This window comes from Mercenaria mercenaria, chromosome 1 (assembly GCF_021730395.1).
Source record: "Mercenaria mercenaria strain notata chromosome 1, MADL_Memer_1, whole genome shotgun sequence".
Lineage (NCBI taxonomy): Eukaryota > Metazoa > Mollusca > Bivalvia > Venerida > Veneridae > Mercenaria > Mercenaria mercenaria.
The window spans coordinates 32,468,144-32,540,232 of NC_069361.1; the positions used below are offsets into that span (position 1 = coordinate 32,468,144).

General features: G+C 35.1%; 2 protein-coding genes and 1 long non-coding RNA gene across 3 annotated transcripts; 1 reads left to right on the forward strand and 2 right to left on the reverse strand.

Annotated features, from left to right (window-relative positions):
* The first annotated feature begins 7,282 nt into the window (after positions 1-7,282).
* LOC123541937 (uncharacterized) lies at positions 7,283-26,911 on the forward strand. Its single transcript, XM_045327563.2, has 5 exons — positions 7,283-7,415; positions 9,686-9,732; positions 18,907-19,855; positions 23,679-23,758; positions 24,957-26,911. Exons 1-5 carry the CDS (start codon positions 7,382-7,384, stop codon positions 25,038-25,040), a joined length of 1,194 nt encoding a protein of 397 aa, XP_045183498.2. The 5' UTR covers positions 7,283-7,381; the 3' UTR covers positions 25,041-26,911.
* Positions 26,912-31,319: 4,408 nt separating this feature from the next.
* Positions 31,320-34,810, reverse strand: LOC123523606 (neuronal acetylcholine receptor subunit alpha-5-like). Its single transcript, XM_053536690.1, has 3 exons — positions 34,630-34,810; positions 33,918-34,016; positions 31,320-33,096 (listed from the first exon to the last, which is right to left on the reverse strand). Exons 1-3 carry the CDS (start codon positions 34,792-34,794, stop codon positions 32,380-32,382), a joined length of 981 nt encoding a protein of 326 aa, XP_053392665.1. The 5' UTR covers positions 34,795-34,810; the 3' UTR covers positions 31,320-32,379.
* Positions 34,811-47,058: 12,248 nt separating this feature from the next.
* On the reverse strand, positions 47,059-49,351 carry LOC123545685 (uncharacterized). Its single transcript, XR_008369835.1, has 3 exons — positions 48,443-49,351; positions 47,711-47,881; positions 47,059-47,512 (listed from the first exon to the last, which is right to left on the reverse strand). It is a non-coding gene; the product is annotated as an uncharacterized LOC123545685 (long non-coding RNA).
* Between the last annotated feature and the right edge of the window lie 22,738 nt (positions 49,352-72,089).

Sequence of the window (72,089 nt, forward strand, 5' to 3'; positions counted from 1 at the left end):
CAAACATAGTATTAATTCTGCATTTCAAAATAAACAATCATTATTGCTAAATAAAGCATTGCATTTTTGGTAATTATACCATTCCATTTGCATAGTGTTCACGGCTATGACACAAGTATAAATTAACAGCATTCCAGATTAATACTGCTAGCTTCCTTTCAGAATAAGCGCAGTAAGTCTGTTCTGACATTATATATCAAGTTACTATTTTGATACTCAGATATTCTTTTTTGCACTATAATTCCATTACTTGTATATTATTCGATGTACATTTACGTCACTGGGATTCCAAACTTGCGTTATTTGTAGTTTCCCATTATAAATCCTTGAATGCGGTATCAACGTTTTTGAAAACTGCGACAGCAACTCCGCATTTTAACATGTTTACATGACTCGAAATAGTTACGGTTGCTTTTCTCTTTTTCGCTATATACATATGCAGTTTCCCATTATAATTCCTTGAATGCGGTATCAGCGCTTTTGATCTCCATAGTTTAACAAAATAACTCCGTATGTAAATGTTCATAATAATTGAATATGTGAATGATCTAAATAATTCAATACATGAATGCTCTAAATAATTCCGTATGTAAATGTTCTAATAATTCCGCATATGAATGCTCTCTTAAGTAATTCCGTATGTGAATGCTCTAAATAATTCCGTATGTAAATGTTCAAAATAATTCCGCACATGAATGCTCTAAATAATTCCGTATGTGAATGTTCTAACTAATTCCGTTCATTACAAAAAGTCGTACCTTGAATCAAATCGTGTTCTAACATGAAGGAGAAAAGAAGGGCTTTTATAGGAACTTAAGCCTACGCATTTGTTCCAGAAGAATCATGCAGGAAAATGATTTGCAAGACTCATCATGGTGATTTGAGAAATAGGTGTGTTCTAGAAATAAGTCATTTAAGGACCGACATAGATTTTCTTTGTGCAGATGAAGTTTTTAACGCATCATGATTCTATTTGATGACATGTCATAGTAAAGAATGGCTAGCGATAAAAGGTCACGCGAGTAATTTTTTCAGTGATTCGTAAAGTATTATGATTCTAATATATTGTATCCTCAATTGAATAAGAATAAAAATAGGATCATGCTGACACAGACGTTACACCTGCTTTGTTTTAGCCTGCATGTGTAAGCAAATAAGGATGCAGCAATATGTTATCCCACTTAAAGCACGAAGTCAAGGTTTATGAACTTTGCACTTAATGACAACCTTAAATTATGATAAAACTCAAATGACTAAAGGGTGTCCTATATACAATATTGTGGGTGACAGCGATCTCACAATGTAGTCAGATAAAAAAAAAATACATCTAAAATTAAGTTACTCAACACCACGCACATTTTTATCAATGAGAAGCGTCCCAGTTTTTTAAAAGGTTGAAAGGGTATGGTTACCGTGTCATCAACTTTCAAAGGCGAGAGCATATTTGATTTTTTTTTATCATACCTCGTTAAACACCTTAAATGGATATTTTACTCACTGCGATATAACTAAAATTATGGATTAATAGTGTGTTGTTGATTTCTGTATTTTCTTATTTGCTATTATCATTTTCAATATTGATTCCATTTCAGTTTCAACAGTTTTTAAGTTTGTATTATGCTGTCATGTCGTGCTTAATTTTGACTGATCGACTGACTATTCCACTATTAGTAAATTTCTATTTATTATTAGTAAAGTTCACAATTATTAATGTTAACCTCGTTGACAAAAAGCGGAAAGATATCGAGTTACAAATTTTAAACGACCTTAAATAATTTCCCAGGCACTGTGATGTATAATAACCGTGTGCTTTTTGAATCATATTTTTGACTCGAGGGATTTCCCTTTTATGCAACGGAGAGCAAAAAAAAAAGAAAAAAAAGATTACCCCCCCACCCCCCAAAGTGAAGATTGCCCCGAGTTACACGTGTCTAGCACGAGTTTTAACACGTGCGCCACGTGCGCCACGTGCGATGATTGCTCCTGAAGAAGGCTCCACTCTAAATTACCCTACTAGTATCATGGATGATATGAATACTTTGGTTTAAAAGCCAAATATTAAATTCTAGTGAATTTTAGTAAACAATCTTCAGTATGGTATCATTAATATATTAATAATTTTATTTGAGTGATTATCTCCAAATGACGTTTGGGCCTCCACCCTCTACTCTGCAATTCGGAGGCCTGGTCCCCTTTTCCCTTACACTTTTGGAATGCATAGAATGGTCTTCAAAGTTTGGGACCAAACTGAATTGTAGGTCAACTCTTTTCAATCAGTCCCGAAACCAAAAAGCAAACCAGAGAAAAATCCCCGATTGCTGCCAAAGTCACAATCATTTACACTTAAAGTTATCTGCTGTTTAAATAGATTCATTCTTACCTTTTTACGTTTCCTCCTATAAACATGAAGTTTTGATGCCAGTTTGGGGATGAGGAAACGGATTGATTTTGTCCATCCCATACAATCAAGTTTCTGGCGGTCCCCCTGTCGCCCCCATACCCGATCTTACGCCTATGAGATGGTTTTTCGTTTTCGAAATGTGATTGTATTTTTACATTTTTTGTGTGATGATATACAGCAGTTGAATAAATAAAATCACACGCTTTCACCGAATATGGTATTCCATTTCATAAATTACAGTATTAGCCTTACAAGCTAGGTAGCTAAGACTTATTGAGTTACATGTTGAAATACTCATTAACCCTAGCTGATCCCAGCATCCTGCAGAAAATAGCAGAGATTTTCTGCAATGAAATATTCTAAGGGAAAGGAAATAATACGACATTTAACATCTTTACAAAATTACAACAACATAAATATGCATCGGTTTTGGGAATGCAATGCACGTTAGAATGGTATAAAGAAAAACTCATTTTCCCTCCAATCAAGATATTTATTTAAAAGAAAGTTTTCAAGAGGTATCACTTTATCTGCTAAAGTTGTAAAGTTGCATTGTAATAATAGTTGTTGAGGAAGTTTTATTCTTCTTATGACATACCGCCTTAGAAAACTGCATAATAAGAAGGTATATTATACTTTATTAGCATCTTTCATTTATTACTCATGTATACAAAAATTAAATGGTCTTGCACAGGTCACTTGAAAATAAAAGATACACTAGTATCTCTGCTGAAATTAATATATCTCATTTTGGTGAGGTACTCTATTATGGTAGTGCATGTACTGCCACTAAATCTAGAACAATCATTGGGAGAACTTATGCACGCAAATTTCGGTCAACCATACCAATGTTTTACTTTTGTCGGATTGCTTGAACTTAGAGCCCAAATAATACTGTTTCGACCTAAGTCAATACGACCGCTTAATCGGAACATTGATTTGTTTATTACCCTTATATTTACCATGTTTTACCAAATTTCGTTTTTTAAATCTATTCCCTGTTAACATGAAGTCATTGGGCCAACGACGGAAAACCGTCAAAGGATAATCGTTGTTGGGCCACTAGATTTAACAAAAACCCGGTCTTCCAGCTATAAACTGTAAGTAGAAGTGTTTTTTTTTTAAAATATTTTTTGATAAAGTTGTGGAATCTTATACAGAATTTCTTTTTATATCCTGTATGCATGTTATATCCATATGGCTAGAACATATGTTAAATACTTATATCTAAAGCTGGCGGATGGCACTTGTGTTGAGTTTTAAATTCTGTAATTATAATAACTCATTTCCTTGTTAATTCTAACATATTTTTCTCGGTTAAATACAGACAAAAATAAATTTCATACATTTTACGCAAGTTTATGTCCAGAGGGTTATGTGCATTTCTTTAGTTATTGTTATCAATTTGACGTAGACGGTTTAATCAATATTATGATTTTTGTTTTTTACAGGGTGCTGTTCAAGGGAGTAATAATGGAGTGCCTAGCACTGTGGTGCACAGGAAAAAATATATAAAAAGCTACAACTTCAGTGAGAAAAGAAAACAAACAGAACTTGGATATATAATGAATTAATATACAGACAGTAATTCACTTTAGTAGGATTTAATTAGTGACTGAAATAAGAAAAATATTTAGATTTATAAAAGACTGGAATCAATTTTTTACATGTTGTAGTGATGAAATATTCTGTTATAATTCTTCAGGAAAATTGCAAATAAACTTTAAATAAATGTTACATGTTATCAAAATCACAACTATTTGAAAATAAAACATGTATTAAACAATGCTTCTTTTAGTCTTTTTTTCAATTTCGTAATCGTTGGGATAGCGTTGGCATCCATCTTTGGCCAACAAAGAAACAGAGTTGGCCCAACGTTGGACAAACCGTGATAGATGAAAAAATGCTGTTGGCCCAATGGAGGACCAACGATGAGTGTAGGATACCAGTCGTTGGGCCAACGTTGCGCCAATTAGCAAAATGGCGTTTGGCCAATGTTGGATCAACCATGATAGACGAAAAAATGCTGTTGGCCCAATGGAGGGCCAACGATGAGTGTAGGAGATCAGTTGTTGGCCCAATGGAGGGCCAACAATGTGTGTAGGATACCAGTCGTTGGGCCAACGGTGTACCAACCGTTGGGCCAACGTTGCGCCAATTAGCAAAATGGCGTTGGGCCAACGTCGGAAATCTTCGTTGGGCCAACGAAGAGTCTGCCGTTGGCCCAACGTTGGGCCAACGCATGTCTGCTATCTGGGTTGTTTCCAGTTATCATCCATAATAAATCATAGTTATCATCAATAATAAATCATGATTTAATGGTATCTACCTTTTTTGCTTATCTCAACAAATATAACTGATACACACATCGCAGTAAGGCTTCTGACAAAACTGTTCCTGCTCTACTGCGCTTGTTCAACTAATAGACAATTGGTTCACACATGAAAATAATGAAGAGATAACTGGTGTTATATTTTTCTTATTAAATAAAGGCATTTCATCTAGCTGCTCGTGAAATTTTCATTAAAAAGTTAAATTACTATCATATGAAAACTAAAAAGAAAGGGGAGAATTCCCGGATGACACAACGATACACAACCCAAATAAAGACCATACTATTTTCAAACAATTATACAAAATAGTGCATATGAATTCCATTTTGTCTCGGTGAAAACAATATTTTGCAAGGGTTGGTATGTGATATATTTGAAGTAATAAGTGATGGCACCAGTAACTGGGAGGTTTGAACTTCTACATGCAACCCGCCTGGGCGTACCATGTTAGGATTTAAGCACTGGTATCGACTATAGGGATAAGATAGCCTCGAGGGAAGGGAGCAGTCATGGCTGCCTGAATTGCGCAAACCTTTTTTCTGACCACCAATGCATAAATCGTCTACAATATCATTGCGTTTTTGTACACTGTTCATTCTTTTCAAGAGATTGTAGATTCTACAAAAGTTCCCAATTTTATATACATTTTAAAAATAATATATATGATGTCTTTCAATTGTACTTAAATGCATTATTTTCGTCCATTATTCACATTCTATTTTTATGTTTAGTACAATCATGTATTTAACTAATATTTTCCTTGATATGATACTAAACTTTTCTTATCTGCTATAGTGCATTCAGATATTTCTCTGTCGTTGTGTCGTGGAGAAAATGAAGGAATCTTTTTTTATGCAAAAATTATCTGCCGCCGTTGAGTTTCGAGCCCACACGGCAAAAGTTCTAACGAACATAAGCATTATGCTTTACCTCTGAGCTAATTTGTGATTGGTATGAAATCTGGAAATAGTAAGAGTTTGACAATTTACAAAAATGTTGAATTCCCTATGCTTCATTTAAACCTATTTATACTTTAAAGTTATGTTTTTTTTAAACATCACGTTATTATTGTGACATAATACGACAATGTGCCAGGGTGGGATGATGTATATTAAGAGAAGAAGAAGTAGAAGAAATAAAAGTAGATCCTTAAGTATACACAACAGTTTGCTATTCAGAACATACAACTACTTAAATTAGCCAAACAACACATGCAATTGATGCAAATTCTGGCACCATGAGTGATATAAATAGCTCTCAGTTTGTTGTTCTTAGTGTTTTTGTTGTTTCTGAATTAACTTCTACATACTTTTAATGTACGTCTACGGATGATATCCTGGTATCATGCTCATCACTAGTCTAAAGATTATTTTTAGAACAATGCTCATTAAACATAATTACATATCAAACCAGGAACAATGCTACATTTCTCGCATACTAATTCAGGTTTTTTTTTCAGGAAGCGGACACGAAAGTGTATCATATAAGCTTAAATTTCATATCAATCGAGCTAAAATAAATCAATAAAAACTAACTCTTTTCCTCTTTGATTTTGACGTCAAATGCAAAGGACTCTGTAAACGGAAATTCTTAAATCCCTCCGGGACTTCTAATTCCTGGTTTGTTTCGTAGGGACTTTAACGGTGTTTCCCTCGATGATCTGTTTTCTGTACAGAGTTGAATACATGCGCTTAAAAATGTTTTTTAAGGTTTGCATTTTATATCAACGTTCAAGAGCATTTTTGTGTTTTACATAACCTAATGGTGCGAGTGTGCCTGCTTTAATACGGCTCTGCACGTCACTGGAAGAAGAATTCAGAACTTACCTTCTGATGTCTTTGCGGACGTAAGGGATTCGCCTACAGCGGGAATAACTTTTATTTTCTGGTAGTTTATATATAATATCAACACCTGTCTTTAAGAAAATATATGTTAAAAGAAAGATGGGGAAACCCCAGACATTTCACAGTGTTTGTGTGTGATATGCAGTCCACATATGGGATATAAAATAACTTAAAGGAAAAGGAAAGCCTGACAATTAGTTAATTTAATATGAAAGCCATCCTCAAATCTTTCGCAACGTTGAAAGAATTTTTAAAATCGGACTGCTATTGAAAAAGATACGGCAGTTTGAAATTTGAGAAAATGGCTGATCATGGATGCAGCCATTTTAGTGTGTTTATGACATCATTTACACACTGCTGAATTCTTTATTTAGCAAATAACCTTTTAAATAGATTATTTTCATATGTTTCTTGAGTGTAAGATGTAAAACATGGTAATTTCCTTCATTTAAATATAGCTGGAAAAAGTAGAGAAAACCTCAATCAACCCTTTCCAGTGTGAATGTGAAGCTGAACCCAACACAATTATAGGCAAAACACCCTTTTGGTGAATGAGAGTCCTTGTTTATACTGACTGCTTGAAATTCTTCTTCTTTCTAGGAACATCAGAAAATGGGAGTCCTCACCCTCACTCCCGGAGTTGAAATATGTAGCTTGTACGGATATCAACGGTACTGCGGATTTTATCATATTTATTACGCATGCGCAGAGTTTAGCGGGATTTCCAAAATAATAAAAAAGAAGCTTGACCAAAATTTTTCCATGGCTTGTGTACTATAGACTTATATTTCAAGCTGGAAGTCATGTCCAACAAGCAGAAAAATAAAAGTATAAAAGGTCGCTAAATTTTTAGTACTTTAATCTTTGGGAGTAGTATATTTGCTTCATGACATTAATCGTTTTTGTCGCCTGTTTTCGCGTCAGTGGGCTTAAGTAGGCTATTTTCCTTGTTTCTGTGTAAGTTTTTTGATATAATTCCACATCAACGCTACAAATAGATGCATGATTATACTTTAGTTCGATTACAATAATCTTCACCAAACTTGCTGACAATGTTTATGGGCAGAAAGTTGGAAAAAATGACTGGACATTCGGTATGGTAATTAGAAATTTGCTGGACTGAAAATGAATTTGTAACCCAGCAACAAAAAAGCCTCAGTAAACTACTATTTAAACATGCTTGTTTTACAAGCTAGCAAGAATCTTCCCCATTTATATTATGATAGAACCTCTTCATTTCGTACTAATTTTTGCTTTCTGTATGTTCGGCAGGCGTGTTTTTTTTTCTCAGTAATTTATGGATTCTGCACCGGTATTTTTTAATGACACCATTTTGTCCGAGATGTTGCGGTTCTCAGGATGCTGGTCAGTTGGACTGCATCCGGGATAAAAAAATGGTGGACTGCGTCAACATTTTGCAGTCATGGCCGTCAGACCGACAACTTTCAAGAAGTCAGCGTGGGCATAATATCTCGGCCAAGTTTTTTAACCAACCAAATCGCCCCAGGCAGTCATGGATTATGGCCCTTGAATTACTCAAAATCTGCTAATTTAGCCTTGTCCGCCCTCTTAGTCAAACACTTCATCCGAACTTCACCATCTTGGTGACAATGTTTGTGGGCATAATATCGCAGCCAAATTCGATAACCACCCAAATCGCTCCAGGCACTGTTGGATTTAGTCAATTCGTGACGTAATTATCACTTAATTCATTTCAGTCTGATATTACATCCAACTCAGCCACGTCCAAACACAGGCGTAATCATTAGTGATTAAGATATGAACATAAATTAAAGCTTTACACTCACAGTATGAAAAACAAAAGAAATATTTTAATTTGCTGTAGGTAATACATTTATCTCTTGAACACGTTATTTGACATGTTCTGCATAAAACACTATAGAAAAACATCTATCAAATATATGCATGAATGTACAGCATTTAGCACAGTGTGAAGTCGTACTCGATTTGTTCACCAGTTTAGTTTATTCCAAGTGTTTGTGAAGGAACAAGCCCATGAGAATAATATTATATATGAATAGATCTCTCCCAATATCTGTTTTGTTTTCAAATTTTGAAATTTAACTTTAGATCGTAGTAAATTTACAAATAATATTGCACTAATACATCTAGAATTAGCCTGAGACATTGTGCTCATCTGGTACTGGTACCTGACTATGAATGAAATGCGCCAATAGCAAGGCACTAGACAACTTTTGGGGACAGGTACCCATACCCTCAGGAAGGGGAATGTTTCGACATTTTAAGATCAAAAGGAGAAGTTTAAGCCATGTATATGTAACTACTTTTCACACTTATTAATACTGTTTTCAATCATTCCTAACTGATGTGACTATATTGCAACAGTAATCTTCCTTAGAGGCACTATATAATATTAAAAGAAAGAGTTCATATCTATTTATGTCAAACAACCTATCATCAGGGGAATTTTCTTCTGAGAAAGGTGAAAAAAACATATTAGTTACTTTAGGAGGGGAATGGTACCCATATTCGGCCCCAAAAATGGCCAAACGAGTGCCTTGCAATCGTAACGTAATAAAGCTGTGACCTCACCAGAGGCGAAATACAATCGATAATGTAGGTCAGTGGGTGACTTTCTTCAGGTACTACGAAGTGCTCATGACATGACATATTGTGTATTTCATAAGACAAGCACAAGAATAAATTTGCTATTCAGAATTTTTTTCTTTTCGCCATTAAATCATCATTATGCTTGCAATCATGTCTGAAGTACCTCGATTACGCCGATTTTAAATAGTCGTTGCTTGTGACTATGGACGAACCGTCAAGGGAGGTAACTAGAGTCATGGATTGGGACTATGTTGGATTATGGCCCTTGAACTAGAGCTACTCGAAATCTTTTTATGATACTTAACTGAGTATTTAGACGGGTGTATTTTGTGACAGTCTGGCTCTCTTTTTTTTACTTGCTCAATACTGAGAACCTTTCCTCATCTAAATCAATATGAAGAACCTGATTTACAATGAATTTAGAAATGAACAAAGGAATGGAAGCTGTTTGATGTAGTAAACTGATGTTTTACAGCTGTTCAGAAACATAAGCTTTAAATGTCTTTCTTTTTCAGGTCTTGATCCAACACAAAGAATTGGGGGTCAGTTAAAGCAAAATAAGGTGATTTCATTTTCATAGATTTTAGCTTTACTGTACAAAGTTATGTTAAGCTTACACACTTTAGTGGGTAGAGCTCTTGTGATCACTCACATGTCAGTCATCATGGCCATTGTTGGTCCATTAACATTTTCTTCAAATGACATTTATCCATTAGCAAGTCAATATTTTAAATGTTAAAAATAGCAGAACTACACATGTATTGTCTTAATTAACATAGAAATACTACTATCGAAAGGCCATTGTCTTAGCTTCATTTTGATACCATTTTATTGTTTTATCACCAAAACTGACCAAGATATGACTGATTATCATCTATATGGTTGTCCTTTCCAAAAAAGAACAGTTGCCATGGAAACAGTGAAATCAATATATAGTTCAAAAGAGGTTTTTCATGCACTGGTATTTTTTAATCATTAATGATGCCATTTTGTCCGAGATGTTGCGGTTCTCGGGATACGATTTTATAAATGCCGGTCAGTCGGACTGCATCCAGGATAAAAAACGGTGGACTGTGTCAACATTTTGCGGTCATGTCCGTCAGATCGATGACTTTCCAGAAGTCTGCATGGGCATAATATGGCCAAGTTCGATAACCAGCCAAATCGCCCCAGGTACTCGTGGATTATGGCCCTTGAATTACTCAAAATCTGCTAATTTAGGCTTGTCCGCCCTCTTAGTCAAACACTTTTCATCCGAACTTCACCAACTTGGTGACGATGTTTGTGTGCATATTAAATATCTCAGCCAAGTTCGATAACCACCCAAATCGCCACAGACACTGTTGGATTTAGTCAACTCGTGACTTATCACCTAATTTTGCGGGAAATCACATCAGTATATCTAAATTAGAGGGACATTGTGTGATATGAAAACAATATTTTGTCATAAAATTTACTACAAATCAGGGCCCTCGATCGGCCGTTTTTGCCGCGGAATATCGGCTGCTTCCCCCGCCAAAATAGTATCCTTTTTTCCCCCTCCAGAGAAAAAAATTCCCCCTTACTGGGCATTCGGTTGACCTGAGGTCCCGGGTTTTTGATCCGCGAAAATCGAGAAAAACTCGTATTTGACCCGCACAAAATATGCTTCGTGCGTCGGGTCGACTCGCGGAAATTTTGTTTGATGCGTCTCGAATTCGAAAGTTCTGCCCCTTGTCAATCAAAATCACAGCAATATTTCAATATTGTTCGCCATCATACGCGGAAGTATGGCAGTAGGCGGAGCGTCATGTGTTAATAAGCTGCTAACAGATGTCAATCACGCCACGCGCCGATTGACACGTGGTCATCTCGCGGTTTATATTTAGTACAATAATCCCTGTCATTATCAAAGGTGTTTACTGATCAATGTGTAAAAATTAATTGATAAACAATGCAGCTTTAGATTATCGTCTTTGCACAAATTGGATAATTGAAACCATTATTTTGTTTGCTTGAACGATTACGTGAGCCGGTCAACTGTTACAGTCTATAGAAAATCTATTATCATTGCCGAGGCTTTGTTTGGTCCAAATAAATTAAATGCTTTAATAAGCAGAAATTGTAAGTATTGAATAGGTATGGTAAAAAAAAGAAATTTAAAACAGGTATTTCATCAAGAATTTTAAATGTTTACTTTCGTTTTCCATATTTGTCACCCGTTTTTGCAACCGTGATTTTCGGACATTTTCATCATTTCTTACAAGATTTTTTAGTACAATCTAAGTAAAAAGCCATATGAAAGTCTGTATTTAAGAAAAATATGATCACTGTTGCAGAAGCAGCCCTTATTTTGAAGCATTTTTGATAATAAAATGCAAAGGCACCAAACCCAACCCACTTTTAGACAACTAAAATATAAATTGATTAAAAAAATGTGTAATGATAAACGTACTTGTTATAGATAAAGTTTGTCGAAGTTTCATAAATAACAGTATAGCTTGTTCCCTGAAAAGCTGACCTTGACATGATTTAATTGCAGTTACCAGTAGTATGTTGACAAAAAGAAACAACTTTAGTGTAATGAGAGTTATACATGTTATAGTTCTTACATAGTATGTTATTCTTTGAAGGCAATGAAAATTCCCCCTTTTTGGCTAAAACGACACGAAAATTCCCCCGCCTGAGGGCTGCGGACCCCTTCCCCCAAAGTACAGTGAGGGCCCTGCAAATGTATGTTACACTCGAAAAGGAAACAACTGAAGGACACATTGTCTTGTATTTTAATTGGTATGGTTTACATAATTGTGTAGATCTACTAAGAGTTTGGTTTGAATAATTGGATGAGAATTTTTGTCATTAATCATGTTAATTGAGGTGGGGGGAAACATACATTTTGGTGAGAGGAATGGGGCTGAATTTTGGCCCCTCAAAAGCCCTGTTGAAAATAGGTCTGACAGTCTGCAGCTAGGACAATTTTATTTGAGGAACTTTTTTAATGTGCAGTAATGTGATTTTTCCATAGACATGATAGAAGTTCATTGTAAAAATTGTAAAAATTGACCGGACTAGTAATATATGACTAATATATTAAAATCAATCAAAAACATAGACCTGTCTATTTTATTGTCTGTAATGATTTTTTGTTCCTTAAGTAAGGTCACTTTATAAACAAATATGTCATTGTTATACCCCCACCAAACATGTTTGAGGGGGGTATATAGGAGTCAGTTTTGTCGCGTCCTGTCCCGTTCCGTCGCGTCCCGAAATCTATTATCTCAGTTATTACCAAATGGATTTGATACAAACTTAAAATTCATGTTCCACCTTATCACCCACATCATGTGACACAAGGTGCATAACTCTTGACACCAAGTTTTCATGAATTATGTCCCCTTTTACTTCGAATTTAAGGTTAATTTTGTTGTATTTTCACTATATCTCAGTTATTACTAAATGGATTTGATTCAGACTTAAAATAGATGTTCCACCTCATCACCCACATCATGTGACACAAGGTGCATAACTCTGACACCATTTTTAGCTCGACTATTCATAGAATAGTAGAGCTATTGGACTCGCCCATGCGTCCGCGTCCGCGTCCCGATTTGGTTAAGTTTTTGCATGTGAGCTGGTATCTCAGCAACCACTTGTGGGAATGGATTGAAACTTCACGCACTTATTCACTGTGATAAACTGACTTACATTGCACAGGTTCCATAACTCTATTTTGCTTTTTTACAAAATTATGCCCCTTTTTCGACTTAGAATTTTTTGGTTAAGGTTTTGTATGTAAGCTGGTATCTCAGTACTCACTAATGGGAATGGATTGAAACTTCACACACTTGTTCACTGTCATGATTTGACATGCACAAAGCAGGTCCCATAACTTTATTTTGCTTTTTTACAAGATTATGCCCCTTTTTCAACATAGAAATTTTTGGTTAAGTTTTCGTATGTAAGCTGGTATCTCAGTATCCACTAATGGGAAAGGATTGAAACTTCACACACTAGTTCACTGTCATGATATGACATGCAGTGCAAAGGATCAATAACTCAACTTTGCATTTTACAAAATTATGCCCCTTTTTCAACTTAGGAGTTTTTGGGTTAAATTCTTATATGTAAGCTGGTATCTCAGTACCCACTAATGGGAATGGATTGAAACTTCATACACTTGTCCACTGTCATGAGCTGATAAGCTCTTTGCAGGTTCCATAACCCTATTTTACTTTTTTACTAAATTATGTCCCTTTTTCGACTTTCTTATTCATTCAAGCGACAAGGCTGTTAAATAGTCGAGCGTTGCTGTCCTCCGACAGCTCTTGTTTTATGAATTATGCCCCTTTTTACTTAGAATTTAAGGTTGATTTTGATGTATTTTCACTATATCTCAGTTACTACTGAATGGATTTGATTCAAACTTAAAATAGATGTTCCACCTCATCACCCGCATCATGTGCCCACATCATGTGACACAAGGTGCATAACTCTGACACCAAGTTTTCATGAATTATGTCCCCTTTTACTTAGAATTTAAGGTTAATTTTGTTGTATTTTCACTATATCTCAGTTATTACTAAATGGATTTGATTCAAACTTAAAATAGTTGTTCCACCTCATCACCCAGATGATGTGACATAAGGTGCTTAACTCTGACATAAATTTTTTATGAATTATGTCCCCTTTTACTTTAAATTTAAGGTTGATTTTGATGTATTTTCACTATATCTCAGTTATTACAAAATGGATTTGATTCAAACTTAAAATAGATGTTCACCTCATCACCCACATCATGTGACACAAGGTGCATAACTCTGACCCCAATTTTTTATGAATTATGCCCTTTTTAATCCCCCGCCATGGCGGAGGGATTATAGGAATGGTCCGTAACAAAATCATGTCCGGTCCAAATCTCCTAAACCCCTTGAAGGATTTTCATGAAACTTGGGTCAAATGATCACCTCATCAAGACGATGTGCAGAACCCATGAGTCAGCCTTGTCAGTTCAAGGTCAAGGTCACAACTCAAAGTCAAAGGTTTGAGCCTGCCATTTTGTGTCCGCTCTGTATCTCCTAAACCCCTTGAAGGAATTTTATAAAACTTGGGTCAAATGATCACCTCATCAAGACGATGTGCAGAACCCATGAGTCAGCCATGCCGGCTCAAGGTCACAATGCAAGGTCAAAGGTTTGAGCCTTCCATTTTGTGTCCGCTCTATATCTCTTAAACCCCTTGAAGGAATTTTATAAAACTTGGGTCAAATGATCACCTCATCAAGATGATGTGCAGAACCATGAGTCAGTCATGCCGGCTCAAGGTCAAGGTCACAACTTAGGGTCAAAGGTTTGAACCTTCCATTTTGTGTCCTCTCTATATCTCCTAAACCCCTTGAAGGATTTTCATCAAACTTGGGTCAAATGATCACCTCATCAAGGCGATGTGAAGAACTTATGAGTCAGCCATGTCTGCTCAAGATCAAGGTCACAACTGAAGATCAAAGGTTTGAGCCTTCCATTTCGTGTCCGCTCTATATCTCCTAAACCCCTTGAAGGAATTTTATAAAACTTGGGTCAAATGATTACCTCATCAGAACGATGTGCAGAAATTATGAGTCAACCATGCCAGCTCAAGGTCATGGTCACAACTAAGGGTCGAAGGTTTGAGCCTTCCATTTGGTGTCCACTCTGTATCTCCTTAACCCCTTGAAGGATTTTCATCAAACTTGGGTCAAATGATCACCTCATCAAGAACTCATGAGTCAGCCATGTCAACTCAAGGTCAAGGTCACAACTGAAGGTCAAAGGTTTCAGCTCTGTATCTCCTAAACACCTTGAAGGATTTTCATGAAACTTTGGTCAAATGATCACCTCATCAAGATGCTGTGCAGAATTCATGAGTCAGCCATGTAAGGTCAAGGTCACAGCTAAAATCAAAGGTTTTACCCTTTCACTATCCATAGCAGTGGCGGGGGATTTAGCTGTCTTTCAGACTGCCTTGTTACTTAGAATTTAAGGTTAATTTTGATGTATTTTCACTATATCTCAGTTACTACTGAATGGATTTGATTTAGACTTAAAATAGATGTTCCACCTCATCACCCACATCATGTGACACAAGGTGCATAACTCTGACACTAATTTTTCTTGAATTGTGTCCCCTTTTACCTAGAATTTAAGGTTAATTTTGATGTATTTTCACTATATCTCATTCTGATTGGCCTAGAGCCAAAGGGAAGTAACCTTTTTATGCCCCCGAAGGGAGGCATATAGTTTTTGAACCATCTGTCGGTCTGTCAGTCTGTCGGTCTGCAGGGATCGAATTTAACTTTTTTTCCAACTAGCAAATTTTTGCTAGTGCCATTTTTTTCCACTAGCAAACTGATGGGTTCCACTAGCAATTATTTAAAAGCTGTTTACGTGCTAAATTCAAGTTGTTTTGTTGTTGTTTGGTTTCATATAAAAGTTCACAGTCCGGACAGGCTTGGGACTTTCTGGTTTTGAAAGTACGATACAAACCAAAGTACTCAATGATTCTTTGGACTTTTGGCTTGACGTTGATCTTTTAAGTTTTTCTCAGGTCACAGTTGGTAGTGTTGCTAGCATTTTCGAGCTCCGTGGGCTTTTTTGCACCAAGAAACATGTTATTTCCTCTCCATTTTCACAGAATTTTGCAAATTACAGACGTCCAAAATGAAAACAAATATATTGCCTAGACGCTTACTTACATATCCGATAATTACTTTTGTATAAAGCGACAAGCGTCTAGAAGCAGTCACGTGATTATCGGTAAATTAACTGCCCGAAAGGAGTTTTTAAAGAGAAAAGGACAGTTTGAGCGAATTCCCCGATTTTCGAACGTGATCGCAAAAATATTCGAGTGCCATGATTTTCTACTCGCATTTTTTTATTCTTACTCGAATTTTGCGAGTTAGCGACCGTTAAATTCGATCCCTGGTCTGTCCGCAATTTTCGTGTCCGGTCCATATCTTTGTCATCGATGGATGGATTTTCAAATAACTTGGCATGAATGTGTACCACAGTAAGACGACATGCAGTGCGCAAGACCCAGGTCCGTAGCTCAAAGGTCAAGGTCACACTTAGACATTAAAGATCATTTTTCATGATAGTGCATTGATGGGCATGTCCGGTCCATATCTTTGTCATTCATGCATGGATTTTAAAATAACTATGCATGAATGTGTGACACAGTAAGACGATGTGTCGCGCGCAAAACCCAGCTCCGTAGGTCAAAGGTCCTAAACTCTAACATCGGCCATAACTATTCATTCAAAGTGCCATCGGGGGCATGTGTCATCCTACGGAGACAGCTCTTGTTTAACTTGTGTACTGAGTTTCTTCCCCTTAAATTCCAGGAATTAGTCTATTTTTAGAAATCCTATTTTTAGATTTTCAATATTTTAGGTATTTTTCTAACTTTTTTATTGTAAGTCCTATGTAAAAAGTAAAAACATTTTTCTGTGGTAACATGGGTCGGTAAGACACTTTTTTCTATTCACTTTTAGTGTATCTCTTATATTAGAGATTTAATATATTTACTAGTATTACTATACTAGTACACTGGGACCCCGTTATAACACTGTCGTCGGGGTCCAAGGTTCGAGACCCGCGGATCTAGCGGGGTTAAATTTATAACGCGGGTTGATCGTATCAGCGGTATATGCAATACCCCACCCACCGGTAACGTATTTTGGACGCTGTTTTATGTTAATAAGAAATAAGAATCGTATAAACAGGACATTTATTTACCTTAAATGCTACTGAAAAATACATTAAAAAGAATTATAAGGCTGTGTCATCTTCTCATTTTGTCGTGATTATAAAAGAAAATTGGATTTGTGTATCCCGGAAGTAAACATATATAACGCTGTGTGAGGAGTGCGCGGTCGTGAGAATTACATATGCACTGCAATTGCACTGGGGGTTTATGTAACTAAAAGAGAAAAAACGTGGACAGTCTTAAAAAAAAATTTGAATAGATTTACATGAAGGAAATCGATAAATAAGATAGAAAATTTTTAAATCAGCGTCGTTGATATACGATATTAAAAAGGGAGCACATTCTCAGTGAGGCTTTCAAAGCGTTGAATCTTCGTTATTTCCGATGAATTGAGTGTGATGATTACGAAAAACGGCTGCAGTTTATTACAAAATTCGATTTTTTATTCACTCAAGTGATCATGTCATCTGCTTAATTGGTGCAAACTTAAACGGTTTGATAGTTGACTGACCAATGTTACACGCTTATGCAAACAATCTAATTTTGACACGTTACTGATTGCATAATTGTCACATGTCTACATGTATTGAAACTTAAACAAAGGCGATACGCAAAAAAAAGTAAGCTAGCAGACGATTATTGATTTTTAGCTCGACTATTCATAGAATAGTGAGCTATTGCACTCGCCCATGCGTCGGCGTCCGCGTCGGCGTCCGCGTCCGCGTCCCGATTTTGGTTAAGGTTTTGTATGTAAGCTGGTATCTCAGTAACCACTTGTGGGAATGGATTGAAACTTCACACACTTATTCACTGTGACAAACTGACTTACATTGCACAGGTTCCATAACTCTATTTTGCTTTTTTACAAAATTATGCCCCTTTTTCGACTTAGAAATTTTTGGTTAAGGTTTTGTATGTAAGCTGGTAACTCAGTAACCACTTGTGGGAATGGATTGAAACTTCACACACTTATTCACTGTGATGAACTGATCTACATTGCACAGGTTCCATAACTCTATTTTGCTTTTTTACAAAATTATGCCCCTTTTTCGACTTAGAAATTTTTGGTTAAGGTTTTGTATGTAAGCTGGTATCTCAGTACTTACTAATGGGAATGGATTGAAACTTCACATACTTGTTCACTATCATGATCTGACATGCACTAAGCAAGTCCCATAACTCTACTCTCTTTTTTTTTCAAAATTATGCCCCTTTTTCGACTTATCAGTTTTTGGTTAAATTTTTGTATGTAATCTGATATCTCAGTATCCACTAATTAGAATGGATTGAAACTTCACACACTTGTTCACTGTCATGATCTAACATGCACTGTGAAGGTCCCATAACTCTACTTGGCATTTTTACAAAATTATGCCCCTTTGACTTAGCAGTTTTTTGTGAAGTTTTTGTATGTAAGCTGGTATCTCAGTATCCACAAATTGGAAAGGATTGAAACTTCACACACTTGTTCACTGTCATGATATGACATGCAGTACAGAGGTTCAATACCTCTACTTTGCATTTTACAAAATTATGCCCCTTTTTCAACTTTTGTATTCATTCAATTGACAAGGCTGTTGAATAGTCGAGCGTTGCTGTCCTCCGACAGCTCTTGTTGTGACAGTTGTCATGGAAAGGTGTTAAAGTACAGAGTACTTGTAGTTTGAACGCTGGTTATGATCAAATTAAGTATCATCTGCGGATTTTTTTTTTTTTTTTTTTTTTTTTTTTTTTTTTTTTTTTATGATATTTGTACCCTCTAAAATTTGGGCGCCAAGGCCATACAGCGTTATACCGAGGACCGCGGTATATCGAGAAGCGTTATAACGGGTTTCGAGTGTATTATGCTAGTATTACTTACATGTGGAAGCCCAGGATGAAGTACTCCAAAGTATTTTCAAGATTTCTTATGGTTGCCATTCTTTTGTGACAAGATCGTATGGTGGGGGTATGAGTCACTCCTGTGACAGTTCTAGTTTGACCTGCCAGTGTTAATTATTTTGTACATTTTTTTCAGACTGTAAAAGCATCTGGAGAAATGGAAGCTGTCCGTGTAACTAGATCGTCACCTAAGAGTGCCTCAAACACTCCGTCAAGCTTGTATGAATTTATTGGGGAATCGCCTCTTGGTGACAGTAATAAAAACTCTGGTAAAAAACAAAGTCAGTCCAAAGCAGATGGGAAGGTTACAAAGAAAAAGGTGGAAAAGGCAAAGACAGCAAAGATAAAACCTGCATCTGAGGACAAAAATAAGAAAAAGGCAGGAAATACGAAAACATCAGTAGCCCCCTCAAAGACGACTGTTACAAAATGTACACCAAAAGGACGAGTGTCAAAGGCAGTCATACCACTAGAAAATATACATGATGAGAATGAAACAAAGAAAGGCAATAAAAGACTCAGGGCATTAAAACCAATACCACCACCAAATTTAGATGGTATCTCACCAATAGCTTGTGAAAGAAAGTCGACTCCATCTCGAAAAAGAGCCAGTCATTCTAAGAAGGGAATCAATGAAACTTCTAAAAGCAAGAAACTAAGGTCATCTAAAGGTGGTGAAATTCAGTTAACTGCGAGTGTTTCCTACATGGAATCTGAGGAGGGAAATTCAGCTGATGATAGTGCAATTTTTGTATCACCGAGACAAACCATGCCGAGATTTAATGCTGCTAAAACATCAACACCAGCAAACGTTTCAGATAAAAGCAAGAAAATGTCTGTGAAAAATATGTCTAGACTTGCTTCTAAAGATACGTCAACACCAAATGAGTCTAAACCAAAAAGGGGTTTCACAGGCATAAAAGGTAACATTTCCAAGCTATCACCAGTTCAGCGCCTGGATACCCCAACATCAGACTACGGATCTATGGAGGAAATCCAAACGCCCAGCCCAACACCTCCTGTTAAAGCAAGCAGAAAGAAAAGAGGAAATTCTCCAGCATTTACTCTAGAAGATGAGGATTCAGGTACTGGTAATTGTGAGAAAAGAAAGTTTTCTTTAAGTCCAGATTGAATAGGTTAGAATTCCCTGTGCAGTGTGGGGGCCTCTGTGGCCAAGTGTTTAAAGTCACTGACTTCGAATCACTTTCCCCTCACTGATGTGTTTTGAGCTCGCTGTCTTTTCGTGATCTTTTCGTATCACCTGGGGTCTAACGTCAGCCCCACAGCTGTCAAACTGAATAGGTAGATTGGTTAAAGTCAGTAGACAAATCCTATCGTGTTGCCTATCAGTAGGTCAAATAGTTTTTGATCAATAACATTTAAGTAAATATGGTGGTCAAACTTTTAAAATAGGATGAATGCCTATAGTAGGTTGATAGCACATTTTGTTTTGGTGTAATCAGGTCAAGGTCAAGGTCGCATTGACCAAGAATGAAAATGGTTTCCAATCAATGAGAGAATTATTTGGTCTTGGAATGTCAAGCTTCAGGGATAATTACTTGTGGCTGGTAGATGATTTGTATAAATGGTTAAGGGAACACCATGTCAGATTCAGTACTAAATTTTAATTCACATGTTGAATAAAATAATGCTGCATTCCAAATGGTTAAACATAATAAATTTTTATTTTTGGATTTTATCTCATTCTGTGAGCTCAGTACTGAAGTTATACTGAAATTAATAGCGTAAAGTTGCATTTTTTTCACGACAAATTGACAAAACATAATGTGAGCTGAAATTATTAGTCCCCTACTGGTTGAAAACCAGTTTCGGGGACTATAGGAATGCGCTTTTCCGTCATTCCGTCCGTCCGTCTGTCCGTCCGTCCGTCTGTCCGTCCTTCCGTCCGTCCGCAATTTCGTGTCCGGTCCATAACTCTGTCATCCATGAAGGGATTTTAATATTACTTGGCACAAATGTTCCCCATGATGAGACGACGTGTCATGTGCAAAACCCGGACCCCTAGCTCAAAGGTCAAGGTCACAATTTGAGGTCAAAGGTCAACAGGGCTTTTTTCCTGTCCGGTCCATAACTCTCCCATCCATGAAGGGATTTTAATATTACTTGGCATAAATGTTCCCCATGATGAGACGACGTGTCATGCGCAAAACCCGGACCCCTAGCTCAAAGGTCAAGGTCACAGTTAGAGGTCAAAGGTCAACAGGGCTTTTTTCCTGTCCGGTCCATAACTCTCCCATCCATGAAGAGATTTTAATATTACTTGGCACAAATGTTCCCCATGAGAAGACGACGTGTCATGCGCAAAACCTAGACACCTAGCTTAAAGGTCAAGGTCACAATTTGAGGTCAAAGGTCAACAAGGCTTTTTTCCTGTCCGGTCCATAACTCTCCCATCTATGAAGGGATTTTAATATTACTTGGCACAAATGTACCTCATAATAAGACGATGTGTCATGCACAACTTTCAAACCCCTAGCTCAAAGGTCAAGGTCACACTTAGCAGTCAAATGTTAACATAGCATGAACAGGGTCTGTTTCGTGTCCGGTCCATAACTCTGATATTCATTAAGGAATTTTAATATCACTTAGCACAAGTGTTCCCCATGATGAGATGACGTGTCGTGCGCAAATCCCAGACCCCTAGCTCAAAGGTCAAGGTCACAATTGGGGGTCAAAGGTCAATAAGGTCTTTTCCCTGTCCGATCCAGAACTCTGTCATCCATCAAGGGATTACAATATTACTTGGCATAAATGTTTCCCATGATGAGACGACGTGTCATGCGCAACACCCAGTACCCTAGCTTAAAGGTCAAGGTCACACTGAGATCAAAGGTCAAGAGGATTTTTTTCCTGTCCGGTCTATAACTTTGTCATGCAAAGCAGGATTTAGATATCAGTTGGCACAAATATTCCCCTGGATGAGACAACATGTCATGTGCAAGAACCAGGTCCCTAGGTCTAAGGTCAAGGTCATATTTAGAGGTCAAAGGTCAAATTCAAGAATGACTTTGTACGGAACATTTCTTCTTCATGCATGGAGGGATTTTGATGTAACTTGGACCAAATGTTCACCACCATGAGGCACCCTTGTTTTTAGAATTACGTCCCTTTGTTGTTACTATAAATAGATTTTATTGTAACTTTTTTATTACTGGCGGTAGAGAAAAATCGAGACCACTTTTCTGTGGTACAGCATGCATGTTACATCCAATTTTTAGGTGTATTTTGACCTATCTCTACCTGGTAAAGAGTTTCTTGTGGACTTATATTATATAGATTTTTTTTTTTTTTTTTTTTTTTTTTAAAGATTAATTTCCCTTTGTTGTTAACAATTTCTAAAAAAATCTTCTTGAAAACCACTGAGCAGAATTACACCAAACTTCACAGGAATGATCCTTGGGTGGCCCCCTTTCAAAATTGTTCAAAGAATTGAATTCCATATAGAACTCTGGTTGCCATGGCAACCGAAAGGAAAAACTTTAAAAATCTTCTTCTCAAAAACCAGAAGCCCTAGAGCTTAGATATTTGGTGTGAAGCATTGCCTAGTGGACCTCTACCAGATTTGTTCAAATCATGAACCCGGGGTCAAAATTGACCCCGCCCCAGGGGTCACTTGATTTTACATAGGAAAATCTTAAAAATTCTTCTTTTCAAAAAGCAGAAGCCCTAGAGCTTAGATATTTGACATGTAGCATTGACTAGTGGACCTCTACTAAAGTTGTTCAAATCATGACCCCGGGGTCAAAATTGACCCTGCCCCAGGGGTCACTTGATTTTACATAGATTTCTGTAGGAAAATCTTCAAAAAATTTTAAAAAATAAACTAGAAGGCCTAGAGCTTCGATATTTGACATTAAGCATTACCTAGTGGACCTCTACAAAATTTGTTCAAATCATGACACCCAGAGGTCACTTGATTTTACATAGGAAAATCTTCAAAATTTTTCTAAAAATAAACCAGAAGGCCTAGAGCTTAGATATTTAACATGTAACTTTGCCTAGTGGACCTCTACAAAATTTGTTCTAATCATGACCCCGCCCCGGGGGTCACTTGATTTTACATAGGAAAATCTTCAAAAATTTTCTAAAAATAAACCAGAAGGCCTAGATCTTAGATATTTGACTTGTAGCATTGCCTAGTAGACTTCTAAAAAATTTGTTCAAATCATGATCCCCGGGGTCAAATTGACCCCGCCCCATGGGGTTACTTGATTGTATATACAAAAATCTTCAAAATTTTCTGAAAATAAACCAGAAGACCTAGAGCTTAGATATTTGAAATGTAGCATTGCCTAGTGGACCTCTACAAAATTTGTTCAAATCTTGACCCCCCAGGGTCAAATTGACCCAGCCCCAGGGGTTACTTGATTGTACATAGGGAAATCTTCATAAATTTTCTAAAAATAAACGAGAATGCCTAGATCTTAGATATTTGATATGTAACATTGTCTAGTAGACTTCTACAAACTTTCTTCAAATCATGATCCGCGGGGTAAAATTGGCCCCGCCCCAGGGGTTACTTGATTGTACATCGGAAAATTTTCCAAAAAATTTCTAAAAATCATCAGTTTGACATTTGAAAGATGTAGCTCATATTACTCAGGTGAGCGATCCAGGGTCATCATGACCCTCTTGTTTGTGGATTTTAAGCTTGCAAGATATTATTTTAACCAGTTGCTCTCTTTTTAACTAACATGTGAGTGTAGCTTATACATAGCTAATAGTTTTTCAGGATTCAGTTTTTGTGAAAATGTAAAGTATCGTCAAATATGCAATGTATCCGTACTAATATATATAAAAAATTAGTTAACAGACATATAAGCTTGAAATTTGTTTAAAAGTATTGCATAGCTGCAGATTTGTAAAGGTATGTGTTTTGCTTTTCAGGAGAAAATTTTAACCTGAATAAGTCAGTTGAAAGATCGTACAGAAAGTCCAAGAGGAAGTATGAAACTGGAAGATTCTCTGTAAGTTATTCCTTACACAGTTGATAATTTTGGTCCACAATTTTAAATACATCAGTGATTTATTGAACATATAGGTAAAGTGCAGTAGAGTAAATATTATTCCCTTGCCTTCCCACTTACCATTGAACAGCAATAAGATAAATTCCTGCGGATAAAATTGAGTATATTTATACTTCTTTTAAATACGAAGGATAGGCAATTTGATTTCCGATAAACTGTCAAACTTAATAGGATGATTGTCTTGGTCGGTAGGTAAATAATCTATTGTTTTTAAAAGTGAAAGCTGTGTCAAAGGTCAAGGTCACAGTGATACTGAGTCTGAAAAGGGATTAAGATTAATAACTGGAGACTGCTTTTGCCTAAGAACTTTGATCATTGATGCTTCATAATCTTAGTATGATTTCGTATGGTCAGCAGATCTTTATAGATTATTAGATTTGTATTGAGAAATACGTACATTTGTGCACGAGTTTCACAGTGAAGATAACTTTTGGAGTGCAGTATTATTCCTAGTGCAAGTCTGATATTCTTTTATTACATACATGTACACATCTACATTTATAACTAATATATAAATTATATAAATTTATTTGTTAGCTTGAGTGCAACTGAAAATATTGTCCATAATAAGGGTCACACATTAAACCGGAATACACCTACAAACCGGAATTCACCGGAATACACTTTCCATAACCGGAATACACCTGTGAATTCTGTACATCAATATGGAAAAATATTGACATTTGAGGTTACATGACTGAGTTTAAAAATGAGTTCGCAATAATATTTATAATGTCCTCTTTTCAAAGAAGAATGGGTATTTTATATTGTTTCCTCATTATCAGTGGGTCAATGACACGATGTCAAAATTAAAGGAAAGACTGAAAACAATGCATCCAGTTACCTCAGGTCATTGTATGAAGGGCCTGCCTGTCCATAAATGGCATATCAGTGACACATGACTCGAACACCAAATGTCAAGTTGTACACATTTGTAAACAGGTTAATTTAATCCATTTTCATGCTGTATAAAGTTCTTGGGCATCAGAGGTTTGTCTTAACTTTCCTAGATGAACTAATAACTAAAGCAGACCTTGAGCAGTTAAGTAAGAAAAGTCTTTTTATCTAGACATATGTTTCTTGTTTACAACTTGTCATTCTATACCATGTCTACTGTACTTATACTCCTGTGTTTCAGACATCAAAGCTTGATGAATGGGCAGATAAAGTGAACTCTGAACTTGAAGACATTGAGAACTTTGAACTTAGTGTCGAAGGATAAAATTGAAAATTGAGGAGAGATAATTAATCTCGGAACAGACCTGTGAATGATTTATTAGTATGTTTATAAGTAGAATACTGTGAATCAAGGATTTTGAAAATCTAGTAAATGATTCATGCCACTTTAGTGAAAGTGAAGGGTTAAGTTAACCCATTTAAAGATCTTATCCTGAGATTTACATGTATATGTGTATAGAGAAAAAATGATAGAACAATGGTGTTGGAAATCATGAAGGATTTTGAAAACATGAAATTGCAAAGAAATTTGTATCAAAATTTCTTTGTTATATCAGAATATAGAGTGAGTTTGACACTGTTGCTAAGATTTATCCATAAGTATGGGAATGTATATTTTGTGTTGTGTGTATGTTAAAGTGGGAATATGTAATATGTTGTATTTGTAAATATTGCAGTCATTTAACAAATAGTTTTACATAGATTTTTGCAGAGTTCACAGAAAGTGAACAAGTCTGTATTTATTTGAATAGTCTAGCTGGTTTGTTGTTGTAAAACTGTATGTTTTATGGATGGGTATGTAAAATAAGCTGTGTATATAGCAAACATATACCTGCTTTTTTGTCAGATAAGATATTTTATGTTCAGACCAGACACTGGTAAAACTGTAAATTTGTAACTTCTATTGTTTAAATTTGAAGGTAATTTCCAGTATTTAAAAATGAAAGACTTTGAAGTCATAACATTTTTTATGCAAAACAAGTTTTAGTTACATTTTAGATAAAAAGTATTATTTTATTATCCATCTTCATTTATTCACGAATGGTGTTATTTTATTATGTCACAACTTCTTATCTTATCCTTTCCTTTCTTCTTAACTTTACTCTACAATTGTTTCTATACTGAACACTCTAGATTTATGAAATGCAGGCTATTGATTTAGTTGATACTTCTCTAACCTGTCTGATGTAAGACCTGGCAAGTCTTTGTTTAGGTAATCCATCCCTATCAAGCTCACTCTGTCTGCTAATAATTTTTAGTTCTGTAGTGATTTGAAAATCTTGACAGTGTTTGATAGTTAAAAATTAACTCGTAATAAACTTGATATATGATCACTCATTAATCTGATATGTATCTTTACTCTTTTTGCTAAAACTAGCTAATCTAGTTTCTTACTGCTGTAAAATTACATTTTTGAAAAATACCAAACAGCCTACCTACTAATTTTGGGTATGTTTCCCTAAACAAAGATTTTTAAGGCCCATTAGTTGAGATATGTCCCTTAAAAATAGTGTAAGAATTAGTTGATTCAGTTCTTATATGTATATGTTATACTGCCTAAAGTCTGGTTGTGCTTTTAAAATTGTTTAATTGATAAAACATTATTTTCTACGGGACAGCAGGTTTCTACTTAAATCAGTTGAAAGTTTAACATAGTGTTTGTTGACCTTGAAAAACACCCATAAAAACTAGCTTAAAATGGTAATGAAAAATCTCGTACATGTTAATTACATTTTTTAAGACACTTGTGAAAATTGAAATTCGTGCAAAGAGCATCTGACTTAGGATTTTTTGGAAGAATGCTCTTTTTTCTTGTGCCTTATAAGCGTTCACATATCTTTCTGAATCGCAACATCTTGCATGTGCAGTAGGACAGATTCCCGATTGAGGCAGTGCCTAATTTCATATTAATTGATTTTGCTTCTAACTGAACTGACGGAGTTTGATTTCCCTGTTACTGAGAATGAAGCAGCATAGTACATGTATATATGAGAAAAGCAATTGAAATTCATTTATTTACAGTTTTTTTAGACAACATATTTTGGGTTATAGATAACTGATTGAATAAATTATATGTATCAGTATAGCTAGTTTATTATTTGATGAATTTATTCTATTAAAGCAAGGTAAAAAGTGTCTTATATTTAATAAAGTTATTTTTACACCTACAGATACAAAGTTTATGGGTGAGTATTTTAGAGTCATACCTTTCCGAAGGCTTATATCCAAAAGTTTGGATGGATATATACAAGTCCTATAGTGGTTGATCATGCAATCAGTACTTAAGAAAAAGTTTGTTGAGCTTAATTTTCATGGGATTACAATGAAACTTCATGCATATTATCACCATGAACCATAGGTGTGCATGACTTAATCTTTTCTAGGATGGACAGTGGTGGGGATATCCATATGCTGCATTTCCAAAAGTTGTTGAAGCACACAACCTCCACAATTTTAAATAGGACTGGGACGATTTCAAAATTTTGAAACCAGTTAATTATTTGTATGAAATGGAACTGAACCGGTTAATGGGCTGCCATATTGAAAATACTGTTTTTTTTCCTGATGACTGTATCACAAGATTCTTCCAGCAGCTAATTACATTAATAACTTATGGACTTTATCGTTTGCAAATAGTGTCGTAATTAATAAGTCATATTTTGGTGTATTTTATTTTACACATACCACGACAGGCAAATTCGAGGCTATTGACTATATTCAATGTGTTTTAGTGGAAATATACTGCGGGTCTATGTGCTAATCAAAGAAATGTATAAAGTAGATTTCATGATGTTTATTGTTTGAGAGCGATTAGCGGTTTTGTAAAATTGAAACCGATTTCACATAGTAATCAAATCGAATCCGATTAACCAAGTAATCGTCCCAGTCCTAATTTTAAAGTGAATCCAATGAAACTTCATACATGTAAAACCATGAAGCATAGATGTGTGTTACATTTTTTGAGGGGGGGGGGGGTGAAAAATAATGGGGGCCTCTCCCCTACAGTTTGTGGATTGAACTGCTTCAACAATTTTAAAGAGATTCCAATTTTAACTTTATACATATCACCAAGGAACACGGACATGTGTGACATTTCAACCATACGAAGAATATGGAGAGCTATCCTACTCACCCTGGCATCGGCGTCTTTCTGCATCCCCACCTTGGTTTAAGTTTTTTTACACATTTTTTCTCCTTATCTCTGTAAATACTTGATGGATTTGCTTTAAACTTAAAATAATTCCTCAACATCACCCACATCATATGGCGCAAGGGCCATAACTCACACCAATATTTCTTGAATTATCCCCCCATTTCACTTAGAATTCAGATTAAAGTTTTGATGCACTTTCACTCTATCCCAGTTATTCCTAAATGGATTTGATTCAAACTGAAAGTAGTTGTCCCACATCATATGACACAATGCCTATAACTCAGGCACCAGTATGTAGTGAATAATCCCCCTTTTGCTTAGAATTTCAGGTTGAAGTTTTGATGCACCTGGGGGAGACATATTGTTTTTGCCCTGTCCGTCCATACGTCACACTTCATTTCCGATCAATAACTGGAGAACCATTTGATCTAGACCCTTCAAACTTCATAGGGTTGTAGGGCTGCTGGAGTAGACGACCCCTATTGTTTTTGGGGTCACTCTGTCAAAGGTCAAGGTCACAGGGGCCTGAACATTGAAAACCATTTCCGATCAATAACTAGAGAACTACTTGACCCAGAATGTTGAAACTTCATAGGATGATTGGTCATGTAGAGTAGATGACCCCTATTGTTTTTGGGGTCACTCCGTCAAAGGTCAAGGTCACAGGGTCCTGAACATGGAAAACCATTTCCGATCAATAACTCGAGTACTACTTGACCCAGAATGTTGAAACTAAATAGGATGATTGGTCATGCAGAGTAGATGACCCCTATTGATTTTGGGGTCACTCTGTTAAAGGTCAAGGTCACAGGGGCCTGAACGTGGAAAACCATTTCCAGTCAGTAACTTGAGAACCACTTGACCCAGAATGTTGAAACTTCATAGGATGATTGATCATGCAAAGTAGATGACCCCTATCGATTTTGGGGTCACTCTGTTAAAGGTCAAGGTCACAGGAGCCTGAACATGGAAAACCATTTCTGATCAATAACTTGAGTACTACTTGACCCAGAATGTTGAAACTTCATAGGATGATTGGTCATGCAGAGTAGATGACCCCTATTGATTTAGGGGTCACTCTGTTAAAGGTCAAGGTCACAGGGGCCTGAACATGGAAAGCCATTTCCAGTCAGTAACTGGATAACCACTTGACCCAGAATGTTGAAACTTCATAGGATGATTGGTCATGCAAAGTAGATGACCCCTATCGATTTTGGGGTCACTCTATTAAAGGTCAAGGTCACAGGGGCCTGAACATCGAAAACCTTTTCTGATCAATAACTTGAGAACCTCTCGGCCCAGAATGTTGAAACTTCATAGGATGATTGTTCATGCAGAGTAAATGACCCCTATTTTTTTTGGGGTCACTTCGTTAAAGGTCAAGGTCACAGGGGCCTGAACATTGATAACCATTTCTGATCAGTAACTTGAGAACCACTTGACCCAGAATGTTGAAACTTCATAGGATGCTTGAACATGCAGAGTAGATGACCCCTAGTGATTTTTGGGTCAGTCTACAGTCTTAAAGGTCAAGGTCACAGGGGCTTGGTCATGTAAAATCATTCCCGGAAAATAGCTTGAGAACCACTTGACCTAGAATGTTGAAACTTAATAGGATGATTGGACATGCAGAGTAGATGACCCCTATTTATTTTGGGGCCACTTGATCAAAGGTCAAGGTCACAGAAGCCTGAACAGTGACTTGAGAACCACTAGGCCAAGAGTGTTAAAACTTAGCGGGATGACTGGATATGCCAAGTAGATGATCCCTATTGCAGCCAACCACCAGTGTCTCTTTGACTTTCACTCCTGACCCCTATTGAATTCTTGCCTATAGGACTTTGCATTGGGGGAGATATGCGCTTTTTTACAAAAGCAATTTCTAGTTAATAAATGGATTTGATTCAAACTTGAAATAGTTGTTCAACATCATCACTCATGTCATATGACATAAGGGCCATAAATTGCACCAATATTTTATGAATTATCCCCCTTTTTACTTAGAATTTCAGGTTAAAGTTTTGATACACTTTCACTAGTAAATGTATTTGATTCAGACTTAAAATAGTTGTTCCACCTTATCATATGACACAAAGTGCATAACTCTGGCACCAACTTTTCATGAATTATGCCCCCTTTTACATAGAATTTAAGGTAAATTTTGATTCCATACCTCATGTTTTTATTTTGATGTAAATGAGATGTGAAATCAAAATTTGTAGTCCTGTTTGGCGCCATATAACCTATACTGTGTTGGTGTGCCGTAAAACCCAAATAAATAAATAAATTGATGCATTTTCACTATATCTCAGTTATTACGAAATGGATTTGATTCAGACTCAAAGTAGTTGTTCCACATTATCACCCATATCATATGACACAAGGTGCATAACTCTTGTACCAGTATTTTATGAATTATGTCCCCTTTTTGAATTATACCTATATATAGCATCAAAATAGGCGAGTGAGCTGTCTCCAGTGACAGCGCTTGTTATTCACCCATGGAATGCAACATATGGGATCCCCTGTGGTGACAGCCAGCTTCCACAAAAGTCTGCTCGCAACTTGATCAGTTCTTATTCAGTGTTCACCAAACTTCGCTACAATTTTTGTGGGCATATTATCTGTCAAAAATGATAATCAGCTGGATCATCCAAATCTTGAGTTCTTGTCCTTGGATTAATCAAAATTGTGAAAATTGACACAGTCTGCTTGAGCAGTTGTCCATTGTTCACCAAACAGGGTTAGAATGTACAAGTTCATAATGTCATGGTGGCCAGTTTCAATAACCATCAAAATTGCTCCAGTAGGGTTGGCGTTATCTTTAATTGATTAAAAATGCAAATATGACCTTGTCATATCCACACTGATTATATGGCAGAGGCGCAAGTCATGTGAATAGTTGTTAAAATGAGAGAGTTCTCTAATTTGAGTAGTTCTTATCCAATGTTCACAAAACTTGGTGAGAATGTTCGTGGGCATAATGCCTTTGATAAGTTCAATAACCAGAAAAATAGTCCCAGTCACACTCGAGTTATTGCTCTTGGACTGCGAAAAATTGACAGTGTCCGCTTAATAATTTAGTTCTTACCCAATGTTCAACAAACTCGGGCAGAATATTAATGTTCATATTATGTAGGCTAAGTTTGATAACCAGCTCGACATTCTTTGTCCGTGTGGAGTTGTGGCCCTGGAATGAGTCAAAATTAAGATAAATGTCAAATGTTATTTGCTGCGGCGGGCATATATTGTCACAGTTTGCCACTTATGTTTTTTTTTCTGGAATTGTAGGTACTGTGGTCCGGGGAGAACCTATGTGCCGATTTCCACATAAAGTTACAAATATAATGTGAGACATTTTTTCTTGGGCTTATCCCCCTCAAGTCTGTAGTGCAAGCTACTTCCGCAGTTTATATTGGATTTCAGTGGAACTTTATACATGTCGTGACTGAGAATTGTAAGTAAGAATGACATTAATTTTGGGATGGAGGAAGTCGGTGTATGTACATAGGGGTAGATTTCAGCTTGCTATACATGCACAGGCATGATGCAAAGTCTAAGTATTTAAACAGTCCCCGCCCTAGTCAAAGGGTGTCGTATATATCCTTGAACGATTTAATAAATAATTTGTTATACCAAATGTATTTGTTGGCAGTGTATCATCTACATAAGGAACAAATGCTCTCTTCAGAACCTTCCTCATTGATTTAAATATCTAAGAGAAGGATAAAGTTGATAGCATGCATCTGTATTTCTCAAGTTAGAAAAATACTACTGAGACTTTAATAACCATGTTTTCAAATACACAAAATGTAGTAGAGTAAATTGCGTAGAATGGTTAGTATGAGATATAATGCTCAAAGACACTTACCTCCAGATTTTGGCTAAAATTTTTTTATTTAAATTAAATTTTTGACAAATAATGAACATTTTAGAACGAGTTTTTATTTTCAAAGTATCTTAAAAGTGCCAGAATCAAGGGAAAAAAGATGTCCGCTTCAGGAATCAAACCAGGACCGCCACGGCAATAAAAACTTCCCGTCTCCACAAAAACCGCTGTAGAGGAATATGTGTTATGTTAAATAAAGAGACTTAATATAATTAAGGCAATTTACCTCAATGTAAGAGTTGGTAGAAACAATTAAATCTCATGTGTTTCCGTAACCTGTAGTCTGTCAGTTATTAAGTTTAAAACTGTAGCATTAGTTTCCTAATACCTGAATTTTTCCTCTTTTTTTCTGTTGTACGATCTGGAAGTCAGAGCCTTTTTATTCGCTAAAATCGTTTATTTAGGAAGTATATAAATACTGAAATACAAACTTCCAGATATTACCTTTTCATGTTTTTCTAACAATAGACGAAGTTCTAAAATAAAGCAACTAGCGCTATGTAATGTGAAATTTAGTCAACTAGTATTACTATAATAAGTGTTTCTGAAACAGAAGCTTTTCTAGTCTGGTGCCAAGAAAATGACACAGAAACAAACAGTAGTTGTGATCACAAAAACGGCCGAGAAAACCATGAAGCATATCTTATCAACAGCATTCGTCACCATTTTCCAACTGCATGTCTCTGTTTCTTCCTTATCGTCGAGACTGCATGAACTACCATTCTTTTCAACTTCACTGACTTCGTCCATATTTCCAATTCTATTCGACTTTGGGGCATTTGTCTCCTTGCATCCACATTGCGACAGCCTGACTAGAGCAACAAACCCGCTTGGGATCCTGGTTGTTTCGTCCAGAGACGCACATCGTATGGATAGCAGTGACAATATTGTGATCAGTGTGCTTTGTGCAGTTTGGATTACCAGATATACGGAAAAGATAGATACTTTCTCCGAATTTGCTGGCATTGCTGTGTTAACAATAGTGAGAAAGACGGCAAATGCTAGGAAAACTGTTACGGCATACCCAGACTTTTCTCCTCCGTCACTTGGTAAGGCAAACACGAAAATCTCCGAAACAGCCAGAAGAATTATCGGTAGGAACAATGTTATCAAATGATGTCTTGGCTTTCGTTGCAGCTTTATTTTGAAAGATATCAGATCAACGTAAGCGCCTGCCGTCTCGTTTACATATGAAACATTAGTAGAAAGTATATCCCACTGTGCGTTTGTACTGTAATCTTCTAACTGGACAGTGTCATCCGCCATACTCAGCGTTACCTGGTGTACAGCAAAAGTTTTTTTACAACGTTTTAGACGAAAACACGTTTAAAAATAATATCGTTATACAGTTTTAAGTAGATAATACTTTAATATTTGATAAACACACTGCCAAAAATTATTAGATTCTGTTGAAAAAATCCATATTTGATCGGGACCGTAGCAAACTCATCGTAACCAGTTTCTTGGTCAGTAAAAGTGACCCTTTTTGCTATCAACAGACTAAAGATATTCTACAGGACCCAAAGACATAAGAATGAATTTGGACATTTGTCTCAAAACACCAGCAGTTGATTGGTTGTTTTAGAGAACAAACTTGAAATTAACCAATGACAAGGCTGCTTTCTGAGAAAATGGTCCTCAACTCAGTTTTGCATTATTGAACCATTCACTTTTCTATTTGTTACTATGGATATTTCGTGTGTTTGGCCTAAAACAAAAATATTGTTTCCGGTTTCCTGGCCTTCCATAAAGAATTGGTCCGACCCTAAATGTTTTATGGCCTTGGATATTTTTTTGTAACATTGTAACAAAAAGTTGCAACACTGCACTTTTTATTTTTTAAACATAGTCAGTGGTGTTCGAAATCAACTTATTGATGCTCGAAAGGCATAACCCCCTTATTTGTATTCATATTTTGACAGAAATAGTTTCCGAAATAAATTCCAAAAACAAGAAAAGAATTACCGACCTATGTACTATACTTTATTCAGCATGTTACCGGAAACAAACATTCTTGTTAGGCCTAATGTGAAGACATGCATATTTGTTTTTGTTTTTTTTGTATTGCTTCATTTTCTAAAATGTGAATGAAATATTACCGTGTCGTCATCATAGCTCCATGACATAAACTGCAGTTCACATGTTTGGATATCATAGGGATAATAAGTCATATCGACAGAACAAGAACTCTCAAATACCTGAAACAAAGAAATAGTAATTAAGTAACCCGGCAGTATAAGAACTCTTTAATACGTTCGGCAAAGAAATTAAACCCGCACCGACTGCATAAGAAGTCTCAGCTGCAACGAAGGAAAAATCACAATGATTAAACGAAAAACCCTCACATACTTGCAAAAAAGAGACTCTTAGTCATATCGTCTGATCAAGAACCCCCAAAATACCTGCATCAAAGGGATAATATCATATCGACTGAAGACGAACTCCTTGCTACCTGCAACAAAGTTATAAAATGTTATAAGAATTCTCAACGACCTGCACTAAAGAGATCATTCAAGAAGAGTTCTCACATACGTGCAACATTTTTACTGAACAAGAACATGCAAAAAGGGCTTAATTTTAAATCCTATAGACTGAACGAGAGCTCTAGGGGGTCATTCACATACAGTATGTATGTTTTAAAATGTGGCGCCACTCATCGTCTTTTTGTGCATTTATGATTATTGTAGCTTAAATATACTTTAACTTTTTTTTTTCTTTCGCGCATGTGTACCACAATTTTTTTTAGGAGAGAGATACTGATTAGTTTTCCAAGCAGAAAAGCATGTTTATTCATATAACATCTGAATATACCTCCATCGGAGCCCATGACATACTGCCATTTTCGTCATTTTCAATCAGTATTGTCTTGTGTCCTAAAGCTATGTAGTTGTTGGCAGAGTTGTATAGAGTTACATCCGGTTTCCAGACATCGTCCTTAATAACAAGAAATAGGAAGCATGAGAGATGATGATGCATAAATTACAGGTACTTACACTTATGAAACTGACTGTAAAATGTCAGCTCCAATCAACATATTTCATACTTGTATGTACTTCTATTCGGATTGCCTTATTGTAAAAATATTATATCTTTTGTAAAATATGACGAGACTCTTGGTTGACTTTAACAATTCCGTGATTAAATGACTTACCTTTACCGTTTTTACAACATGTATAATTTCTTATTCCATTCTGTTATATAGCTAATCAAAGACGGTTTCCGCAATATCTGTTTGCAATGTTTATATTTTTTTCCATTCAATGTTGTTTTCCCTTTTTCACACTGTACCTTATCATGCTGGACACGATTGATTCTACCCTTGCGTCCAGTGCAGATCATGCTCAGCCTGCACATCCATGCAGTCTAATCATAACCTGCACTGTTCGCCATTAAGGTTTAGCAGTATATCACAAAACAACAGATTTTTTATGTAAATGAACAGCATCTTGACAAACAACTTTTATTGTTCTGTCCCACAGAGTTGGATACTAAAATTATTAGAAATGAGTTTTCCCTCTGTAAATAAGAAAGCCATTTGTAAAGAAATAAATGTAAACAATTGTCAAAAACGATGTGTTACCTACTTATGTAAAGTTTAAACTCTCGCACCATGTTGCAAATACATCAAAATTAAGACATGCAACCGCTTTTTAAAAATGGTGAGTTTTTAAAGGCGCTGAACTGTCCAGAAGTGTGGCCCCTTCAAGCAGTCCCTTTCCGGAATTCAATAAATATATGCGTAAATTGACAATGGTTTTGTAAAATAATTTAAATGTTTTATATGCTGTTAAATTTTCTTGTAAAACAATGCTTTCTTTCTATGATTTGACGACGTTCGAACTTTTTTCTCCGAAACTTGCACCTATACCTATCCCTTAAGTCCTTATCTTTTTGGTATGCACCCCTTTTAATTGTTATTGGTATTGTTCAAACTGAAAGATGGAAAAGTTCGTTATTAAAATTTAGCAAGGTTAAGGTTGATATATAACAAACTAAAACAAGTCCACCAATAACTCACTGATAAAATGTGCTCAAAAGCTACCCGATAGCCACGTTATTTTTTTTCCTATTATTATTGCAGTAAAACTTCCATACCTGAGACCAGCGAATTAGATTAATGCCGTCATAATCAGACGAGTTCCAGGTGAGAAATTCATCAATCCATTCTATGTACATATATGCCGTAACCTTGAATATCCCGGCTACTTCGTCAAAATTGTTTATACTCTTCAGGTATAAAGACAGCGATACATCTGGGAATAAATGGAAACACTGTTCGTTTAGATGTGAGTGTTTAAACGTGGAACATTATGCTTGTTTGTACTCTTCAAATACAAACATGGAATAAAAGAAATCGGTTTTTGTTTGGACATGAGTGATTAAACATGAAACAATGGTTGATCTATCTATCTATAATTACTGCCTAACGTCTGTCGCGAGCATTATGGGCAGGGTGCGGGCAGGGTGCACGCCGGGTGGTAGTGAGAATAAAAGTAAACTGGAACAAGTCTTCCAGGCATAGTAAGACTATGAGACCTAGCATGATTGTTAAAATGTTAAAACAGTAGTACTTAGAGTAAAAGAAGGTTAAAAACAACTGCTATATTTAATACTGGAACAGGGTCACTGCCTGCTTGAAGGATTTAAGATCAGGCAGAGTCGCAATATGCGGTGGTAACCTGTTCCACAGGTCTGGTGTGGGGGAAGAAGGAGAATTAAAAGAAGTCCGAGTTGACGTGAATTTGGCAGAGACTGAGAGGGTGTATCTGTCTGGTTAACCTGGTTGGGACTTCTAAGTAAGTTGGAAGCGGGACTGCTACAAGATGGTGATAAATCTTGTAAAGCATGAGCAGTTTAGAGTCTAGACGTCTCTTCTCAAGTGTGTTCCAGACTAAGATGTTCTGTACGTCCGTTACGCTTGTGTATCGTGAAAAATCGTTTTTGACCCATCTGACTGAACGCCGCTGGACCATTTCCAGCTTATGTATGTTGACCTATGTGTGTGGGTACCATACAGATGATGCGTATTTTAACTGTTGTCTGACCAGTGTTTTGTATGAAAGTGCTTTGCCATGTTCCTGTTTTGTTCTGATGTTATGTTTAAGGAAACCTAGTGTTCATTTGCTGTTATTCTGTTGATAAGTGTGTTCCAGTTGAGGTCATGGCTGAGATCGACACCAAGGTATTTTGCATCCTTAGCTGGGGATAGTTTTTGACCATGTAGCTTATAGGGAAACTGGATGGGCTTGAATTCCATGTCCCACATTTTTTTCCCCAAGTTTCTAAGTTTAGGAGATCATTATGTAACCTTTTACAATCTGTGAGGGAGGTAACTGCAAGGTACACGGCTGGGTCGTCTGCAAATAGCCATACCTGGGAGCTGAACGTATCAGGGAGACCGTTAATGTACTGCAGGAAGAGTAAGGGCCCCAGGACAAGGCCCTGGGGGACCCCGATGTGACAGGGACATAATCAGACATATGACCGTTGACCACGACAGACTGGGATTTATTTGGGGACACCATGTTCTTGGAGTTTGAACGATAATTTAAAGTGGTTAACCTTATCGAAGGCTTACTGAAGTCTAGCAGGATAAGATCGGTTTGTTTACCTGAGGAAAGATTCCTTTATGTTTCATCAACAAGTTCTATTAGGTGGGTCTCACAGGACCGCTTTTCCCAGAACCCGTGTTGCAGCTCATATAGAATGTTGTGTTTTGAGAAGTGTGTGGATAGGCTAGAAGCAATAGTATGTTCTAGGAGTTTGCATACAACACATGTTAGAGATATGTGCCTATAGTTTGTTGGGTCACCAGTATCACTTTTATTTGAACTGAGGGGCTGCATTTGCCTTCGTCCATACCGATGGGAGTTGACCAGTATTTAGGGATCTTTGGAAAATCACTGATACTATGTCAAGGATCTCATGTCGGAGCTCCTTCAGAACAATGGGCTTTATCAGATTTGGGCCAGCAGCCTTATTCACCATAAGGTTTTGGAGAAGTTTCAGGACACCTGTGGGGTCAATGACGATATCATTCATAATGGGGTATCTGATTTTTCCGAGGGCATTCTTACATAGCTGGGTCAGTGAGAGTACAGGCACTCCGGAGAAAAACAGACTGAAACTGTTTATTCAGGATATTTGTTTTTCCAATGCATTCTGAGTTAATTTTACTAGTTGTCTGATCTTGTAGTGTGGCAAAACCTTGGTTGTTTTGTCTGGTGTTTTTTATGAGTGAGTAAAGTTTCTTAGTGTTGCATTTGTAAGAGAGCGAGTTGTCAGTATGTTGGATGTCAAGAATGTTTTTGATGTATGTTTCGTAAAATAACCTAATTTTTTGTTGGATGAGGTGTCTATTGGTTTTAAATTGCGGGCAAATCTTACCTCTGTGCAACTTGACCTTTTGACTGAATTTGTCCCTTTTTCTGATTAATCGTTTTATATTTTGGGTGACCCAAACATGAAACAATGGTTAATAACACTCTTCAAATTCAAAAACATCTTTATGGAATGAAAAGAAACAGTTTATTAAGATATGATGCAGTATTTGTTTATACTTTTCACGTACAAACAAAGACACATCTAGGAATGAAAGGATAAAGTGTTTGTTAGGAAGTGACAACGACACATCTAGGAATGAAAGGATAAAGTGTTCGTTAGGAAGTGAGCGTTTAAACATGAAAAAGTATTGTTTATTTAGACGTGAGTGTTTAAACATGAAACGCTGCTTGTTGGAATATGTGAATATACTTTTCATATGCATAGACAACGACTGACCTAGAGAAAAAGAAGGAACAAACGTGTTCTAGCTTAAACATTTAGATGTAGAGAACGAAATGAAACTATGCTCGTGAAGATTTGTTGATGAAATTCAGATAAAAAACAACGAACGACTAGCAAATGAAATGAAGCAATGCTTGACTGGGTTGCATGGGTGTTTGCAAATGCGTGCCTACCTGTGTGGAGGCTTATTTTTCTTCATATGCAAAGACAAGAAACGTTTCAAGAAGAGATCTTGTTTAGGTATATGATGTGTGCTGATCGTATGTTTATCATATGAATACGGCTTTCCGGTGTATAACTACGTTTAAGAATCTGTCATTAGTCAACTGAATTCACAGTTTTAATATTTAATTGAAATAATGCGATCCTATAAACACATTGCTCCCGTATACTGAGCGTAAGAATATCAAATGATGAACTTACTTTTTCAGTATACTGCGTGCACATGTCAAATTGTTTGAAAAACGTACTGTTTGAATATGCAGCGTATGGACGTCAAAACAGATAAAGTCACTGTTTCAGTATGCAGCATGCGAACGTCAGAACAGATAAAGTCACTGTTCCAGTATGCAGCGTGCGAATGTCAGAACAGATTAAAACAATGTTTGAATATGCAGCGTGCGAATGGCAGAACAGATAAAGTCACTGTTTCAGTATGCAGCGTGCGAACGTCAGAACAGATAAAGTCACTGTTTCAGTATGCAGCGTGCGAATGTCAGAAAAGATAAAGTCACTGTATCAGTATGCAGCGTGCGAATGTCAGAACAGATAGTCACACTTACAGTATCTAGCGTGCGAACGTCAAAACAAATATATTTATTAGGTCACTGTTTCAGTATGCAGCATGCGAACATTAGAACAGATAAAGTCACTGTTTCAGTATGCAGCGAGCGAATGTCAGAACAGATTAAGTCACTGCTTGAATATTCAGCGTGCGAACATTACAACAGATAAAGTCACTGTTTCAGTATCAGAACAGATAAAATTACTGTTTCAGTATGCAGCATGAGAACGTCAGAACAGATAAAGTCACTATTTCAGTACGCAGCGTGCAATGTCAAAACAGATAGTCACAGTTTCAATATGCAGCGTGCGGATGTAAGACCAGATAAAGTCACTGTTTCAGTATGTAGCGTGCGAACGTCAGAACAGATAAAGTCACTGTTCCAGTATGCAGCATGCGAACGTCAAAACAGATAAAGTCACTGTTCCAGTATGCAGCGTGCGAATGTCAGAACAGATTAAAACAATGTTTGAATATGCAGCGTGCGAATGGCAGAACAGATAAAGTCACTGTTTCAGTATGCAGCGTGCGAATGTCAGAAAAGATAAAGTCACTGTATCAGTATGCAGCGTGCGAATGTCAGAACAGATAGTCACACTTACAGTATCTAGCGTGCGAACGTCAAAACAAATATGAGCCGTGCCATGAGAAAACCAACATAGTGGGTATGCGACCAGCATGGATCCAGACCAGCCTGCGCATCCGCGCAGTCTGGTCAGGCTCCATGCTGTTCGCTTTTAAAGCCTATTTGAATTGGAGAAACTGTTTGCGGACAGCATGGATCCTGGCCAGACTGCGCGGATGCGCAGGCTGGTCTGGATCCATGCTGGTCGCATACCCACTATGTTGGTTTTCCCATGGCACGGCTCATATATTGATTAAGTCACTGTTTCAGTATGCAGCATGCGAACGTCATAACAGATAAAGTAACTGTTTCAGTATGCAGCGTGCGAATGTCAGAACAGACAAAGTCACACTTACAGTATGCAGCATGCGAACGTTAAAACAAATAAATTTATTAAGTCACTGTTTCAGTATGCAGCGAGCGAATGTCAGAACAGATAAAGTCACTGCTTGAATATAAAGCGAATAAAACTGAGAAACACACTGGTTCGGTAAGCAGTTAAAATTGGTAAACTTACTGCTTCAGTAGGCAGATTACGTGTTAAAATGAATAAACTCACTGTTTCAGTAGGCAGCCTACGAATGTCAAAAATGAACTATGTTTCAGTATGCAGTGTACCAATGTAACAAAATAGAAATCATAATTTATGACTACAAACTAAAAGCTTCAAAAGATGCAAAGCGATTTGTCGGAACATTAATTAAACAAAATCAATCAGTCGATCAATTAGTCAGTCAGTCAGTCAGTCAGTCAGTCAGTCAGTCAGTCAATCAATCAGTTAAAACACATTCTTCAACTATTTAAAAGCATGTTGTTATACTCAACAGCAAAACATAGAATGCAGATAAAACCTTTTCTTTAACTTATGAACTTACAGTCTGCCTAAATATCCATTATTTCTCATACATGATAAAACTACGAGAATAAAGTGAAATAAAATACTGGCTTCCGAATGATTACAACAGCAACTGAACTTATTTTGTCTTTTGATTTATCATCAAAAATAATTAAACGGACGGAAAGACAGAAAGATTTTCTTATCATGTGAAATTTTCTTTTGGTATATTGCAAGAAATATGAACGATGTTCTAAGCGTTAGTTTAGACCAATTAATGCGATATAAATACGCATACTTAAAACGAATCGCGCATTTAAACTCAACACGAGAAGAAGCGCCAATGTAAGAAATTTCACAGACGTTGAGTTTGTTATCTCCATATACTGACATAACGCCATTATTAAAGGGATAAGGTCAGGCATAATTTTGATTCTTATCTGAAAACAATCTGATCACCTCGTCCTTTATCCTACGCAATAGTGTATTATACGGAGAATACGGAAATACCCGATGTTTCACGATTGATCTGAAAATTCCATGCACATTTTAGTTAAAATAGGGGGAAAGCTGACGTCACGTCGAGGTATTATCCGGCGCCATCATGTGACAGGCGCCGAGAAAAAGTGGTACTATATTTGATCTACTATTTTATAGACTCAAAACGATAAAACTGAATAGTGTTACACATAATTCACACTAACTGGTTATAAAGAGCGGGAAAAAAAACTCATTACACGTCTACACACTCCTTAGTAATTCCGCGAGACCAACCTCCGCGCAGGAATATTGTCAATATATATATATCTGAATTCCGTTGGCGCGAGTATCCATGTATAATATGTATAATATTAGGGTTAGATGTACGGTCACGGATAGCTAAAAGAGAGACCCTACAGTATTACCGATAAGGGAAAGTAACACTGTGTATCAGTTTGCCGCGAGACGTTTTATATTCCACTGTTAGAACACTTTTAAGCGTTGACGTCACATCTACCATATTTGGCGTCATACATGCGCCATGAAATAGTGCTTCCCTATTTCATATATTTGCTCACACAAAAGACCTATTAGAATCGAAATAATATACAGCGGAACTATGTTTTACAATATATCAACAATACGAATCGGTTTATTACGCTGAATTGAATTAAAAGTAGTTACGATCGAAGAAATAAATGACGAAAAATTTGGTAAGCCACGTGTCTGAGTGCTTTAACACATAAAAAAGAAATGAATAATTACCTGTTACGTCGTACTCGTTAAAGACTGGCCGGATGTTTGGATTGTATCCTCGTGTAATGTACAATTCTTCCCACAGGGCTTCTGCATATGTCGTGTTGTTGCCGGTTGCCATAACAACGTGCACAAACGATGTTACTTGCAGGTAACATAACACCACTAATATTATTTTCATTCCGAACTCTTCCTTATTGCAATAATGTTCTGATATAATTCTGTAAAGGAAAATATATATCGCTTATAAGTGTAATTTAGAATAATGCCATTTTGCAAGAATATACTCGATAAACTGTATCATTTTTGACGAAAGAAAATCTCATACCAGATAATATTATGTTTCCCTTTGATTTAAAAACATATATTTTAATTCTGATTACATTTTATTTATTCATATAATAATACAATGTTCTAATTAGTTAGATTACATATGATATAATATTTTTAAAGTTACTTATATGAAACGATAACATGTTGTACTCTTTATCAATATAAATTCTTTAATTACCACGTTTGAATTTACTTTGAAACGATGACCAGTGACAGCAAACATTTTAGGCCTTATCCGAGAATGAAATGATTTTTTATTTTATTTAACACGCCATAACGAAATAATGGTGAGCACCCTAACGCGAAATGGAATTTTAACTTCTGTTGCGTTTTATATTTCATTATCTAGAGTTGTTAGTTTCATTATGTCGAGTTGTTAGTTTTATTATATCGTGTTGGCGCGCGCGCCTGGACGACACAACGAAATGTGCTACAAAAGCCGCGCGCATACCAACACGATATAAAGAAATGTCCTTAATCAGTCACCGCAAATATCCGAGAATGAAACGACTATTCCGAATAAAATAAGCGAAACAGTGATCATTAGCGCCTTCCCGATTCAGATTTTCGGATTCCATATTTTAAATGTTTTACTTACCTTTTTCAAAGATTTGGATGACTCTTGTCCAATGTTTAAGAACGAATGTGACAAAGTCAAAACATTTGGATATTAAACGATGGATCGTTTCGCGTTTTTCCGCCATAGATTTTATATTCAACAATCGATTACACGCATATGTTACGTAGGTAATATAGTAAAAATAATCGAAAACGATTTGAAGATCCAATATTTGTTAAAAATATTATGTAATTCGGTCTTAGGGCCTGATGCATTTGTTGAATCAGTTAATAAAACAAACATTCAATGCTTTAGGTATTTGAAGGCGTAACGTAAAGTTATATGTATTTCAAAAGTAAGCAAAGATTTACATAAAACTCCCAAAGTGCTGATATTTGTCTTGTCAAACTCCACTTCAAGGGTAATAAAGGAGTAAAATATTTAGAGAGGAAATGGTTACTTATAGAAATAACTTTTAAGCAAAATTCTTCAGTCTTTTGCTTTTGTTGTGTACATTTTATACACAAGATTACAAACATTGTGACCATTTTAAATCGCTCTGAAATAGGGGATGATGGGGAGGCACCATAGTATAATAGTTAATGACCTGCTGTTGTCGTCGTCCGCTGTGTTTTGAAGGGCGTAATAATTCCAATCAAAGATGACGTAAATGTCTTTTATTTGAAGAAGGTATTCCGTTTAGTCAAGCCAATCTTCCATGGGGCCTTCATAGAACTGATACACAAATACAAGAACCTTGTTCAGTTTCAGTTAACAATATCATATGTATGCAGAAACAGACAAAACTGTCAACACAAATCGCCCAAGTGTTTCAATTTGAAGAACATAATAGTATAAAATACAAATTTAAAATAGGCGAGAGGTGTTGAGACACCATGTCTACATCCCAGTTACTTGCTTATATGAGCCGTGCCATGAGAAAACCAACATAGTGGGTTTGCGACCAGCATGGATCCAGACCAGCCTGCGCATCAGCGCAGTCTGGTCAGGATCCATGCAGTTCGTTTTCAAAGCCTATTGAAATTAGAGAAACCGTTAGCGAACAGCATGGATCCTGACCAGACTGCGCTGATGCACAGGCTGGTCTGGATCCATGCTGGTCGCAAACCCACTATGTTGGTTTTCTCATGGCACGGCTCATATATTTCCGAATCAGAGGACGATTATACAGGGGTATGTTTAGGAGATGTATTTATTTTTTTTAAGATTAAATTATCTCGTGTGCTCGAGATAAGATGTCGTGCACTCGTGATAAGATGGCAAGCGCACGAGATAAAATGTAGTGCACTCGAGAAAAGATGCCGTGCGCTCGAGATAAGATGCCGTGCGCTCGAGATAAGATGTCATGCGCACAAGATAAGTTAATCTTTTAAAAAAATGCACATACCACCGTATATGCATGCATCATGTTAGTTTTAAATTGTTCATTAAAAGTATCGAATGTAGGGCAACACAAATATAAAGTAGAGTTATTGAAAACATTGAACACATGAAACGCAAACAGAATTATACACCAAACCACCAACGGACGGACTACTTTAAAACCCCATCATGAAAAAAAATGCGCAACTTTATTGAATTTAATTTAAAAGTGTGTGGGGAGCGTGACATAATATAAAAACAATATACATAATAATATCATTTCTGTTTGTTCAGTATGCAGAAGCTAAACGCGAAAATCCATTGGTTAAATATCTCTTGTATTTGACTGTAATGAGTACGAACGATTTTCCCAGATTTGTACAATTTAGTAAAATATTAAAATAGGGTATTTATAATAGTAGCTCGATCTGGGATGCTGTATTCGGCTCGAATGGACTTTCCTCTTTGTTGTTTTGTTATCTAACAAAATCATTGTTTATCGATGTTAAATTAGAACTGAGTGCATTTCTCATGTGCGCGGTTTATTGAACTGTGTCAGGTAAAAGTAGTCCAGTAACATACACTTCAAAATGTTCAATACGGATTTTTTTTCTGCCTGTCAATATTGCCTCGTGAAATATAAGCAGAATATTTGACAGAATTTATATAAGTATATAATAAGAAGAATTACTACATACTCGTTTCTATTCCCCGTTAAGGATGTAGGATCGAATTTATTCTCACGTTAAGATTTGTTTTCATACTCTGTAAGCTTGAAGAACATTACTTTCCAAGACAAGCAAGAGAAGAAAAAATATAGGTCACCGAACTCGTTTTAATTTTATAGGGCATTTTCTCCACCCACTGTTTACGCATTTCTGAATTTTTGTAAAATTGAAAAAATGGTGGTACTTTATAAAACATATAGATCTAATATCCCACTTAATGTTATAGGGATTTCAAGTCTTACAGGTTAATATGAATATACGTTGATGTCAGTTTTATCTAAGCATAACTGTAACTAACAAGTCTCTTTCGTTATTACATGTTGACATAATTACCCCACCTACTTTATTTTCAATGGAAAAACGTATTTAGATGTACAAAAAAGTTCTGACGTTAAGATTTTCAAAATATTTTGCAGCTTTCATGACACACAAAAATGCTTCAAAATGGAAAAAAAAAAGAAGTTGGGGTCACCGTGCATATAAGATCTTTATTAAGAAAAAACTGTTAAAAACTGGTGAATTTTGATATTTTTTGTTCTTTTTGTTTTAATTTGTATTCAGAGTTCTAGATAATATATAGCGCTATCTTGAAAACTTTTATTTTACTTATAGTTTAACATTATATGTATAAGTCAGGAAAATATCAAAGCCAACCCTGATCTGCTTCAATAGAAATTTGAAATTACCTACCCCTACCCCATTGTAAATCTCACGTCAATTTTAGGCAAATGCCAGCCGAAAATAATGGTGAAAATATGTTTTTTTTTTCGTAAAAAGTAGAATATATTTAGTTAAATGGTACATTATTAGCCATATTTTAATTATTTAGCATTGATTTTTGGCAAAACTTTTGTTAGAAACCAATATTCGAAGAAACATTTTTAAAATGGCGGATATCCTGAAAAAAAAAACAACACAAAAAAAAAAAACAAACACGCTCGTACATCCTTAAGTTACAATGGTACGAGTAGAAACTTCAATATTAGTTAATAAAGTCATCACACTTAGTCCTAATAACCTGGAATCACTGAGAAATATTGAGCTGATTCATACAATAAAATGTAAAGAAATTAATTCGTCTTATCCTGCTTTTTTGCGTAAGCTGTAAACGCATATCATCATACAAACTGCAGTTTATTAGACACGACTTTCCTAGTCTCTCAGTCAGGTTCTTATACCTGCTAGTCTATATTCGTACAACGGAATTTACTAGTGTTGACATGTAGCTTGCAGGAAGATCAAATTTACAATTATTGTGTTCCATTTTAATACAAAATCTGTTTTAAAATGTACATGTAAACATAAAAATAAACATGTACAATATTTTTTTAAATTAATTATAACATCTACCAGTAATACTATCCGGTTTAATTATTGCTTTTAGCGGTTTGCTATAGAATGTCCCATACGTTTACCCGTCACAATGATTATAAGTACATTTTTTTAAGACAAGATATTTTGAATTCAGCTCTTCATTATTTTTGGCCTTAGTCAGATACATGCGATCAGCTGTTTAGACGGAATAGAAGCTATGACTACTAGGTGCCCAAGTGACAGGTATTGTTGATCATTGCTGTGGCACGAGTTAGAGGAGAGAAAAAACTTTAATAAGGATTTAAATCATATTGAGGAATAATGCAATAATCTACCCATGCTGATCCTTTGATTGAAAACCTTCATGACCTATCTAAAGTGAAACAATTACAAAGTGATTCCATAAATATGCATTTATTTAAACAGCCAACGATATAAATAGCTCGCCAATAGTAACATACACAATAAATAAACACATTTGAAATTTGTGTGCATTAACATAAGTACACTTACAAAAAAACAGATAAATACATTTCATTGATTGCATGTTTTACAAGCGTTGAATAAATTCGTATAAAAGCATTAATTCATAAATAACAAGTTTGATCGACAAATATAAAAAAGTAATAAGAAATTAAGCTAATTTCATCTTTTCATCTTTTATAAAACATGCTATACAAACACATATTTTAAAGGGTATATCATTTCTGTACCCAAGGAATATTAAATGATAATACATACCCTTTAAAGAAGACTTGTTCTGAAAGACTTGAAAGCAACGTGAAAACAATGCAATGAACTGATATCTAAATTACATATCCTGAACAGACAGAAACACCTTGAGTGTTACTTGTATGTACTGCAATTTCATACATGTTGGTATAGGTAATATTAGCTCGCTGTTTTGCATTGTCCTTCTCATGTTGAAGACATTTTTTGTACGTAAAAGCAAAAACATGTCCGATATAGATGAATATGCTTATCATTCCAAAGGAAACGGCTACTCCTAGCATTATGTAGTTTGGTTCCAAACTTCTTTTCTCATCGGTGTCACATACGTGCTGGATTTTGTAGAAGAGCAATATAACCAGTCTAACTAATAAAGCAACGACTGAAATTAGAAAACAAATACATGCTACAGTAACAATTAAGGCAACATACTTATATATAAAAAGTCTCGTCAGATTTAGCAGATCGTGTTATTAACAGTACTAAATGAAACAGAAATTAAATGAAAGCATCATTATGCTTTTCTGATATTAGTTGAGCAAAAATCAGAAGAGTAAGTTAAACTACTGTAGTAAAGTACCTCCAAGTAACTGTAATGGAATAAACTGTGCTGCAGGTCTCCATATATCTTTTACACTGCTGAATTTCGGCTTGACATACTGGCATGTGAGGACGCAGAATCCAATAGACAACGCAAGTGCACCAGTATACTTCAACATGTAACACATATAGCGAAGTTTTACTACATCATCTGCAGAAGAAAAAAAAACCAGTAAACAAAATACAATTAAAATCTAAAGATTAATTTGTGCTGACCAGTAAAGTGCAGAATTTTAACATCGCTTAGCCCCTATTGACAGTGAATGTCGTGTTTGATTTATCCATACTAATTTATTTTAGGTCGCTTTTGAAGCAACTTCTACAATTTATATTAACCACTCTCGACACCTTATTCCTGATGGAATCGATTGACACGAGGGTATGAGAGAAGAGAAGCCAGTTTCCCTTTTAATGTTGTGCGCCAAGCAAGGGAGCTACTAGTACCATACTTTTGTGTCTTTGGTATGACGCGACCACCATCCCCCGTACTCCAAGCAAGCGCTCTACCACGAGCTAAACAATGCCAATATGACATGATTTTGCTTTTCAACATCTGAGTCAAATAGAATTTATAACCCTCGAAAGAAGTTTGACATGTACTTTAACATTCATGTAGAGTATTTTCTTAAACTGATACAGCATAAAGGCACTCTATGAACTCAACGCAATGAGACTTATTTGTACATTAACCAACAAAAATATCAATACTTACCAAGAAGAGATACAGTTGGTATAATGCTGGCCTGACTGGGATAGTATCCATGTGTTTTGTTTCTGTATCATACTCTGATTTAATCATTTCTAATAGAGACATGAGGGTGCTTAGCATTTGGCACATCCAGCTGAGTAATAAAATCCAAACCATGCTTTTACAATAAGAATTATATTTTATTATTTTATTTTAACTTGCACGTTACACGCACAAACTCTTTAATAGATAGCAGGACAAGTCTGATATAACTTATCCAAAGATTCCTAATTTATAACTGCTACAATATTCTATTTCATTGGCCAGGGTAAATTGGGATTCTGATAGCTCATTACGTAAGCAGATCTAACTAAAGATATGCGATTTTTAGAAATCCCACGACTAAAGTCGTAGATATTTTATCACTTGACATATTGGTTATATGCAGATTTTCATATGTAGTTTTTGAATAAACTATTGAGGATATTTAAATGTCAGGAAATGCACAGAAAAGATTATTCTGCGCCTAGCCCGAAATATATTTGTTATGCAAAATTGCAGACAACCCCGAACATATTAAATAAAAACACGAATTATATAGATACGTTTATTAAATCGTTTAATTTCACCAAACTTTGCGTTTCATTAAGACCAGTAAAGAGAACTAGAACTAATTTTACCCGTATAGCGCATTACAGCAAAATCGGTTTTCAGTAAAAAAACCCCCAAAAAAACCCACACACATACAAATAAGGAAAGTCCAACGGATTTGCCGACTAGATTTAAATATATCAATTACTCATAATCACACCACGTATTCTATTTTTACATACTGATTTAAAGCGTCTGGCTGGCGTTCAAGATATTATTGTCTTAATTGTAAGGCTATACGCATGTTTGTAAACATAAACTGTATAAGAGTGTATGAAAGCGCTTTATTCACTTTAAGCATGTCAAAATCCAGTATAATGTATATGTGTTTATCAAGAGGAATTTTTAGTTAATAATCAAAGAGCTAGAAAAAGTGTCATGAATCTAATTGAAAATGAGGGTTTTATCGACGTTTGGCGAATACTAAACGAAAATAAAAGAAAATATACATGGAGAAGGCAGAATCCAACAAAGAAACAATCAAGACTCGATTTCTTCTTAATAAGCGAAAGTGTAATGAACTTAGTAATAGACTCAAATATTATTCCTGGTTACAGATCAGATCATAACGGTATTACTTTAAAACTTAAGTTTAACGATAGCTTAAGAGGAAAGGGTTACTGGAAGTTCAATAATTCCCTTCTAAAAGACGAAACATATATTAAGTTTGTTAAAACTACATTAGAAAATCTTATCGAACAACATAGAACGGAAGATAACGAAAATGATGGGGACACTATAAACGGAAATTCTTTTCAAAACAAACATATTCAGTTAAATATTAATGATCAACTTTTTCTAGAAACCTTTTTAGTTATTCTTCGAGGGGAAACCATAAAATATTGCTCCGAAAAAAAGAAAAGAGAAAAAAAACGGGAAAAAGATCTAGAAAATGATATTCAAATTTTAGAAAATAGCATTAATGCTAACTTTATGAATACAAATGATAGTACATTTAACGAACTACAAGAAAAGAAAAGCGAACTAGAAACATTAAGACAGAAGGTTATTGAGGGTGTAATGATTAGGTCAAGATGTAGGTACGAAAATTTAGGAGAAAAGCCATCAAGCTATTTTTTCAATCTCGAAAATAGAAATTTCATAAGCAAAACAATTAATAAACTTATAGATGAAGATAATGTTGAATACACCAACACCAAAGACATTTTAAAATATCAAAAAAGTTACTATGAAAAGCTGTATAAAAATAACATACATGTAGATGAAACACCTATTATAAATACTATTGGAGATAATCCCAGAAAATTATGTTTTCTAGATTCTGCAAAACTAGAAGGACAGCTTGAAATTGAGGAATTAAGTGGTGCCTTAAAAAATATGAAAACGATAAAAGCCCCGGGTTGGATGGATTTACTGTAGAGTTTTTCAAGTTCTTTTGGAAAGATGTTGCATACTTTGTTCTGAGATCATTAAACTTTGCCTATCAAACAAACAATTTATCAGTAACACAGAAACAAGGGGTCATAACTTGTCTTCCAAAACCAAATAAAAATAGATTTTTGATGAAAAATTGGAGACCAATCTCTCTTTTAAATGTTATTTACAAGTTAGCTTCAGCTGCAATAGCAAATCGTTTAAAATTATTCTTGGATAAATTAATACATCAAGATCAAAAAGGTTTTATATCCGGCAGATTTATTGGAGAAAATATTAGACTTATCTACGATATTATGTTTGAAACGAATTCAGAAAATTTGCCTGGTTTACTGCTTTCTATAGATTTCCAGCAAGCTTTTGATTCTATCTCGTGGACATTTATACACAAAACCCTAGATTTCTTCAATTTCGGGAATTCTTTTAAAAAATGGATACGTCTATTTCAAAATGGAAGTGAAACGTGCATTCTGCAAAATGGTCATTTATCCGACTTTTTCCTTCTCGAAAGAGGCTGCAGACAAGGTGACCCAATTTCACCCTATATATTTATTTTATGTTCTGAAGTACTGGGATTAATGATTAGACGTAACAATAGTATTGTAGGTATTAGCCTGCGAAATCAACAATATAAAATTAGTCAATATGCTGACGATACACAGATATTTTTAAACGGAACCGAGGAATCTCTTAGAAATTGTCTGGTTACACTTGATAACTTCTATAAAATGTCAGGTTTAAAAATAAATATAGAAAAAAACCAGAGCTTATTGGATAGGTTCACTTAGAAATTCCCAACGTCAGTTATGTAGAGACTACTCATTAGATTGGACTCAAGAACCAATTAAGATACTGGGTGTTCGGTTTTCTGCCAATATATATGATATCTGGAATCTAAATGCTCTTGAAATATTACAAAAATGCAGGAATATATTAGATATTTGGGCAAAAAGAAAGCTCACCCTTTTTGGGAAAGTAACTGTGTTAAAATCTATTGTTTTGTCAAAGTTTGTCTATATATTTATTGCACTACCTGACCCATCTGATTATTTTATTAAGGAATTAGAAACTATTGCCTATAAGTTTTTATGGAACAACGGACCTGACAGAATAAAAAGAGTAATTGTCACAAAGAATATAGAATTCGGAGGACTGAGCATGATTAATTTAAATCTTTTATTCAAAGTTTGAAAATTAGTTGGATTAGGAGATTAGCTATTTTTAACTGTGATACTTGGAAATCTCTGTTAACGTTTTCATTTGATAAAATTATCTCTTTTGGCTCGCAATATGTAAAAGTACTAGTAAGAGAAGTACATAATCCATTTTGGAGGGATGTGCTCAATAGTTGGTGTAGATTTGTTGAATGTTGCGAAATCAATGATTTAGAAGATATTTTATACTCGCCTTTATGGTATAACCACCGTTTCAGAATAAAAACAGAATATTCAGAAAACTGGTACCGGAGAAACATCATATATATTATAGATTTACTCGACAATAATGGGAATTTTTATAGCTTAGAAGACCTTAAAACCATTTATTCGGTAAGAGGAACTTTTATAGATTTGCACCGTGTTCTTTCAAACATACCAATTGAATGGAAAAATATAATAAGACAAAACGCAAATGAGGTTATTAAATATAAGACAAACATGTTTTTGAATCCGTATTTAAAAAATGTAATAAAAGATAAAAAAGGTAGTAGTATTTTTTACGACACAATTACAAATACAAAGAGTGTCGTGGTACCAAACAAATGGGTACAAATAATGGGGATTTCCGATGACGAATTTAAAGATTATTGCAAAAACTTAAAGACAATCAAAGAAATAAAGTTAAAAGATTTTCAATTTAAGATAAATCATCATATTCTTACTACAAACTCATTTTTACATCTCATACATAAAATAGATAATAATTTATGCTCTTACTGCAAAAACGAGCGGGAAACAATAGAACATATCTTTTTTTCATGTCCAGTTATTTATAATTTTATAGTAAGCATCAAACAGTGGATGAGAAGTGAGTGTGAAATAGATCTGAATATACAAGAAAAACAATTTCTTTTCTCATTTGTCAACGATAACTCTAAAGGAAACTTTATTTCTTTATTGCTTAAGTATTACATCTTTAAATCAAAATTTAAAGAAAATTGTATACATCTTCTAAATACTCCATCTTTTGTTTTATACTTAAAACAAAAATTCATAACAATGAAGTATATCGCCAAGATAAACAACGATCTTCATAACTTTGAGGAAAACTGGTCAATTTTATTACAAAAACTTGATATATGATTACTATTACCCTGATTAAGAGAAAGAAATTATAATATCCATTAATGACAAAAAGTTAGATTTAAAATCCAGTGATAGTAGGAAAAGGGCAGCACATTTTTTCAGTTTTTTTTTTCCAGTTTTTTTTTTTCTCGCTTGTATTTCTGTCAGTTTTTTTTTTCTTCCATTGTCATTCATGAGGTCCGTTTATTATCTTAATTAGAAATATCATCAACTGTTTTTATAATTTATTTCCTTTTTTTTACACAAAAAGCATCATACATTCATCACAAAATTGTTTTTATGTGCCAGAAAAATTAGTGAATAACATCAACTGTTTGTAAATATGGTATTATGTATGGTACTGTGTATGTATGTAGTAACTTTTATTATATATCTAAATATTTGAATGTATTGGATATTGTAAGGTTAATAGGCGGATGGTTCTCCGACCCCTATTATACCGGTTACGGAGATAATAAACGGGGTTACCCACAAGGGGCCTCAAAAAAAAAAAAAAAAAAAAAAAAAAAAAAAAAATTTTAGTTCAAGTGAATAATAATTCTGTTCTGTTCCGTTCTATGCCAAAAGGACCAAGCGTAAAATATTTAATTTATTTTAAACCACCAAAGGGATTCGTAAATATACATTTATTCAGATTACCTTTTTATGAACAAAATGTTGTTTTAGTTACCATTATTCATAATTAATATATCTATTATTTTTAATTGCTATAAGACAAATGTATCAGAAGATATGATGAATTTTCAATTGGTTTCACAAGAAAACGCGACAGTGAGTGTAAAATCAATGTTGCTAAACAGAGACGTACAGTTTAAGCTGAAACATATTGAATATAACGCACAAACGAAACATAATATTCCTTTTAATTTCGATCGCATGCCGCGATGAATGCATTGCATTTTCACTTGACAACTATCTTCAAAACATAACGATATGTTAGAAAAAAAGTGAAGTAATAAGATTAGGTGGTATTTTTTTCAAGACTGATGGGAGTAAAGTAATATTGATAAATTCGCGTTACAAACCTTCAGTCTAATAGCAACATATATTTGATGAGCTAAAAGTTAATTAGCGTTTGTTCAAATACTAATTCAGGTAATACACAATATCAGAACATGTAAAATATGCAGTTTAAAACATCAGAAAACAATATATATGGTTCATTTAAAGATTGGAAATGGGTCTTTTCTTTAATTTGGCATTTACATTAAAAATTATAAATAAATTTAAAACAATAATGAAATCTACACAGAGAAATGTGATTGTTAATTTAGCAAAGTTTATATACATGGCGACTCAAAAAAGAAATGAAATTAGTTAACTTTATATTTGATTTTCTGTTTATGTGTGTTAAATTTATGTCATAGAGATATGTTATCATGAAAATTGTTTATACTACACTTTTCTGTTCTTATAATATTGTACATAAATGTATAAACCGCCACATAGTAATTTGGCGATGGACATATGTATGTTTATGCCAATAAAATATTTGACTTGACTTGAATTAAAAACTACATCTAAAAAATAAAATTCTACGAAAGTACAACCTTTTTTTAGAAAAGAAATAATATTTAAATTGATTGTATTAAAATGGCTGCAATACAAATGTACAGCCTAATAACCAAAAGTATAATATATAAGACACCAATTTGTCTTCATTCCAAGTTCAAAAATGCACATTTAATTTCAGGACGTTGACTTCAAACCGGTGAATGACACGGTAATACGACACCAAGTATCTCATGTCGAAAAAACTATCATGTTGATGGTAGGAACCATCGCATGAACAAGTAAAAATGGCCGGCGAAACAAGCAAATGCCTGAAATGCAAAAGATAAAATGTCAGGGTAGTTAAGAAATTTTGTGCGAAGATATTGAAATAATAAGAATAATAATAGCAAATATTCCGGTATGGACAAGCGTCTGAACTGTTGTAAACTTTACTTGTTAAAAGAAGGAAAATAAATAGGCAACAACTTTAGAATGTTCAAAGGTAGACACGTTATCAATTTAATATATTATATTTATAGGAAATTGAATCCATAAGAAACCAGACTTGGAAAATACTTTATGACACTCTCTCAAGTGTAAAACTTTTTAATTAATTGCGGCTTATCATAACTTGCACTTAAACCAAGCAATATAAATCGAAAACATGCACTCATGTATGAAAATAATATGTCTTTAATATTTAGTACTTTTTAAAAAATTGATGTATTCAAATTGAAAAATAAATGATAATCATTTCATTTAAATACAAAGGAGTGATGTAATATTTCTATAGCCAATCACGTATCAGTAGGCGTGGCTTAAATGTAATGCAAGTATCACTGTCCAGAGTTAGTTCTATGAAGGTCGTGAATTGCAGTATTAAAACAATCTTAATGAATAAATATAAACCAACTATGTTGTCTTTCTATCTCGGAGCAAAAACCTAACACCCGTACATTGATCCAGTATACATAAAGCATAAGTGTTTCCTAGCATCTACCATATCCCGTGTATTGTGTGTTGAATAGTCAGCTCTGCTGTCTTTCTTAAGTTAATTTTGACAATAGATATGTTTTGATGTAAAGTAATCCAAAATAATGACATATAATAGAAATTAAAAAATTCGAATGATTATTCACCGAACTTTGAAAAAAACTGACCCATACATTTTCTAATAGCCATAAGATCAAAAATACGTAAATTTTTAAGATATTAACTTTTTTTATTGAGAAGGAACTCTTATAATTGGTATGATTTTTGTCACACTTGACTGAGCAACTGACCTCGACAACTGTTGTCATTATAAGCTGCCCAAACTAACTCGTTGATCTTAGAAATAACGTCTGACGTTGACATTATTCTTTCCTAATTGAGACGACAATCTGACAGAAAGCGCTCCGCGAGTCTCGAGGATGGAAAAATTGCGTTGTTGAAACATGCCAAACATCTTATTTGTCACAAGGTTAACATACGTCGTTACCTCCGAAAGCAATGGTCAATATGTGAAAACAAACCCCATTGCGACCCTCTCATTGTGCGCAACGAATTCACACAGATGTCATGCTCACGAGATTCAACAATATTACATAAAGGCCTCTGTGGCCGAGTGGTTAAGGTCGCTGACTATAAATCATTTGCCCCTCATCAATGTGGGTTCGAGCCTCAATCGGGGCGTTGAATCTTCATGTGAGGAAGCTATCCAGCTGGCTTACGGAAGGTCGGTGGTTCTATCGAGGTGCCCGCTCGTGATGAAATGATGCACGGAGGGGCACCTGGGGTCTTCCTCTGCCATTAAAGCCGGAAAGTCGCCATATGACCTCAAATTGTGTCGGTGCGACATTTAACCCAACACAAAATATCAACAAAAGTACAGCCATGAATTAATTATAGAGTTCTACTTTATCCAGTGCTAGTTGACATGAGAGGTGATGTATATTTAATAAAGTCAATAAAACTGAGTCTGCTATTATTCTTCTACGTTGCATTCTTTGCTTCCAAAGGATCTTTTTACAAATTTTATTAATAATCAGCACATTGGATTCAGTGTTTCCTTTCTGATCATGGAGCCCTTTCAACATATTTGTAACAGATTGCGCTTAAGCCGGTGCTTGGAGTGGGGGTGGGTTGGTGAAAAGTGTTGAACATTTCATTACCTCTCATGAACAGACTCAATTAATATTGTGCCTAAATATACGAAAAGGAGGCCTAGAAATAGCCTTTGATGGCATTTTTTGTTATTGCCTGACAGCCATGTTTAATGTTATCTTTATATAAAAATTGTAAAAATTCAAGGGAACTGTCGTCTTGTAAGGGTAATGTTTTGTTATATAAGTCATATTTTCGCCATCGTTGCTACTTTTAAATATATAGTATAATATTAGCAATTTTTCTGTGATAATTATGAATCTGAGAAGAAAAATACGATACTTTGCGTAGATTATTAAATTTAAGACTGACAAAATTCAAAAAGAATTAAATCGTTTTTACAGAATGAGCTAAACTTTCCGTATACTTTGACATTTTGTCAATATACAAAGGCTGTCCGTCTAAAACTATTTTTAGTTAACAATTTTTAAAAAAGGCTGGTTTGTTTTGAAATTGCAGGGTGAAAAAAATTACTACCTTAAGCGTTTTTCATCAAAACTAGTACAGTCAACCTACGTTCGGTCGTCCTCGGATTGTGATTGCTACTGTGTTTTCCTGTGGCTGCATGTAGTGTTTCTCTCTTGCCAGATGGGTATTGACTGAAAACTCCTGTCCCCCAATCTTTGATGTTGCATGTCGCTGATCCATCATTATAGGCATGAGTTCATGTTTCCGGAGGATAGTTTTCATTTATCACAGTCTGAGACGTTTCCGAATACCTTCATCCTCTTGCTTCCAGCGGTCAAGATGAGGAACAGCATGTCTCTCAGATCATTTGCTAGAGGGTATATAATGTCTTCTCTACCTAGGGGAGTCATTGGTATGTACAGCTCAGTTTTGAACTCTGAACTGAGCTTCTTTGCCTCGTGAACGAAACTGCTACGTTTTCTAGAGCCTGTCGGTTAGTTTTGATAGTAGTGGACCAGTCAGTTAAGCTATACTCTAAATGGGGTCTCAATGTTCCCTTACATAATGTGCTTAGTTTGTGTTCATTTGCTCCCCACGTTGTTAAAGTAAGTTTATGCATCATAGTAAGCTTCCTGCGGGCCTTCCCTTCTGTTTGACTAAGGTCACTCCAAGGTATTTTGCCTCGTCTATTTGAGGCAACGAATTATTTCCCATCTTGATTTTACCCGGCCTCTGCTTTGACGACCGGGAGAATAGTGTGGTGGGCGATTTCTCTGTATTGATTGAGACACACCAATCTTCAGCCCAAGGTAAATTCTTTCATCCTGTGTGCGGCATGTTCTTGATATTTTCGTAACTGATACGTATACTGATCGATAAGCTATAAATGAAATAGATTTGCTAGTGATATTTTAGCTTATATAATACTGACATCATCTTGTATTGATATTAACATTTAAGACCTGATATCCCTATAGCATTAAGTGGGATATTATGTTTTGTACAGTACAAACATATTTTCAATCTTACAATGGTTCAGAAATGATAAAATGGTGTATGAAGAAAATTCCCTTTATAATTAAAAAGAATTCGGTGACGTGTGTTTTTTCTTCTCTTGTTTGTTTTGGAAACAAATGTTATTCAAGCTCACAGATTTTGAAACAATTCTTAGCATTAGAAAAAATTCCTTCTTATATCCTTAACATAACACTACAGCTGAATATTTAGAAGTACTTACTATGTAGTATGATATAAATTAAAGCGACATTTCTGTTACATTTCTTACATTTTTTGCGACTAGCACATTTAACAGCTTCCCTATATACCATACAGACAACACGTCCAGACTGCTTCCAACTCAATGTGGTTTTATTTTATTTTATTTACGATTACAAACATATGAATTTATAGATTTAAAAAAGAAAGACAAAAACCTGTACGCGTACTGCTTTGATCAAATCTGACTCTATCTAAATAGAAGTAAACAGAACCACCACATTAGATACAAAATGGATACCAGAGCATGTTTGTCCATTTGTTGAAAGAATATACCCTGATACACATTTACAAGTGAAAAAACCCAGGTGAGTTCACACACCTTGGCCACATGGCATATTCCCACTAGCACACTCATCGTGAACTGTAATTAAAACAAATCAATTGTTAACATATTTACTGTTATAAAAAACTCTATATTTATGGTCATCTCTATTGGTCTGAATATAGTCACATTGTTAGTGATAAAAGTCATGCTGACTTGAGGGCGGAACCAAATATTCATATTAACCTGAAGCAGATGTTACGTTAAAAAAATGACACAATTAATCCTTAGCCGGCTAAAGCTTTTAAGATAAGATTTTAATTTTGGCAGTACGTCTTATTATTCTAAGTGGTGTTCACTGAAAATTTAGTGACTGAAGAGCGAACGGTGCAGACCATGATCGGCCTGCACGGATGAACAGGCTGATCTTGGTAGACAGTGGTCGCAAAGGTAGAATCACTTGCCGACAGCATAGACTATAACCAACTACTTTAAATGTTTCGCAATAATTTCACAAGTAACCTAAAGTTGCTGGATTAAACAATAAATCAAATTAATGCTTGGTCAATATGAGATTTTATCGGCCTTGGAAAAGTGTTATTAACCTCGGAATATAACCTCAGTCAATACCTCTTTTCATTGAGAGAAAAATAAACATAGACAGTGATAAAGTTTTCAATATGTCAAGTCGAAATTCAACTTTCTTCTAACTTTTACATAGAACTTCTGCTTAATGATTGCAGCAAAATTAAATGTCTAGATCTTTCAAAAGTCATCTTTTGTATCTAAATCATGAAATGTTTATGAACATTGAATTATCTTTAGTATCCCAAAAGAATAAGAACTAATAACAAAGTGTCTGATTTTAATTTGTGATAAGTGGCATTCGCAAACATTAGTGAATATGTAAATTCCCATTAATAATATTCATACTTGAAAATTATGACACTAACCTAACAAAGATACAACATAAAACAACTTGAAATTGAATTTGAATTTATACATCTTTGTTCTTTCAGGGCTACAAAGATCTTACCTGAGAATGAAAAGAAAGTTGAACTTGCTCTTGTCATGCCATTTGCATATATGCCTAGTTCAGAGGTAAAATGTGGACGATCAAAGCCAGTCTTTAATAAAACATTAATATAAAAATGAAAGAATGGAGACGCAGCAGGACTTCCTGAGTAATAACATATACAAATGTAGTTTGAATAATAATTGTAAATTATACAACTACAAGCTTTCTCGAACAAAAATCCCTTCGAACACTTACATGTGTTATTTTGAGCAAACGTTTCAACCATTAATCGAATTCCTATCATTAGTAATAATGTGGTCTTTATTTAAATTTTTGGAGTTTTTTTAATTCAGTTTTGTCAGTTGACGTTCAAGAGTGTAGCAGTGCATTCAAATTTAATTTTTTTTCACAATATGTCTAAGAATGAGAAATATATGCAATGTATCAGATATACTTTTGTTACTTTTAGAGTATTTTTACATGACTTAGTAAAAAAGTGAAAGATGCAATTATATGCCAATGCAAAGTATGTTACTGCAACTTTGTAGAAGATGAGTACCACTTGATGTTAGCTTTATTCCGAGCTATGTTTTCTGTACATACCACTGAAGTGTATCCGATCACTTTTATTCTTCCGTTCATAAAGTCTAAATAAAATCTTCTTGTTTGAAACTGCTTTACCGGTTTTTCAAATACTATTGCAAAAATCAGAATAATCTGATTCTTCCAAAGATATGGATATAGGATCATGTATGATCGAATGTATATTGTAGATAGTTTTAAGATACTAGTAATCTTTCTGAAACATACTTTTGAAAGAATGTCACACAAATAATCTTTGGAAGAATTATGAAGTTATTTAAGTTCGTCAAACCAAAACCAAACAAGCGGTTCTTTTCCCAATATGACTTTAAAATGCTTCTCGTCCCATTAAAACTTAAGTACAAAACATTATTTGGTGACTATCATGATTTTTCAAGTTATCAAATTTTGAAAAGTCAAGAAACGTGATCACTAGTCATTTCCCTACATGTATTCTGCTTTTCACTGATTTTGTATTGCTTAAATTCTGCCATCCCTTTTTAACTTTTCAAGAATACAATGACAAGCACAACACTGGATTCAGGGATGTAGAGCAGAATTTTATGATTTAAGTAAGAAAATGAAATAAAGTTTCTAAAATTTGGTACCTTTATTTTATCATTTGTCACTGAATAACAGATATGTCCTTTACAGTTTCTTTCATAATATTAAGTAGATTGTTGAACATTTATTGAAATTTTGTGGAAAATTTCTTATAATTTTTATTATTCTTTCCTTAGCAGCACGTTTTGCTGTGTTTTCTAATCAATCTTGGATAAGGCCTTCGATTTCATTGTAATTATAGGTGAGGTGGGGTACACTATACTATTTCTTAATAATTTTGAAGCCGCTGTAAAACAAAATCTCCTCCAGTGTGACAATAAATCAAAACCATGAAATATTCAACACTGTATTAATATTTTGGTTTCATAATTTCGGTACAAAGATTCCGCATCATCAGATATAAATTCGGAAAGTTTGAAATACATGATAAAGCTGAATTATCTACGTAAATGAGCTGGGCGTTATTCTCCTATTTCCATGTTTCGTTGTTTCTCTATAAATGTACATTACAACCGCTCAGACAAAAGAGGTCATTATTTGTTAGATGATGATGTTGTATCACTATTGGACTGGCAACTGGGCTTCAAATTAAGAATTGTCCTACAATTTCAAGATTTTTAAAGTTTCTTTCATTTTATGTATAAATGACAAATACCAGTCTATGTAAAAGGTTTTCTCAGAGAACTGATTGTAATATTTGTCATACGAAATATTCTGGATATATTCATAATTTTAAAAATCAAAAAATATATCATAGTCTTGGAGCTAATCTACATCACCATTGAAGAAATAATTCATTTAAACACTTACTTTATGTCTCTGTAATGTTTTCACTTTTAGCGTGACAAGTGTTAACAGGGTCAGTTTTCTATTAAAACTTAAGATTTCATAAGGGAGACATCTCCGTCAACCTTGTTCAACTTGTATCCCTAACCTGTCAAGAGTTATCTGTTTTACCGCGGTTTGGTGATTTTCAATTGACCTGTGACCTCTTTGAAAATACTGGTCAGTCAGCCATTTTAGTCTTTGTTGGAAAGATGTGCTTTTACCAGTGGTCAGAAAATGTATTTCCAATGGTTTGTATTTGTCCTGTTGTTGCTTATTGATTGATTTATAGTACAGGGCATGCGCGGATCCAGCCAATTTTTTCAGAGGAGGTCCGACCGACCCCCTCACTAAGACTAGTAAGGTGTAGCTAATACGTATTAATGTCCCAGCTATGACAAACATGTGTCTTTACACACTAAATGTTTTGATTTTTTTTTGTGTTTTCATGTGAGCCCTATAAAAGAACAGGGTTGTCAATAAGTCTTTGTTGAACAGGCTGAAATAGAAAAATCGCGGCGCAGCTAGTGGGGTCCGGGAACATGCTCCCCTGTAAAATTTTGAAAATCAGCGCTTCATTTCCTGCATTCTGGGGCATTTTAGGAGCATTTAAGGACACCTTTTCCGCTGCAATTTTATATACAATATACTCCTTTATACTACAGTTTTATGGACTAAATGTTAATTAAGTGTGGGAAAAATTATAAAATTAAGTTTTCTTAAACGTAAAATTCTTAGTTTTTTTTGAGATAATTAACATAAATACGAATTACGTCGGGGGCTTATGTAGCAGCTGCCACATACACTTCGAATGCAGTCGTAATGTTGCTTTTTTGAAAAACCATTTTTTCCTTCTTCTTTTCTTTCCTTTTTTTTATTTTCAGAGTCATGCACTGAGAAAAGTCGAGCGCGCTGTCTTACGGACAGCTCTTGTTTACAGTTCAACTTTGCATTGATGCATAAGCGATTTGACCGAACAATTCGACAGAAAAATAGATAAACCGTGTGTGCAAACAGTTTGAACAGTTAAAAAAACATGTTAGACCACGTATTAGCAAAGAAAACATTTGCGTAATACTGCAGCAAATATGACTGTGTGCGACATTAGTGACTTCCCATAATTATAAACGAGAACGACTGTCGGGAATATTATGATGTTGGTTTTCATAGCGACATACAAATGTTCTTGTAAAGAGGTTTCCGAATCGGCTAGTGCTTCACAAATATATTGAACATCTGAGGCAGATATGTCCTTAATATGGATGATGACGCTATGTTATCAAAACGATGTTGCATTCTAAATTTCTGCATAGTCTTCTTAGAAACACGTACACACCATTTATATTATGTTACCGCATACTACGTAAAGTTTAATGCCATTGAGCTGGTTTGAGCTATAAACTTCAGGGCAATATCTCTCAAAACAACTTGACCTTAAATCTTTTTGGAAAAGCGAGTGTCACTACAGCAGTCTCAGTCATGTTGTCATACCAGACATTCAGAGGAAGATAACTGGCCAAAGACATTGAACCAGACAGACTCACAATGGCCATGTTCTTCACCCATATTTCGTTCAGTACCGAGGAAACAGTAACACTGACCGCAAACGTATTGTCTATTGTTGTTTAAGATATTATGTAAGCATGTATCAGATCAAACCATAAATGAAGTCTTTATATGGCTGCAAAAGCCGAAATAGCAAATTTTGGCCCAGTAAGGGGCAATGACTATGGAACCCATAATGAGATCTAGCTCGTTTTTGGAAGGAACCGAGATAGTATAGCAATACAATTTGTGCACAAGTCTGATAAAAATGGATTGCAAAATGTGATTTCTAACGTGTTCACCAGCCAAAATAGCAACATTTGGCCCCTTAAAAAGGCAAAAAACTGGAATCGATAATAGAATTTAGTCAGTTTTCGATAGTAACCCAGATATTTGACTCATAAAAATTGTGTTCAAATTTTATTATAATAGATTGCAAAATGTGCGGTGTTGGAGCCAAGTGATAATGTTAACGAAGCAACAGAAATGTGTTTGAAAAATATTTTAGATTTCTACTAGGAGGTCATTTTTCCTGAATTCCTGAAACGTAATTTAGTAAGAAAACTGCATTGTTAGTTTTATTTTGGTTGCAAGAATTAGACCATAAATATAGTTGGTTAGATAAAAAAAAAATAGATGACAGATTAAAAAAGGTAGTCATTTACAAGATACATATTCAATTGTACGAGCAATTTAAATCATTTTATGCCCGACTGTATTATGTAGTACGAAGTATCATGCAAAATCTAACCAAGAAATAAATTTTGGTTAAAAAACTTTTAAATGAATATTTTGCTGTTGTGTTTACTAATTGATACTGACATTTTGATAAGAACAGCTACTAAATAGCCTATCTGCATCTATTTTCGCGGTAATAACAAACAAATCAAAAACAAAATGAAAGAAAAACTCACCTTTTTCGTAGTTTGTTTTCAATTTATTCCTCTAAGAGTAATACATGTTTTCTTTTTATCTTCAAAACATTAATTCAACTGGGTGTTTGACATGTCGCGCCATTATGTTTCAAGGTCGGTGTCCTTCATCTGTGTCGGGGGAGTTAATTATATTGTCGTGGTACCAAATCCTCTACTATACTGTTTACTGTGATTATGAGCAACGAACAAAAAGAAAAAGAAAAAAAAAACACTGATTTTTTTTTTTAACAAGTTGCACTTGCACACTTTTGAATCATCCAATGTGAAAAATAACAAACAGTAACATGTTCATTCACACAAAAATTCAAACACTAGATTTTTTTTATTTTATTCTTCAAGGGTACAATGTAGACATCTAAAATAGATGCCCTTCGAAGTACCTTTACTGCAGTGCAGTACTTCAAATGGACCCAGTGTGGGCGAAAATACCATTTGTCCCATTTCACAAATGTAATACTGGTGAATCCTTTTAATTATTTTTACATTAGATGATTTAGGGGACGTCACTGCTTAGGGTTTCTTCTCCCTACTACATACAATATTTGGTGGTGTATGCTGCGTGCTGATACCAGTTTCATTCATACCAAAGATTCATTCTGGGTGATTTAGAAGACCACTGTCACTCAAAATTCCCCTAAGTTCATTGAAATAATTGTCAGTCTTTTCTTGAGAAGTATCTTTTGCCCTTGATAATTCTAGTTTTTGGGGCTGGACATTCTTCAGATCAGGATGCCTTTTTAAGAAAGCATAGAACCATACAGTACTTACACAATCTTTAGCCTTAACTTCTTTACCAAGTGAGCGTACATAGTGTGCTGCAAGCTATCTTATGTTTGTCATGATGTAACCATAGCCAATATTTGCCATGTATTTAATATGTTCAGCAAACTTATCTTCCTCAATCTTATTGAACAGTGTTTCAGGGCCCATCTTACAGTCAAGAGTCACATTATTTCTGGTCCTGTCTCTTAAAGTGGATTCAGGTACACACTATACTCTTGACGCTCTATAGACTGACATGCCTGACAAAGTTTTTCAAATTCTCCCTGTCATAAGGCTTTCTATCTTTTGAAGAGTTTTGCCCTACAAAAAAAAAGAGAGAACCCCCCCCCCCCCCCCCAAAAAAAAAAAAACACTTTTTTTATTTAAGGCTATGGTATGGTAAAGGCTTTTGAAAATCATGTCAACGACTTTTGACAGCAGACGCACGAATATTTTAACCAAATATGTGGAATAAATACAACACAATGAGATTATTTGAACACATTGTGTAATTTTGATATAATTTTATTTTTTATGAAAAATTCACCCATACGCGATTCATCTTGCAGTTTTGTCCAGAAAAAATAACCGGTGTGATAACTAGATCACGTGTGTTTATTGTAGGTGACGCTGCAACTTGTTGATGTCACGAAAACAAAATACCGCGACACCGGATGTAACGCGGAAATAGCAGCAAACAGTATAACCTAGTTTTGCATAAGGCATATATTTTTGCATAAGGAAATATTCTGACAAGGTATCGAACAGAAAATATGACAATATTTATTAGGTTTTTATACGGCTTTGTATTTTCATCCAGTTTCAAACCCCAGATGATCCTGTCTGGAACTTTAATTATATCTCAGAAATCGTTCTGACCATGTGGTTTCAGGTTTAAGGTCAGCATAACTTTATTAATCTATTTACTTTTAAAGGTAGATCAGTTTAAAATGTAAATTTTGAATGTCAATAAGGTTTGTCTATGAAATGAACTTGTGAAATAGCTTTCAATTCATGATGAGCCGATTAAAGTAGATATTTTAAGAACAAAAACGAATTTTCAGACAGACAGTTAAGAAAAACAAGAATTTATCACTGAGTTACCAACGTCCCCCGCCTAGGGACATTTTTCACAAAACATGTTGCATGCCAAAACAACATATTCCAAGTGATAGAACAACATGCTAACAAAGTACATACGTCATAACTATATAATTATCATATTATTTATGAAGACATTATGAAGTTTGAAATTCTCTGGAAATCCATAATTGGTGAATGCTTTTAAATGCTAATATCTATATTTTAAAGATTTAATGTAATTCTATTTTTAGACTGGTAAGGAATAATTAACAAGAGTGCCAGAATGTCACAATATACACCCGATAGCAAATTCCTTTACACTAGCTCACCTGTATTTGCATATTGATTTTTGACCAGTAATAAAATGCTATAATATAAGTTATTTATAGTAACAACAAAGGAAAGTTAATCCTAAAAAAAGATTTTAATTCTGTATAATACAAGTCAACACAAAACTCCTTACCAGGTAAAGATAGGTCAAAATACACCTAAAATGGCTATAACATGTATATTGTATCACAGAAAAGTGTTTTGATTTTCCCCTATGGCCAGAAATAAAAAAAGGTTGCAATAAAAGCTATTTATAGTTACAACAAAGGGAAATAATTCTAAAATTAAGAGTGCACCACAATGGTGAATATTTGTGCCAAATTACATCAATATCCATGCATGAAGAAATGCTTCGGACAATGTCATTCTTGAATTTGACCTTTGACCTTTAAGTGTGACCTTGATCTTACACGTAGATACCTGGTTCTTGCACATGACAAATCCTTTTATTTAGGGAAACATTTGTGCAGATTGAATTTTAAAATCCATTGATGAATGGCAGAGTTATTGACCGTACAAGAAACAGACCATGTTAACATTTAACCTTTAAATGTGGCATTGGCCTTAGAGCTGGGGGTCTAGGTCTTGCGCATGACACGTCCTCTTATTATGGGGAAAATTTGTGCCAAGTTATTTCAAAATCCCTCGATGAATGCAGAGTTATGAACCGAACACGAAACAGACCCTCTTAACCGTGACCTTGACCTTGGAACTAGGGGTCGGGGTCTTGCTGATGACACGTCGGCTCATTACGGGGAATATTTGTGCCAAGTAATTTTATTCTCTTGATGATTGCAGAGGCATGGACCGAACGCGAAATATACTCTGTTAACATTTGTCCTCTAAGTGTGACATTGACCTTGAAGCTAGGGGTCTAGGTTTTGCACATACGTCGTCCCATTAAGTGGAAAATTTATGCTAAGTTATTTTAAAATCCCTTCATTGAGTTTTGGAATGGACAAGAAGTGTGATGGACGGACGGACTGAAGGACGAAAGGACGCAGTCTATTTCTTTATCCCCTTTTTTTCTTCGAAAAAGTCGGGGACGATAAAAAAGTATTACCACAATTGATGTCACATGATTTTATTAAACACACAAACTTTCTTATTGGTCAACTATATTCAACTAGAATTGTATTAAGTCGGATCTGAACTTTGTGCGATACTATATATATAACGTCCTATACAAAAGAAAAAAAAGAATACAAATTTAAAGTTAGTCAGTGAGAGACAAACGATGTATGTGTTAGCAGTTCTTGTTTTACGTAAGTTTTTGGACTTTTATACTTTTGTTTTAACAAGTCGCAAAATATAGAAATTAAATTTCTGTTTGGTAGTCAACACTAGATATAATTTCATTTAACATTATGATTATACATAATTGATTTACATCGTTCATATAAACTATGTATGTACATGCATTTTTCTTGTGTATCTGGTAATTTGCCGTCTCACGATACGCCCTCTTACAGCACGACGCGTCGTCTAAAAGACCTGTCAATTAGCTAAGTGTACAGTGAATATTCATTATTTAAGTGAGTGTACACAATATTCAGTGGAGACATACAGCTTAAGCTATAACTTTTTTAACGAGATAGCACAATCATATTGCGCCTCGAAGGGATTCGGATGGGTGTTTGCTATAAGGAGGGATTGTGCGAGGGCCCAAAGGTGCAAAGAGATGTGTAATAACGCAAAGCAAGAAATCCTCGAATCAATTAGCAATCAACGAAACAGGTATACATATATAAAATGGATGCGTTACAAGTTTACTGATATTCAACAGAGACTTTCAACTTAAGAAAAATATCTCTTCTCTTCATTGTCAAGTTTAGAAACGTTTCTATCATGTTGCAGAATTAAAATAAGAGATTAAATGCTAGCAATCAATTACATTAGTACATCATATTATCTTAAGGTTAATTAAGAGTACATGTTTCTGATGAATTGATAATCTGCTTAATCTGGTTTGATAAAACTTCATCATCAAATAGAAATTTTTCTACTATGAAAACAGTAAAAGACATAATAAGGGACAAAAGCACCGTCCTAAAATGGCATGTTCATATTAAACTTTATACCCAACAAAAATCGCTGAGTATCTCAAATGTACAGAAAGCATATGGATCTATAACATACGAACCCCAAAAAGCAGTGCTTGAAATCAACATTAAAGAAGATATTCTTGCATTTATAGATATTTTAGATAGACTTAAAACTCCGTTTGAAAAAGAACTCAAAGAGCTAGGAATCATTTATAGAGATACAACGTCTGCCTTGACTAATGACATTGAAATCAACATTGACATAATGAAAAGACTACCTGTGCATGATCGTTTTGTTGATATACCCTCAGTTAACTTGAAACAAAACTTAGAGCAACTTTGGCAGGAATTTCAAAACCTAGAATACAGAGTGGAATTATTCTTCGAAGACACTGAATTTATAAGTCAGAATGTATTTAAGAATCTTACAAATATCATTAAGAATGAAATCAACATTGTTAAAACTAATCTGAAGAATGCTATGGTCAAAGTAACAAACTCTTTGATACAAATGTCTTCTGAATCAGGCTACACGGGGTTTGGTTTAAAAAATACTACCAGTTTGAGATTTGGTGGTTTGAAATTTGGAGAGTTTGACCTAGAACTCGTTTATTCTGTCGGACATATTTTAAAGTGTAGCCGATTTGAACAGGTCAGGAATCATTTTGAAGGTGAAAAAGCTTTACGATTGATAGGAAGAGCATCGCGCTTAAAAGTCTTAAAAACATTTTTACTAATCCGTAAAGGAAAGGGTATTGGTGGGGCTTTTTCTTTGGATACGAACTCATTTTCTCTTCAGCTTCAAGTGTTCGCACGATTTGTCGGACTTAGGCTTACAACAGATCTTTTTATAAACAACAACGACTTATTCCTTTACATGGAAGGGGATATCTGGGGCATTTTCTTTGCACAGTTAGATGTTCAAGCAGACATGAAATCAGAATGGTATCGCATCGTGTTTAGGGTAAAGGGACGTTTTGTTGCCAAGAACAGAAAAAGACGACAACTGCAAACAAGAAGCGAGTCATTTCAAGATAGCTATTAAGATGCCCTGAAGAAAGTTGTCAATTCATTGACTGATATGGCCTAAAAAACGATTGAGCCTCGCTCAAAAAGGGTTCATAACTGCTCAAAAGAGATTGTCAACGGCGCAGCAATGACTTGAAGAAAAGAAGGCTATCGTGAGAGGAGCTAATGAAAAGTTTGACAGTGCTATCGCTGCCCTGGAAAGAGTGAAGGATGCATTTGAAGCCGCGAAGAAACCGTTTGAAGAAGCACTAACAAAACTCAACGCAGCTCTAAGTTGATAATCTTTGTCAAATCCGATCATGCGGTACAATTTGTATTCCGGGATTAAAATGTAGGATATGCCGCGGATGGCTTGGAATTCCGTACACTTGCTGTAGCTTCACTAGATGTATGATAGAAGTTCCAGATCCTATATGTGTGTTTGCAAATCTTGTTGGATTGTTGCAAATCTGGATTTGGCTGTGATTGCTTTAGAAATTACAAATGGTATCATTGAAGCAGCAAAACGTGTACTCGAAGGAGTGAAATTTGCAACTGGATTTGCTGCGGATAACAAAGACAACACACGAGGACAAAACGAACAAACAAAGGAACACACACACATACACAAAGCCTACACAAGAGGACAAAACGAACAAACAAAGGAACACAGTGGGGCACCGCCTTGGAACGGTCAGTGGCAAAAACACCACTGGGGAGCTTAAACCGGTTTATGGTGCGCACCCAACCTCACTCTTACCCCCACCATGCTCCAAAGACACGGGACAGTGTAAATAAAAGTAATCCCCTCCAGGTGAATCTCTAACACACATAATGGAAACAAAAAGGCACGGCATGTAAAACACAAAAATGCTCGTGTATAAAAAAATATAAAAAGCAAACCTTTAGAACCAAAAACGTATGTACTCAATGCCTTTTCAGAAGACAGAGCAACAAGAGAAACACCCGTAAGGGCCCGACGAAACAGGCCAGAAGACAGATATCAAAACAGTTCAGTCCTGGTAGGATTTAAAAACTGCTTTCTTGAAGTTCTTGAAATGGTTATTGAATTCGGACTGAATAACCTTCTTGACGTGAAAAATTGTGGCTTCAATGTTGAATTGTCGAATCATGATCTACCCGTGTTCGACATATTTTGTGACGTAAACGCCTTTAAATTAGATTGGAAACCTATAACGATCAGAATCAACTTCAAAAATATCGTACAGAGCTTATGGAACGCGGCCCGAGCTACAATAAATATACTTGGTAAATTAATTGGAAGCATTGGAAGAAAACGTAGGGAGCTGGAATTTAGAGTGTCTACAAAAATGCACGCGTTTATGCGAAAAATCAGAGAGGCTGAAATAGAAAACCGCACATACCAATTTTCCAATGAAAGTTATGAAAGTATAGATATTGTAGATAAAATTCTTGGATTTAAAAACAATACATATAACGATTACGATAGTAGAAGATAATAAAATCTGAAAAGTAGATCCCTCGGAAGCACCGAAAAAAAGGCAAACAGTGAAAAGTGCAGACTCGGTTTGATTGAGTCTGTTCATGAGCAGTAATGGAAAATGCAACACTGCCCACGCCCCCTAGCATTGGCTTAAGCAGTATTCAATCTTCAAATCTAAATGAGTTGAAATCAATGATCCCGAAGGACCAGAAAATATAACAACACTGAGATGAAGTCGGGGCGACTTTTTACGGCCGCCACACAGCACTTAACACCCGCTGTTGTGAAGCGGAAAATGAAAATGAAGACATTTTTAAGGAAAAATGTATGAAATCTACTCACATAATGAAATTCTTGCGAGATAGTTTTGAATCATTGAATGAAATAGTGAATAATTCTAAACAGCATATTGATGAAATGGCCTCGCTGAAAGATGAACTCCAGCAGTTCACAATTGATGGTCTTGCTGAAAATATGACCTTAGATAATACAGGAATTAATATTGTCTATGCTAAACGCAACTACAACCTAACCGAAGATGACTTGAATAGAGTATTAAATGAATCAAAAGCGGCTATGACGAATGATCCAATGCTTCGCGAGATAAATTCTTCAACTACTCTTTCAATGGAAAACTTAAACGCAGAAAAAGATTCAATAGACTGGATCGATTTTCTTGGAATTTGGTTGGGTGTCATGTCAAATATTTCAAGTGAATACTTCAGTGCTACCGAATGCAATGGGTTCAAAGGTTGTGCCTTGTATGCGATATCGGGATTATACAGTGCCTACGAAGCAGAAGATATACCAAATATAGACACGATTAGACAATCTGTTCTTGATCTTGAATATCTTCTGATAGAATTATTTCAGAATCAATCGTCCATGGATAGCATCTTGTCAAATGTGACTTACTTATACGAATCAAATCTGTTTTGCTCCGAAGCACCTGTTTTTCACACGGATTTGAGTAATAAAACAGTACTAAATGGAACGAACGTAGTATTTACCTGTAACGTGTCTGGAAATCCATATCCAAAGATGAAATGGTTCATAAATAGCGAGGAACTAGAAAATGAAACGTCCTTAGAACTGTCTTTGATGAATGTGACAGAGACAGATAGTGGGGGATATATACATGTCAAGCTAGTAACGTAGTGGCGGACATATCATCAAACGTGGCTTACCTGAAAGTTGTAACTTACGGTCAGTTTCTGAGTAGCGTGAAATCATAATGATTTGAGAGGTTGTAATTGCTTTAGTAAATCGGTATATTTTCATTTATTTTTATTTTCGAATTTGAACGAAACGGAACGAGTTCTAATCCTCACGAAATAACTGATGAATAAAAAAATCGAAATTCTTTGTCAAGCAAAATCGATTGATTTCGCACTACTTTTGTCATTCTAAGTTACAGGTTAGTTTGTTTATGAATTCATAATGCTTATCGATTCTGTTGAATTTATTTTAAGGTGGGAAGCGTTGATCGGCTCTGTTGCTTCACTGGTAATAATAGAAGTAAAATTAAAAGGTAACAGTAGATTTCAGGGAAGCACAAAGCACAGCACACATG

Coding starts and splice junctions, on each gene's coding strand:
- LOC123541937 (XM_045327563.2), top strand. CDS start 7,382: ATGTCCAACAAGCAGAAAAATAAAAGTATAAAAG. Junction 9,733..18,906: donor GTCAGTTAAAGCAAAATAAG/GTGATTTCATTT, acceptor CATTTTTTTCAG/ACTGTAAAAGCATCTGGAGA. Junction 23,759..24,956: donor ATGAAACTGGAAGATTCTCT/GTAAGTTATTCC, acceptor CCTGTGTTTCAG/ACATCAAAGCTTGATGAATG.
- LOC123523606 (XM_053536690.1), bottom strand. CDS start 34,794: ATGCATCATCATCTCTCATGCTTCCTATTTCTTGTTATTAAGGACGAT. Junction 34,017..34,629: donor TGTCATGGGCTCCGATGGAG/GTATATTCAGAT, acceptor TCTTTGTTTCAG/GTATTTGAGAGTTCTTGTTC. Junction 33,097..33,917: donor GGAGCTATGATGACGACACG/GTAATATTTCAT, acceptor GCTGTACACCAG/GTAACGCTGAGTATGGCGGA.